The following is a 72,089-nucleotide window of genomic DNA, read 5'->3' on the forward strand; positions in this document are numbered from 1 at the left end:
GTCAACATAAGCTAGAAAGATATGCTACTTCATGAAGCATACAAGACTAGTTTATGAAATTTACACTACAAGTGTATTAAGCATGCATGAGGTGATCAAGGCAACCAAAAATAGTGGCATGCCATCCAAAAATAACCCTAAATACATGCTAAGATATGGCCAACATAAGCTTAACAAACATGCTCAAACATGAGGCATATGAAGCAAGTATTCAAAACACAAGGAGAGGGGATGACCCTCTCCTATTTAGGACCCCAAAACCACATTTTCACCAGTGAAAATCCTCTGGATTTCAATGGTAAGAAGGCCATGCAAAGGCTAAAACAAAAGCCAAAAGGGATGGCTCAAAACAAGGCCTAACAAGGCCTAAGAGGGGGTAGACTACCCCCAACACAAAAGTAACCTTAAACAAACAATTTAAGCATGCAAAAACAGAACTTTTTTTTAGTTAAGAGTTAAGCTTGAATCATCATGAAAATAGGCCTAAAAGCTTAAGCAAAATCAAAGGATTTAAGGGTTAGAAGCTCACCCTTGATGAACACCTTCAAAACCACAACTCCAGCAGGTTTTCCAAGCTCAAACCAATCCAACAACACCAAAACCAACTCCTAAACACCTCAGCAACAAAAGGATGGTGTTTGAGTGTGTGTTTGTGTGTTAAAGTATGATAAAACTACACTTTAAGGCACAAAAATGAAGAACAAGAGCAAGATAGATACAAAAGTGTGTATGTATAGCTCAAGGCACAAAATATGAACCTAAAGGAGGGAGGAGGGGGTTCTCTTTTATAGAGAACCAAGAACAAGCTTGTTGGACAAGCTTGGGGTCCAAGGCCATCCCTCCATACACGTGTATGGAGGATGGTTTTGGTGCCTTCCAGTTATGCCAGCTGGATGAAAATATCTCCAAAAATGTGACAAAAAGCAGCCGACCACTTGAAGTGGTCGACCGACCACCACAAGTGGTCTCCTAAGACAACAAGTGGTCGGCCATGGTAGGAGAAGGTCTAGAGCATGAAAACAATGCAGTAGTGTGGTGGCCGACCAGAAAAGATGGCCCAAAGACCAAGGAGACTAGTTGGCAGACCAGAAAATTGGCTGGCGAGAAGAAAAGTGGTCTCCAAGGGGAAAAACTGGTGTTTCACCCTTGTACCACCTTCCAAACAATGAAAACAATATTTGTACCCAAAAAAAAAACCAAAAAGGATGCAAGACGAAAGTTCGGGAGACAAAGCGCGCAGCCGGAAGTCTCGAAAACTAGTCTACAAGCACCAAAAGTGGTTTACGACCACAAAAGTGGTGTCCCAGACCACAATGTCCCTCTAGGCAGAGGCAACAAGGTGTGGTTCAAAAACCACGCCAAACAGAGAACGTTAAGCGGTCCCGAGTCAAGGCGCACGGCCGAAGACTCCGAAAATCAGAAACTAGTCTCCAAACGAGAAAAGTGGTCTACGACCACAAAGAAGTGGTCTACCAGACCTCTCCCTCCCTTCAGGGAAGAGAAATAAGGTTCGGTCTGCAAACCGAGCCAAAGCACAAAGAGTTCAGAGGCCCGGAGGCAAGGCTCTCAGCCGAAACTCCGGAAACTCGAAACGAGCACAACATACACTATCACCGAGCGCTCAATCGATGACGTCTGAGTCTTAAGGTCGGTCAAAAATAGGGTATCTACAACAGGCTTCTTGCTTGTTCTTCTTTTGTTTTTGTCTTTGCTACGGCAATCCTTGGCCCGATGTCCCTCTTTGTCACAGATGTAACATTTGTCATTAAACTTGTACTTTTTATTTTTCCCCCCTTTAGAGCCTTGTGATGAACTTTCTCCAGAAGAATTTTGTTTCTTGGCTCTTGGAGCATGTTCCACCACATTTGCCTTAGATTCCATAAGATGCTTACCAGCCTGCTTTTCAAAATTGCAGTTGTCCTCCTCAATCCTCAAACGCACAATTAATTCTTCCAAAGACATTTCTTTGCGCTTGTGTTTGAAGTAATTCTTGAATTTCTTCCAGTCTTGTGGTAATTTCTCAATTAAGGCTGCAACTTGGAAGGATTCACTGAGAGACACGCCCTCTGCGTAAACGTCATGTAGAATGAGTTGGAGATCTTGAACTTGGCTGATCACAGTCTTAGAATCAACCATCACAAAATCTAGGAATTTGCTAACCACAAATTTCTTTGAGCCAGCATCTTCCGTTTTGTACTTTTTCTCCAACGACTCCCAAAGATCCTTTGTTGTCTTGATAAGACTGTAGACGTTGTATAATGAGTTGTCAAGTGCATTCAAGATGTAGTTCCGGCAAAGGAAATCAGCATGTTTCCTGGCATCGACTGCAGCAACCACTTGCCGGTCGGTTTCATCCTCTTTCAAAATAGCAGCATCCTCACTGAGAAAACGAGCCAGGTTCAGAGTTGTAAGATAGAACAACATTTTCTGTTGCCATCTTTTAAAATCAGTTTCAGAGAATTTCTCTGGCTTCTCACCGTGATTTACCGATACAGTCACAACAGGAGGGGGGTTGGCACAATTGCAGCCACCACATTAGTACTTGTGTGGGCATTAGTTTCAGTAGCCATGAATTCTAAATTATAAAACAAAATTATAATTAGAATTTATACTACACATAAAATTAAACTAAATTCACAGAATTAAATTCTGTAAAAATAAAAGAAACAATAAATGTAACTTTTATTTTTTAATTAATTTGGAAATAAAATAAAATTTTAATTAACCAAATTAATTCCACAAAAAAAATTAAATTTCTGTAATACTTCAATAATCAAAACACTAAAACAGAATTTTAATTAATGAACACTCAGAAAATAATTTCTAAAAATCAAAATTAATTTCTGACAAAATTCCATAAATAAATATTCTGAATTGTTAATGACACCAGTATATTACTACTAGTTGTCAAAAAAAATAGACAGTATATTACTACTATCTGTCAAATAATATATAATCACTATTTGTTTTTCCAACCAGAATATTATTTTGTAAATCCACAGAAAATAATTTTTTTGTAAGAACAAGAAAGAGAAAAGGGAACAAACGAAAAATTCTGTAAACAGAATAATTCGAATCTATCTTAAGATTGTTGGAACAATCTTTTGTGTAAATAAAATAAATTGAAACTAAATCAAACAAAATAAAATAAAAACTTACAAAATTTATTTTGTCGAACCAAATGAAAAATAAAAGACCAAGTCGAGTGTGTAACACTTTGTCCTTAAGGCAGGTTCGCCCTGCTACGATGCTTACGGATAAGTGGTGTCTATCTCCCAAGATACAATGATCTTCACAAGATTCACTTTGTCCATAACACCTCCCTTCTACAAACTTGGGGTGCCTTTTGGGGCCCAACCCAAGTGTTGTAGTCTAGAGCTTATATACACAAAAAAACTCTCTTAAAGTTTCAATATGGGACAACCCATTAAAAAGAAACCCACATTTAAATCTTTAAATGTCCATTCCTCGAACCCGAAAACGACGTTAACTTCCCATTCACTCATAAATGATTTTGACGAACCGTCTTCACCGTGTGACTTGCCACGCGGCAAGGAACACATCACCTCTTCGAACCCGCCGCAAAAGACGTTCGGGGCCCACTCAATTTTGAGCTCAAAGTTGGTCCAAAATAAGCCTTATAAACCAAATTTTCCAACACTTACTAACTTTTATGTAGGATTGACCCACCATATTTTATTTTTATTTTTATTTTTTTATACTCAATTTATATTTAATTGTGTACGAGGAAGAAACTAAATGTCACCGTATCTCGGGAAACTACCCATTCGTCTCGGTGCGGGTGGAACTACTTGTCTTGTCCCTTAACAAGAATTAAATGTACTTTTGTTTATGTCTAGTGGACACGTAGGTGTCCAATCTTGTACTCATACTAGTATACTTGTATACTAACCCGTTTTGTCTCTTGGCATCTTTGGTGTTTTTTGTTTGAGCACTGCTGAACTTCCTTTGCAGGATTAGTTGAGACTATGGCGGTGACGAGAAATAACTATGGTTGTAGGACATGTCTCTCGGACTTCTTTTGTTTTCTGGAGTTTAGGATTGATATTAGATTATTTATTTATGACCTTAGCATTATGACAATTTGGCATTGTGGGTTATTTTCTAACTTTACATTATTTAAATTGTTTTGATTATTTGTTACTACTTTAATATTGAAAGCATTGGATAGTTATGAATTTATAATGGATGGTTTGGTTGGCGTTTTATTTTTTTTTTATCCCTTGTAATTTTTTTTGAGTATTGAAATTTACTTAACCAAATTAAGACGAAAACATTTAAATTTTGTTTCACCTTTAAGATTGGATGATGAAATATTGATTGAGATTTTATCCTAATTTAATATTTAATTGTCCAAATTTCAAGACGTGACATTTTTATTGTTTTCTAATTGATTATGTCCCAATTTGTTCTTTAGAATTCATGGCTAAGTGGGGTATAGTTAAGGAGAAGGTGATAGCTATAGGGTGGAGAGAGAGGGCCGCATCAACAAATCTAAAATGTAGATCACCTCCAAAATCATTCATCATTTAAATTTCTATTAGCAAAGTATGTTCTCTATTAAAATATTTTCTATTGGTTAAAATACTCTATTAAAAAAGTTTTTGATTGTTTCTAAGTGTTTTTTGGAGAAATATGATCGAGGGTTTGTGACGATTAAGCATGTAAAGAAGATACCTTCATATTCATATTAAAAAAAAAAATTGTGTCCATATTTTTTTTAACAATAAGTATTTTAATTGTTCTTATTATAACATGCTACTAATTTTTTATTTTTTTTATTTGATGTTGTATCCGTGTTCATAGATAATTTTAAATGTCTTAAATTTATTTACTAGTAGCAAGTTATACATGAGCGGCAGAACATAATCTAACAAATTTTAAAAATCAATCAAAATGATGTAAAATTAACAAGTCAAAGTAAATTTTTTTTTTATATTTAAGATTATACAATTTCCAAACATTTTTTTTAAATGATTTAATTTTGCATGTGTTGAATATAGATTCAGTTATATATATATATATATATATATATATGTATGTATATATTTAAGAATTTGTGTCAAAGTATTTGTTGTAACATATATTTTATAAGACAAAATTATTTTAAATAAATTAAAAACTAAGAGATAAATGTTTTTACTTTCTCAGGTATATGTATTTTTTAAAATTTTATGTCTTGCAATGATTGTCCAAAATTAGATTTATATAAATTTAAGTGTAAATTTTAAATTCTCTAAAAGTATTACTTTAGATATGATAATTGTTATTATAATTTTTTTTTCTTCAAATGTACAGCCATAGTTGCAATGTAAGATTATTTGAAAGTAATTTTTTTTATTATTTGCAAATAATTCTTAATTTGGAAAAGGAAACTCTATGTGGGGATGTATTTTCTGAATACCAACACGTGACAAGGTGACGCCGACGTGTCAGCCGAAGTGCCACGTGTCCAAATTGTGACGCCGAGGTTATCTCGTCAAGGCCGAGGTTATCTCCGAAGATATCGGAATCCAAGATAAGCAGATAAGGGACAAGAGTCCTAGAGAAAAGAGAAAACTTTGCTAAGATAAGGATAAAGCTCTTAGGGAGTTTATCTTTATCTCTTGAGGAATCCAAAGTAAGTACTAAATTGGAGTCCATAGAAGTCAGGTTTCTAGTAGGACTTGGATTAAGTAAACTATAAAAGAGAGGCACCCCCGTGGGTCTAAGGTACGCAGTTTTATACTCAAGCTTGTGAGTTTAGCACTTGATTATCTGTGAGAGATATACTGACTTGATCGTCGGAGTGCCCCCGGGTGGAAGAGCCACCGCCGGAGCCTTTTCTTTCTGTTACAGGTTTGTTGAAGCCATCTATTCTGCCGGTGCTCTCCAGCTGATTACTAGGCGGGCAGTGTGGTCAGAAAATTACCCACACAATTTGGCGCCGTCTGTGGGAACTTAGAAGAATAGATGGCCAGTGACGGACAGAGGGAAAACATTGGGGGCGACACTCCTACTGGGAATGGCAGACCGATTAATCTTAACGTTGAAGGAGACAACCACAACACAGAAACTTATGGCCTGGGCCACGGAGAGAAAGACGTCAGCCAGGAGAACGACGCTTCGAAGAGGACAGACCAAAGCAAGTACTATAACGAAGATAACCTTCAGGTTTGGAGGGATAGGTGCCTACGAAGGGATGAGAAAGTAAAAGACTTGGCAAACAAGATGGCAGACCTTCAGTCGATCGTCAACTTCATGATGCAGAACAATGTAATGCAGCCACCATACCCGCTGCAAGATACGCCGATGCTAGCAATTAATACCCAGAAGGGAGGAAGGAAAGCAATCCCCGAAGCCCCTCAGCACACCAGGAGTGGAAGGCACTCTCACCGACCTTCCAGGGAAATCGGACGAGAGGAGCCAACGCAAAAAGAGTCCCGAAGGACACGTCACATGAAGGACCCAGGGCCCAAAGAACATCGGCTTGTTCAAGGGCAAGCACTCTACTTTGACACAACCCATGGAGAAAGATCGAAACGGGTCCACCACGAGGCCGAAAGTAGTGTGCCAAAAAGATTGAAGTCCAGGGACAGCCGGGCTCCAGGTAGGAGTAAAGAAGACTTGAGGGATTACCTCAAAAGGAGGCAGCAGAATGTTGAAGCTGAAGTTACTTCCCCAGTTAAGCCGAGAACACCATTCTCGGTGGAACTGGACAAATTTGAAGCACCAAAGAGATTCAACATGTCGAGGTTCCAAATTTATGATGGTAAGTCAGATCCCAACTTTCATGTCGGACTATACCTGAATTCAATGGCATTATATAGTGGGAACGAGCCGTTGCTCTGCAAAGTATTCCCCTCATCCTTCGGGGAGATCGCATCCGATTAGTTCCATAAACTACCGAAGGGAAGCATGAAGAACTGGGAAGACCTGGGCGAGATGTTTGTGGCCAGGTTTGTAACAAATAAACTACAACCCTTGAGGGTCGACGCACTGATGGCTTTAAAGATCGCCAAGGACGAAGGCCTTAGGGCCTATGCAAAAAGGTACTACGAGGTGTTCAATCGAATACCCGATTGCAACCAAAAGGTGGCGGTCGTGTCCTTCAAGAACGGCTTGAAAGACGACTGCCCACTACGGAAATCTTTGGCAAAAACATTGCCAAAAAGCATGGAAGAACTCATGGCGAGAATCGAGAAATACGCTAGAGCCGAAGAGGATACATCGGGAAACAAAGAGATAAAGAAGGAGAAGGGAAACGGCTCGTCGAAGCGAGGCCGAGGTAACAACGGGCTGACCAAACAAGAAACTGAATTGAGAGGTAAACAGGCAGTGACGACGGTGTTCCGAATCCCAATCCATAAAGTCCTGGATCAAATACGAAACCAACCCTATTTTAAGGCACCAGCAAGAGCACCAAGGGAATTTATGGGAAGAAACGTTGGTAGGCGCTGTGCTTACCACAATGAAGAAGGACACCCAACTCAGGGTTGCAGAGCCTTAAAAGCACACTTAGAAGACCTGGTAAGACAAGGCCTTATGAGGGACTTGGTTGATGAAGCCAGGACAAGGGAAAAACATGCAAGATTGCCTCAAGCACCAGCAGCTCCACCACCTCCAGCACAGCAACCACAGGCAGGAGGACCACGGGTGGTTAATGTGATCCACTCAAGGGCCAACGAGAGCGAAGTCAGAGGAGAGACCCAGAGGGTAAGGCATTTACAGTATGTCTACCAAGTCGGGGAAAAAAGACATCGGCCAGAAGAGTGCCAAGGGCCGGTGATAGCCTTTACTGAAGTCGACCTGGAGTTGGTCCAACATCCGTATAATGATGCCTTGGTAGTATCCCTCCAGGTTGGGGAATGCCAAGTGAAACGCATCCTGATAGATCAAGGCAGCTCTTGTGACATCATGTATGTTAGATGTTACAAGGAGTTAGGCCTTCACCCAGACAACATGGAGCAATCGAATGGCCCGATGGTCGACTTCAACGAAACGCCGACGTGGCCACTTGGCGCAACAAGCTTGGAAGTTCAAGCCGGCACGAAGAAAATCAAGACGGAATTCATTGTGATTGATACACCCTCGTCGTACAATATCATCCTGGGAAGGCCATGGTTGCAAGCAATGGGGGCAGTTCCCTCAACGTTGCATCAACTGCTACGGTTCCCAACAGAACAGGGGATTGAAGAAGTCAGAGGAGATCAACTGTAGGCAAAGAATTGCTCCATGGCAGTAATGAAGTCCACCTGCAGCATACGAGAACCAGAGAAGGCAGAAATTGAAGATGAGGACGTAGAAGTCCTAGAAGACGTCGGCAAAGAACTAGCCAAGAAGAGCGAAGAGACGCTAAAGAAAATCCTCATCCAGGATGGGGATGAAGAACGGTTCTTTCTTCTTGGCTCAGGCCTAGCCGAAGAAGAGGAGAAAGAGTTGGAAACTTTTCTAAGAACCAACATTGAGGTGTTCGCTTGGACACCTTACGAAATGCCTGGAATTGACCCCGAGGTCACTTGCCACAGACTGAATGTCGACAGGTCGGCAAAACCTGTAATTTAACGAGCCAGAAGACCGACGTTGATGCACGTAGAAGCAGTAGAAGAAGAGGTAGACAGACTTCTGGAGGCCAGGGCCATCCGAGAAGTTCACTACCCGACATGGCTATTCAACACAGTAGTGGTAAAAAAGAAGAACGGTAAATGGAGGGTCTGTGTAGACTTTACCAGTCTTAACAAAGCCTGCCCAAAAGACAGCTTTCCTCTGCCCAAGATTGACCAGCTAGTAGATGCTACATCAGGGCATGAAAGGATGAGTTTTCTGGATGCATACAGGGGGTACCACCAGATTGCCATGCACCCTCCAGACGAGGAGAAGACCGCGTTCATCACCCCTAAAGGCCTGTACTGTTACAAGGTAATGCCTTTTGGGTTGAAAAACGCAGGAGCAACTTACCAAAGGTTAGTAACAAAGATGTTCAAGCGCCTGATTGGCAAAACGGTAGAAGTCTACATCAATGACATGGTCGTGAAGACCAAGGAATCTAAGGGTCATCTTGCCGACCTAAAAGAGGTCTTTAATATACTCAAAACATACCGGCTCCGACTCAACGCATCAAAGTGCGCGTTTGGAGTTGGATCAGGTAAGTTTTTAGGGTATCTGGTAACAAGAAAGGGCATTGAGGCCAGCCCAGACCAAATCAAGGCCATCCTACAGCTGAAGAGCCCGACGTCGGCAAAACAGGTTCAGATGCTTACTGGGAGGGCCGCAGCCCTAAACAGATTCATCAGCAGAAGCTCAGATAAGTGCAGACCCTTCTTCAACTTGGTGAAAAAAGCCACAGACTTTCTGTGGACAGAAGAATGCGAAGCCGCTTTAACCAACCTGAAGAAGTACTTGACCACAACTCCGGTCCTTTCCAATCCAGAACCAGAGGAAGAACTGTTTTTATACTTGGCAGTTTCAGAACACGCAGTCAGTGCAGTACTAATCCGAGAAGAAAAAGGGGAGCAAAAAGCTGTCTATTACGTAAGTAAAACCTTGGCCGATGTAGAAACAAGGTATCTACCACTGGAGAAATTAATGCTAGCCTTAGTAATGGCTTCAAAAAAGTTAAACCATTACTTTCAGGCGCACAAGATTGTGGTCCTAACAGAGCACCCACTGAAGTCCTTATTGCAACAAGGAGAGTTAACAGGAAGGATAACAAGATGGGCAGTAGCCCTGGGCCAGTATGACCTGGAGTTCAGGCTGAGAACAACAATTAAAGGCCAAGTTTTGGCCAACTTTGTGGCAGAATTCACACCCGAAACCATCAAACATCGGGCTCCGTTGAGCCAGGATGAGCATTGTCCCAGCAAGCAAGGAGAATCTCAGCCTAGGGCAAAAGAGCAAAGGAAGGAAAAACTCAAACCCTGCAGCATCTACATCGGCGACTCCTTCAGACTATTTGTCGATGGAAGCTCAAACCGACAAGGAGCAGGGGCAGGAGTACTGCTGATATCTCCAGATGGAGAAATAATAGAACAGTCCATCCGTTTGGGGTTCAAGGCCTCAAACAATGAAGCAGAATACGAAGCATTAATTGCAGGGCTAAAACTGGCAGCAGCAGCAGCAAAAGCAGATGAGGTAATAGTTTTTTGTGATTCACAACTTATTGTTAACCAGTCAACAGGTGAATTTGCAGCCAGGGACGAAAGGATGTCGGCAAATGCAAAAGAGGTCATCAGATTGGCAGCCCTATTTCAGAACTGCCGACTACTCCAAGTAAGCCGAGGTGACAACACCCACGCCGACGCGTTGGCTAACCTGACAAGTTCAATGCAGACTGGAAAAACAAGAACAATTATGATTGACTATATGTCGGGTCCAAGCATAGAACCAGAGAGCACAGAACAGGAAGCAATGTGTGTGGACATGGGGCCAAGCTGGATGGATGCAATTGTTGCATTCCTGAAAGAAGGAAAGCTACCAGAAGATCATAAGGAGGCACACAAAGTCAGATTGAAATCGGCAAGATTCTGTTTAACAGCAGATGGACACCTCTACAGAAGGTCCTTCACTGGACCCCTTTTAAGGTGCGTACACCCTTTGCAGGTTGAAGATTTCCTATATGAAATTCATGAAGGAATTTGTGGAAGCCACGCTGGGGGCAGATCTTAGCCCACAGGGCCATTACCCAGGGGTATTGGTGGCCCTACATGCAAAAGGATGCTGAAGCCTACGTGAAGAAGTGTGAACAATGCCAAAGGTTTGCACCTTTGATACATCAGCCAACTGCTGACCTGAACCCAGTATCCAGCCCTTGGCCGTTTGCCCAATGGGGCATGGACCTTGTTGGGCAACTTCCCCAGGCAACTGGGCAGAGAAAATACTTGCTGGTAGCAACAAATTACTTTACAAAGTGGATAGAGGCAGAACCTCTTGCCAAAATCCGAGATGTAGACGTCAAGAACTTTATATGGAGAAACATCATCACCAGATTTGGGATTCTAAGAGCAATAGTTGCCAACAACGGAACACAGTTTGACAGCAAACTCATCAAGAACTTTTGTGCGAAATTCAAGATCAATAATTACTTTTCAACACCAAGTTTTCCCCAAGTAATGGGCAAGCAGAAGCATCCAACAAAGTAATTTTGGATGGAATAAAGAAGAGGCTGCAGGCAGCAAAAGGAAAGTGGGTAGACGAGTTGCCCAATGTGCTTTGGCCATATCGGACTACGCCGAAAAGATCAACAGGGGAGTCCCCCTTTGCCATGGCTTATGGCACAGAAGCTGTCATCCCATTGGAGATCGGCATCCCAGGGATCAGGACCCAGGGAGTAGCGAATGGCACCAATGACATACTCTTAGCCCGAGATCTGGATCTTTTGGAAGAACGAAGAGAGAAAGCTGCAATTCAGCTCGCAGTATACCAGCAACAGCTTGCCAGAGCTTACAACAAGAAGGTCAATCCAAGAGATTTTCAAGTCGGCGACCTAGTCCTAAGAAAAGTCATTGGCAACAAAAAGGATTCCAGAGAGGGCAAGCTTGGCCCAAACTGGGAAGGACCCTACAGAGTTACTTCGGTATTAGGCAATGGAGCTTATCGGCTTGAAGATAATGAGGGCAAAGCACTGCCAAGACCTTGGAACACTTGTAATTTGAAATTCTTCTATCATTAGATGTGCAGTATTTTTGGTCAATGTCATCAATAAAATCTTTTCCCTTTTCTTTAAAACACATATGATTGATAAAGTTACATATTGGTGTTTTTGGAGACATGAATAATGAGAACCCAAGTAGAACTCAGGTTCACATGGGGGGCAGAGAGAAGACAGAGATTATTCCTTAATTCACTTGTTGAAATTTGTACCAATTTACAAATTGGAGTTAAGCTAATTCCTTATCTTCACTTGTTGAAATTTGTAGCAATTTACAAGTCGAAGTTCAGCCGAGATTATTCCTTAATTCACTTGTTGAAATTTGTAGCAATTTACAAGTTGGAGTTAAGCTGATTCCTTATCTTCACTTGTTGAAATTTGTAGCAATTTACAAGTTGAAGTTAAGCCGAGATTATTCCTTAATTCACTTGTTGAAATTTGTAGCAATTTATAAGTTGGACTTAAGCTGATTCCTTATCTTCACTTGTTGAAATTTGTAGCAATTTACAAGTTGAAGTTAAGCCGAGATTATTCCTTAATTCACTTGTTGAAATTTGTAGCAATTTACAAGTTGGAGTTAAGTTGATTCCCTATCTTCACTTGTTGAAATTTGTAGCAATTTACAAGTTGAAGTTAAACCGAGATTATTCCTTAATTCACTTGTTGAAATTTGTAAGCAATTTACAAGTTGGAGTTAAGCTGATTCCTTATCTTCACTTGTTGAAATTTATAGCAATTTACAAGTTGAAATTAAGCCGAGATTATTGTTTCTCTTCACTTGTTGAAATTTGTAGCAATTTACAAGTCGAAGCGAAGCTGAGGTTATAGTTTGCACACTTATAGCACTCTACTGGTTGGTCCAACCAAAGAAGATGCTTAACACTTGTTAAAATTTGTAGCAATTTACAAGATAATGTTAAGCCGACATGTGATCATCTGTTGAAATTTGCAGCAATTTGCAGGTTGAGGTAAAAGTTAAGTATATTGTTTAAACACTTGTTGAAATTTGTAGCAATTTACAAGTAGATCATTGCTTAAACACTTGTTATAACTTGAGAAAAAGTTTGCAAAGTTAACATTGAGTAGTATATGTTTCACACTTGTTAGAATTTATGAAAAGTTTGCAGGTCAGTATCTTGCCGAAGTAAAAGTTTTGTAGCTATTATACCCGAGGTATGTAACCCCGAGAAGATTGCACAAAGGAGGCAAAGTATGAAAGGCATACAAAATATTCTAAGTATAGGACCATGCAGAAGCAAATCAAAAGAAATTAAAAGATTGAAGCATCCATAGAAAAACAGTTGCAGTTGTATACAAAAGAAGGCACTACGGCCTACTAGAAGTAAATTGTTTCGAAATAACAAAGAAAGGCACATCAGCCATAAAAGGAAGCTTACATTGTCCAAGAAAACAAAACAAAGTACAATGGTGCAAAAGAAAAAATATGAAAGTTAAGACTTTTCAACATCAGCATCTGGTTGGATCTGAACCTCAGAAGTCTCCTGAAGAGATACCTCGGCTTCCTCATCTGCAGCAATCTCGGCATCAATTTCGGCAAGTGTTTGATCAAGACTTCTATCAACTGGAGGAACATCAGATGATGCTTGCTCAGGAGTGGTCTCCTTGATAACATCCTCATCCTCCTCATGAGTCAAGTCAAGGACTTGCTCATTCTGAGGAGGGGACTTAGCCCCATTAGCATCCTTTGATTTTCTGACCAAAGCCTCATCCTCTTCCTCATCGGCATCTTCAGACTCAGATTCAGATTCTCCTTCAGGTTGACTTGATGGAGGAGGTGGGGGGAACGGCAGAGGAATAGCGTCGGCTTTGCGCAGTGGTGAATCATCAGGAATGTTAAGCTTTTTGGCGAGGGACATCCAACCAAGGGAAAAGCCCCTGTTGCATGCCTGCCTGACTTGTAGTTTGTATTCTTCTGTAACGTCAGCCATTTCTTGAGCATAGGCCTTTTCATCGGCCACCTTGATTTCAGCGTCTTTAGTAGATAAAGCATCTAGAAGTTCCTTTTCTGTTTGGGCCTTTTTGTCCTCGGCCTCTCTCTTCTCGGCCTCAGTGACCTTTCTAATAGCCTTGGCAGATTCGGCCTTTTCCTCGGCAAGGGTTTGGGCTTTGGTGGCAGCCTCAGCCTGGTCTTCCAGTTTTTTCATCTTTAATTGAAGAGATTTGTTTTCCTTTTTAAGGGCAGAAACCTCTCTCTTCAGATCGACCAACTTTGCTCTGTTTTCAAAAGCTTGCATTGAAAATGAATAGGCATGCTGGATGGCCTGAAAGAAAACAGAAGTGTTAGAAAATATTTTAAGTATGAAACAGAAAGAAAGTAGAAAATTCCAAGCAAGAACACTTACTTGAACGGAGTGCTGGAGCATTAAAGCGTAATTCTCGTACTCACTATACTCAACATTTCGCTCGAGGTCACTCGGAAGAAGCAACGCCGTGCTGAGGGCAACGTCGACATTTATGTCGTCGGCGCTTTCACTGGACATAATTGGCCTGTCTTCCAAAGTAATTTTAGGAGCCCAAGGGACATCCGGTTTCTTGAACCCCGAGGTAGTAGCTAAGGCCGACCTTGGCTTCTTTGACTGTGTGGACTCAGAGGGTGGGTTTTCAGCAGACCTTTTTGCAGGAGCAGAAGAAGTCTTCTTACTCTCAGCCAGTTTGGAAATAGGCAAAGTGTCCTCAGATTCAACCTGAGTCACTTTAGCCTTTGGTTGAGCCCTTTTTGTTCTTTTTGGCTTTGGTGGGGGCATGGATTGGGTTGGAACAACATCAACGTCGGCAGGTAGGTCGGCTAAGAGATCTACAGCAACAGGCTTCGGGCGACCCATCTCAGCAGTTTTGATAAGTCGTCGCCGACGTTTTCTTTCTGGTATTGGGATTAAGTATGGGGCCGAGGTAGATGGTTGATTGGTTGGGTCAGATGTTGACTCTTGATCTGTTCGTGATGTAGAGGCGGTTTGAGTTGTGGCAGTAGGAGGAGAAAGGCTTTTCTTCTTTCGTTTGGGAACGTCAGGTAAAGTCGACTTGTACGTCGGAATAAAATTCAGTACCAGTGGAGCCTTGCGCTTTTGGATTGGCAAATCTAGGAGCCTCTTTAAGTCTTTGCTGGGAACGTAGGATTGGCGAAAGTCTTTTGGTAACTTACGAACGTCTGCAAGAAGAAACAAACATTAGAAACAGATAAAATATTGAAGACTTAAACAGAGACAACTAAAGTATTGATACTGGGCTCTTACCCTTGCCCTCTTTAATTGATCGGGGAAGAGGGTAGAGATGGGCGTCCTCGTCTGCACCAAACTCCCAATTTCCCGAAGCAATAACATAGTCATCTCCAGCCCCCTTGTTGGAGTCTGGGAGGTCGGCTACGATTTTGTATTCTGTCGACCTCGGCTTAAGATAATAAACGAAGCCTTTTTCCTTCAAGTTAAGGGGGCACATGGTATAACAGTACTGAATGTCGGCCAGGGTGATCCTAGCGTTCTCCTACCTAGCTAAAGCTATGATGCCATTGATCACTCGATAAGAGTTTATGGCAAGTTGCATAGGGTTCAATTTGTAAAAGTGAAGAATTTCGCGAAAGAGAATGTTAAGTGGAAACCGGAGTCCGCACTCAGTAAAAGCTACTATAGGAAAGGGCATTGAATCATCTATGGGCATGATAGAGTCATTATCTTCAGTTAGCCTTAGATGGACATCGGCAAGAATAGAAAACTCTTGCCTAAAGTACTCAAGTTTGGTCGGGGTGTCTACCCTATGTCTCCACATACCCATAACGTCGGCCTAAAATCAGAAGGCTAGGTTTCAGAAAGAAGATGCTCTAAAGGGGTTATCAGGACCTCGGCGAAACCCTAGGTATATATTGATAAGGATTGTTTCAGTTTTTTCCTAAGAATTGACAGGTTCTATAGGCAAATCCCAAACCTAAATCTATGGGGGCAAGGATTGAAAGAAGGCAGAGATCTGGCAAAGACACAAAAAATAGAAAACAAAGGCAAAATTTCAGAAACAAGAACAGGGATGGGCTATCAAGAACATGAAGAATACAGAAGTAAAAGGTCAAGAACAGTGGCAAGAAAAGTGTTGAAACAATGCAAGTGTTCAAAATATAAGTGAAATCATGGAATAGACGCATCTAGATGAATAATTCAGCAAATCAAAGGTTTGAAGCAGAGCAATAATGGCAGTAAGTAAACGAAAGCACATAGAAGAAATCGGGAATCATAAGGAATAGTTGCTTACCAGAAAAAATGAAGCCGATGTGAGGGCTGCCAAAGTCAACGGAAGTTACAGATGTGACAGAATGACGAAAGTTCCACCAGGAAGACAAATACAGAGCTTGCAGGCTTCAGCAATGGCGGAATCGAAGGAACGAGTTTTAGAGAAAGAAATAGCAAATGCAAAAGTGAAGAGACGAAGAAGGGAAGGAAGAGTTTTGTCAAAAACCAAAAACGACGGCAAAAGGTAATCAATGCGCCTGGAGCAACGCATACGTCAGAAGGCACAGACAGATTAAGACGGCTAATAAGCGCGTCGCAGGCACGGACCAATAAGGTAAAAACGCGTAAATGAAACGGTTGAGAAGTGATGCATGACAGCTCATGCGCGTGGGAAAGTTCATTTGAGTTCTTGTTCTTGAAAACAAGGCATATCGGCTTGACAATCTCGGCCGAAGATTTCTTATGCCGAGGTACTAAGAAGACAATACATATATAGGTTCCATCACCTCAGAATGCCGAGGTGATAGAACCTAGGGGGCAGTTGTGGGGATGTATTTTCTGAATACCAACACGTGGCAAGGTGACGTCGACGTGTCAGCCGAAGTGCCACGTGTCCAAATTGTGACGCCGAGGTTATCTCGTCAAGGCCGAGGTTATCTCCGAAGATATCGGAATCCGAGATAAGCGGATAAGGGACAAGAGTCCTAGAGAAAAGAGAAGACTTTGTTAACATAAGGATAAAGCTCTTAGGGAGATTATCTTTATCTATTTAGGAATCCAAAGTAAGTACTAAATTGGAGTCCATAGAAGTCAGGCTTCTAGTAGGACTTGGATTAAGTAAACTATAAAAGAGAGGCACCCCCGTGGGTCTAAGGTACGTAGTTTTATACTCAAGCTTGTGAGTTTAGCACTTGATTATCTTTGAGAGATATACTGACTTGATCGTCGGAGTGCCCCCGGGTGGAAGAGCCACCGGCGGAGCCTTTTCTTTCTGTTACAGGTTTGTTGAAACCATCTATTCTGCCGGTGCTCTCCAGCTGATTACTAGGCGGGCAGTGTGGTCAGAAAATTACTCACACACTCTACACCTAAATCTTTCCATATTAAATTTTTCAGAATTTAAAAATCTTTCTATATTAGTCTTTTGAAGCAATATAATTAAAGGAAATTTGTAAAGCCATTATTAATGGATTCCATATTAATCTTTTCAAAATTTAAAATATAATTTTAAAATTTTTTCCATATTAGTCTTTGGAAACAATATAATTAAAGAAAAATTTATAAAGTCATTATTAATGGATTCCATATTAATCTTTTCAAAATTTAAAAAATAATTTTAAAAATATTTCCATATTAGTCTTTAGAAACAATATAATAAAAGAAAATTTTATAAAGTCATTATTAATGGACTCCATATTAATCCTTTCAAAATTTAAAATATAATTTTAAAAATCTTTCCATATTAGTCTTTGGAAACAATATAATTAAAGAAAATTTATAAAGTCATTATCAATGGATTCCATATTAATCTTTTCAAAATTTAAAATACAAATTTGAAAATCTTTCCATATTAGTCTTTGGAAGCAATATAATTAAATGAAATTTGTAAAGTCACTATTCATGGATTAATTTAAAATTAATTTTATTTTCAAATTTAATTTACTAAAGATTTTTAAAAAATGAAAAATAAAAAACTCAAAAAATATATTTGAGTTTGAAAATATTATGAATTTGTCACTTTTTTTTTCTTTTTCTATAGCCAAATTAAATTATACTTATATTTTATTTATAAAATAAATAAATAAATCACATATTTGAATTTAACAAATATATATGTAATGAGATCACTAATTATCTTAACATTAATTCTTTTAAGTGCAAATGTTGCAAGATTATTATTTTGGTTCATTTTAATTTTCTTTAATCAAAAAATTTTTTTGAAATAATTTATTTTTAACATTCTGCCTATTTTTATTTTTTTTGAAAGCATTTATTTTTAAAAAAATGAACAATAAAAAAATACGTGTGTGTGTGTGTTTTAGAGTTTACACTTAAACATTTGTTAAGAGGGTAAAAATTATTTTCAATTGAATTTTGATAATGGTCCAAATTAAAATTAATATGAAAAATAGCAAATTCATTTAAAAGCACTCCAAAATAATAATAATAATAATAATAATAATAATAATAATAATAGTCAATGTATAATGGATTAATTTGAAGGTTATAATTTTTTTAGGGTCAGGTTTATAATGACTATATTAATCAGTTATGTTGGGTTGGGTTGAATTAACACATAATCTTTTTATGTAGTTTACTTCAATCTAACGTTAACTCGGTTAATATCTGTATACCAAATATATTTAATAGACAATTTATCTAATCAATATAAAATATAATAGTCTTTAACAAAATTTAACATTTTTTTAATAATTAATTTAAATTTATTAAACTATTTTTATTATAATAGAAATTATTTTTTAAAATTTATATATATACGACAAATTAAAAAATATAAAATTTTCGCTCCATGAATAGTACAAGTTTGTTGTTAGTGTAATATATTAAAGTATAAATCATGAATACACTTTTTGAGGTTTGCTTAATTGAAAAAATAAAATTTCTAACTGTTCATCTGTACAATAATAAAATTATTTGAATTATTAATTAAAATAAAATTTTAACATTATTAAAAACTGTTAATTAATTTGATAATTTATTAATAAAAAGTTTATTATAAAATTAAAAATCTTAAAGGACATAATATAATTTTTAAAATCACATAAAATAATTTATAATTTAAATAAATCTCAAAATGCTTTGGGTCTGTTTGGTAACGTTTACGTTTTCAGTTTATATTTACAAAAATTTTATAAACTGATTTTTGTTTATTTTTTGTTTATTTTTAGAAAAACATAAACAACAAACGCGTTTGGTAATTGACAAAATGTTTAAAAAAATTTAAAAATATAAAAAAGAGTGAGAAATGACAAGTGGCGGCGGAAGACGGTGATGGAAAGTGGTGACGGTGAGTAGTGGATAGCGGGTGGTGGTGGGTGGTGGCGAGTGGGTGGTGGTGATGGGTGACGGTGGCCGGTGGGTGGTTGTGGTAGGTGGGTGGGTGACGGTGGCGGGTGATAGGTGGATGGGTGACGGTGGCGGGTGGTGGGTGGTAGCGAGGGGGTAGTGGTGGCGGGTGGTGGGTGGTGGTGGATGGCGGGTGGTGGTGGTGGTGGGTGGATGGGTGACGGTGGCCGGTGGTGGGTGGTAGTGAGTGGGTAGTGGTGTTGGTGGTGGTGGCGGGTGGTGGTGGTAGGTGGGTGGCAGATGGCCGGTGGTGGTGGGTGGTGGTGGATGGGTGGGTGACGGTGGCAGGTGGTGGGTGGCAGCGAGTATGTGGTGGTGGTGGTGGTGGTGGGTGGGTGGGTGACGGTGGCCGGTGATGGGTGGTAGTGAGTGAGTAGTGGTGATGGTGGTGGTGGCGGGTGGTGGTGGTAGGTGGGTGGCGGATGGCTGGTGGTGGTGGGTAGTGGCGGGTGGTGGCGGTGGTGGATGGGTGGGTGACGGTGGCAGGTGGTGGGTGGCAGCGAGTGGGTGATGGTGGTGGTGGTGGCTGGTGGTAGGTGGCGGATGGCGGGTGGTGGTGGGTGGTGGCTAGTGGTGGTGGTGGTGGGTGGGTGGGTGACAGTGGCAGGTGGTAGTGGTGGTGGTGGTGGCAGGTGGGTGGCAGGTGGGTGGTGGTGGTAGTGGTGGTGGTGGGTGGTGGGTGGAGGGTGGTGGTGACGGGTAAGTGGCAGGTGATTGGTGGTGGTAGGTGGTTGTTGGTGGTGGCGGGTGGTAGATAGTGGTGGTAGGTGATGGGTGGCGAGTGGTAGATAGTGGTGGTGGTGGTGGTGGGTGGTGGGTGGTGGTGGCGGGTAGGTGGCAGGTAGCTGGTGGGTAGTGAGTGGTGGTGGCGGGTAGGTAGCGGGTGGTGGTGGCTGCCGGTGAATGGTAGTGGCAGGTGGTGGGTGGTGGCGGGTGGGTGGTGGGTGGTGGTGGTGGTGGTGGTGGTGGCGGCGAGGGGTGGGTGGTGGCGGCGAGTGGTTGGTAGGTGGGTGGTAGCTGGTGGCTGGTGGGTGGCAGGTAGCTGGTGGTGGTGGCGGCAGGTGGTGGGTGGTGAGTGGTGGTGCCAGGTGGTGGTGGGGGTGGGTGGTTAGTGGTGGTAGCGGAAAACGGTAGTGGAAAATGGTGCTGGGTGGTGACTAGTGTTGGGTGGTAAAAAAAAAAAAAACTCAAAACTCAGAACGGAAACACATTTTTTGAGTTTATATTTTTTTGCCAAATTTATAAACTGAGACCACTGATTTATAAATTAAAAATTTACCAAACAAGTTTTTATTTGAGTTTTTAAAATTTTTGTAAATATAAACAGAAAACTGAAAACGTAAGTGTTACCAAACGACACCTTTGTAATTTATCTTATATTAAAATAATTAATAAAAATAAAAATTACAAATACAGACTACCTGATAAAGTACACCCACCCCACCCAGCACCTTCCGGAATAAGGAAAAAGAAAAAAAAGAAGCAAAGTCGTCGACTCGTCGTCTTCTTTCTCGACAAGCGTCAGGAAGCAAAGAATTCCATGCGACTTTTGTTGGGTTTGCAATTCAAAATGTTCCCGGTTTCCGGTAAAGATGATGCAATTTAGGGACCCACATCCCCAATTTGGACTTTTGCATTTAGAGCTGTTAAAAGGTCAACTCTACCTCACTGGCTCCAACCTAAACCCCACCCTCCCAGGCTCTCACCCCTATTTCAATCCAACGGCTCATTACAACCTTTTGACTTTTTTTTCCACCTCTATTTCTCTTTCCTTTATTATAATTATTACTGGCTTACCCGTTATCCGGTACCACCATTGGAGTTTTAGGTCAAATGCTCCTCCTCTTTTCCCATCCTAATTAGGCCATGTGGAATCATTCTATTTGCTATAGAGTTTGACTGCAGCGGGACAGAAGCGACATCTCATCATCCGTTGTCTTACATTTGCTTGTGAATGGAATGGAGTATTTGAGAAAAAGATTGAGATAAAATAATTTATTAAAAGATAAAATAAATTTAAATAATTAATAATATAAAATATTATTTTTTATTTTTTATTTTTTTTTATCATCATCAAATTAGTTTTTTAAAAAAATTAACAAAATTTTCAAACACAACTATTTCAGTAAGCTTAAAATAGTATAAAAAAAAATTAAATTAAATTAAATAGCTAACTTTCATTTGACTCACCTCTCTCTCTCTCTCTCTCTCTTATCATCTTCTCTCTCTTCCTTTAAAGATTCAACTCCTCCTGCTTTCCTCATCAACATCTTTTCTCTATTTATATCTAGTTGTATCAAATCTAGTGGTAATATTGAATGTTGTTGCAGACATGGCGGTTGAGCTAATAAGTTACAGAGACGACAGTTTTGGGTCAAACATGGAAGAGAATGCGGCACAAGAGGCTGCGACCGCCGGGCTTCAAAGCGTTGAGAAGCTCATTCGAATGCTCTCTCACCAAACCCAACAACAACAACAACAGCAACAACAATCCTCGAACGACTCTGAAATGGATTACAGAGCCGTTGCAGATGTCGCCGTGAACAAGTTCAAGAAGTTCATTTCGTTTCTCGATCGAACTCGAACCGGTCACGCTCGCTTCAGAAGAGGCCCTGTGACTCCTCACCAACAGCAACAGAGGACCCATGAAACAGAGTTGGTGGAGGAAAAGCAGGGTTCGGTTCCTAGAGTTTACTGTCCGAAGCCGATTCAGAGATTGCCTCCTCTTCCTCACAATCACCAAGTGAAAAACGGATCTATTGATCGGAAGGAGTTAGCGAAGACGATCAATTTCGCGGCGGTGGCGTCGCCGCCGAATTCGTTCATGTCGTCTCTGACGGGAGACACCGACAGCCTGCAGCATTCGATGTCGTCGGCGTTTCAGATTACGAACCCGTCGTCGGCTGGTCGGCCGCCGCTGTCCAAGAGGAAGTGCAGTTCGATGGACGATGGGGTCGCCAAGTGCGGTGCCTCCTCAGGGCGATGCCATTGTTCTAAGAAAAGGTAGGGTTCATTATTCACATCATCAAATAGTTAATTGTTGTTATAATTATTGTATTTTATGGATTTCATTGAGTTTTTTCTTTCTTTTTTTATTTATTAGGAAATTGAAGGTGAAGAGAGTGGTGAGAGTGCCGGCAATAAGTGTGAAGTTGGCCGACATACCACCGGATGATTACTCCTGGAGAAAGTATGGTCAAAAGCCCATCAAAGGTTCCCCACATCCAAGGTGTGTGATCCTCTGTTTTTCTTTTTGAGCATATCATGTGGTAGTACTGCAAGTGAAACTGGGGTAATTCTATTGGCGCACTGAAACTAGTTTTTACCTATGAAAATAGTTTTTAGTTGGATCAACGGTAAGAAAAGAAAAAAAAACATGGAATCGAATCTTTAATGGGAAGTATTTGGGTGTACGAAGTGTATACTGTATATATTTACGTAAATTTTCATAAATAAGTTTACATAAATATACTTAAATTATAATTTCTTAAATTTTTATAAATTATATATATTTATAAAAATTTATGTAATTTTATAAAATAATTTATATATATTTGCAACAACTTACATAAGTATATATTGCACACTTAAAAATTGTCTTTATTTTTACGAGTTAAGAAATTGAAACGATGACAAGCAATCACATATGATGTTATGACTGTTTGATTTTATGGACTTTTTGACCGTAGAAATTTATTGTATGAGATTTCAAGTAGTTTTATAAAAACATGAAAAATCTTAGTATGGAAATAAATGAAAAGAAAGGATTGAGAGATTGTTCTATAAATACTTTTCTAATATTTTGATTTGCGTGTATGTTATGAAAATTAAAATTATAAATAAATTATTATTTTATCACAGACGAGAGACCCTCCTGTGAAAATTGACAGATGATCAAAATTTTTGCTCTATCAATTTTTTTTTAAATTTTGTTGTTTGGTTTGGTCTTTGATGATCAGGGGTTATTACAAGTGTAGCAGCGTAAGAGGTTGCCCAGCACGGAAACACGTGGAGAGAGCATTAGACGATTCAACGATGCTGATCGTCACATACGAAGGCGAGCACAACCACTCTCACACTGCCACGGAGGCTACCCCAGCTATCGTACTCGAGTCTTCTTAAATTTCTTCATCATCACATCATCCAACGGCCTAAAACAAAATTCAAAAAGAAAAGTGGGAACCAACCTAATCACAGCCGTCAGTGGCAGAGAAAAAGACAAGGTGAGATGATTATGCAGCAGGTGGAGCCAATGGTCAACGCTGAGGCCTGGTACGCCAGCTGGCTAGACAAATCACTAGACGGGTCGGGTCCATTTGTTTACTTTTTTTTTTTTTTTTTTACCCTTACCCGTTTTGAAAACTTATTTAAATTCTGTATGCAAATAGAGAAAACAAGTTTGATTTGAAGAGAACATGTAGTGAGAGTGATTTTGAATTGTTGGTGCTGTGACTTTTTTCTTTTTTTTTTTTTTTTTTTTTTTTTGTGGGTTATTGCTAATAGATATAAAATTATTGAGTTACAGTAGTGATACACAAAATTTTTATTAACCTTTACAATATGAAAAAAATTGTATTCATGTTATCATAATCTAGCCAAAGGTAGAAGTCAACCAACAATTAATTTTAAAAATGTTGCATAATGGAGAATAAATAAACAACATAATAAAGGGAAATTTATTAATTTTTATATTTAACGAAAGATTGATTAGCTAACCTTTTGGATATATATATGAAGTAGTGATCAATTAAATTATTCCAATTAATTAATAAATAAACACTTTAATTTCAAGATGGTTATCTTGTGAGGATTCCCACTCAATTTGTATGCATTATGTGTATTATGTTAGAACGCACCCATAGAATTTTGTGGATTTGTAATAATATAATAAGTGACGTGTCGTGTATGGTACGATTGACATTGACAATTTAGATTTTAGAAGCTTTTATGTTGTATTTGATTGGGGGATTTGGAAAGGAATTTGGAAAGAAAAAGAGAAAAGGTGTGTGAAACTAAATGAAATGTAAATATATATTTTATTCACATTTCACTTAACTTTTTCATTTTTCTTTCCAAATCCATTTTAGTAAAAAATAGTTGATGAGAGTTATATATATGTATTAGTGGTGGGTGGAGGGCTGGTATGAATGAAAGATGATGGGAGGAGGTGTTGCCTGGTTGTGTGGGTATGTATATAAATGGGGATGGCTTTTGTCCAGTTCTTAACGGACTGGACTAGATCGTATTATTGGGTTTGTGGAGGTATATTATGGGTTTCGTTTTGATAATTTGAACCGTTGAATGTGTAGAATTCGTCGAGTACTATATGTCTGTAAAAAATCACATTGATCGAATATCGATAGCTATGTGATCAAAAGAGATTTTTGTCAATCGTTAATTTATCACCGTCTATTTTTTTTATATAAAACTGATTTGATCACGTAGCTATTGATATCCGATTAACGTGATTGTTTACAGCCACATAGTACTCAACGATTTTTACACATTGAACGGTTCAGATTATCAAAACGAAACCCGTGGTGAGTCCCCATGGACCCAACAACATCGGACTGAACAGAAGTCATGCCATATAAATATGAATTGGTTTTTGTTGTTGATGATGGAGATGGAGGGAGGGAAGTTAGGAACTTGGAATCATTGTTGGATTTGAAAACAATAGTATGGGAATCCAGAGATGGTGGTCTACATATGGATGACTTTTTTCATTTTTTTTTGTTTTTGTTTTTTGGGGACGAGAAGTCAAAAGAGGGTGGTGGAGTTGATGATGATATGCCATCACCATATGACTAGCCAAAGCCACTCCTTCCTATGCTTTTTAATTTTTTAAGTAACAATGATGGTTCTTTGCTTCCTGTCCTTAGCATTGCCAGTTTAAACTTTATTTATACATAAATTAATGGTTGTGCAGTATGTTATGATTTTACGAAGTAGTTGAGAGAATTTTTAAAAAAAAAAACATAAACAAAAAATGGAAGCAGTATATTATAACATAATTCACCTTGCTTATTTTCATTTTTCAAAAAATTCTATTTTCTTATTTTTTGAATTTTTTTTAATATTTTAAGCAATTTTTTTTACTTTTTAGACACACCTAACATAAATACACCTAAAAAGTAAAAAAATTGTAAAAAAAATCTTTTAAAAATTTACTAAATACTAAAAATACAAAAAAAATACAAGAATTCAGTATATTTTTTTATTTTTATGCATTTATTAATTTTTTAAAATATTTTTTTATAAATTTTTTACTTTTTAGATACATCTAAGTAAGGTGCATCTAAAAAAGTAAAAAAAAAAATATTTAAAATTTAAAAAATATTCACTAAAAATAAAAAAATACGAAAACCAAAAAAATAAATTTTTAAAAAATTTAACCCAGAAAACTCAAACCAAACGTACTGATTGCTTTTATGTACTTCTTCTTGTTCGTGTATTTTCAAGTGTTGCACAATTTTATAAAATTATAAATTTTATGTATGTAATTATGTTGTGTTTGGTTAGGAGATTTAGAGAGAGATTTAAAAATGAAAAGGAAAAAAGTGTATAAAACTGGGTGAAATATAAGTATATTTTATTCTCATATCACCTACCTTTTCTCTTTCTCTTTTCAAATCTCTTCTCAAATCCTTCAACTAAATACAATGTTAGTATTTCTTAGATCATGAGTATGAATTTTCTATCTTTGTTTTTTTCTTCACCGTATGGCCTAAATCTTTTATCTATTACATGGTTTGCATTCCTCTCTGTTACACAATTACCCTTCTTTGATTTTATCATATGATAAATAAATAAATAAAATAGAACAAGAAAACACGAAAAATGGGGCATACAATCTTCAATGAATAAATCAATGGATTTCAGATGAGGTTTTTCTCAAGAGAAATATAATTTATCAAGTGTGTTGATATCATGTGTATATATATAAAACTCATCATATTTAATAAATAGTAAGAGTCACCATGCTATATAAAAATTCATATTAAAAATAAAGAATTTTAATAAAGAATTTTGGTGATACGTGAATCCTGTTTCCAATTTGCTTTTGTTTGTGTCTTTATATATGGTCAAAAAGTAAGAATAAATGGTCCTCAAGTTTGGCATCGTATTCCTATCACACTACCCGACCTGCATGCTTGGGAAGGCTAAATTCTTTTTCTTCTTTATATTTTTTCGAAAAGGGGTAATTCAAATCCTTGGGACTTACAGCTTTCGAGATCAGTAAACATGGCTGTGAAATTCGATGGAATGGACAACAATACAAAATACACGAGTGGTTATGCAGTGGTATTATATATATATTAATTAATATATATATTAGTCTATCCATTAGTGTTATATTATTATTGTTTACCCTATTTATTATACAAATTATAAATATTTAAAATTTTTAACATTTTGTCACATCTTCTGTTAGTATATTAGTGATTACATTAATTAATACGTATAGTATTATTTGTGATTATATTATTTTAATATTAAAAAAATATGTCGAGTATTTAATTAGACATAATTTATTTTGAACTATCCCTATACTTAAGAACACAAACATAATCACAAATGAATTATTTGTTATTTTCACAGCAAACAAACATAAGATTCACATCAAAAAATAATTTGTGTTTTTTTTTGGTTATTGCCATGTAAATTCAATCTAACGAGACTATTTGTTCTTGACCTTTAAGTCAAACTTCTTGGAATTCCTTGGTATTAGATGCTTCCTCGGGCCCTAGAAAGAGTTTATGGTGATTCATCAAAAGTAAAACATTTGAATTCAGTCATGGGCCATCAATCATATTCTTCCTTTCTTGGTTTTCTTAACAAAGTAATTTGATGAATCCACATAAGAAGTTATGAATCTCTTACCTTCACATTTTAGCATACAACAGCAATAATCACAACAAAACAAATAGTAGTTGTTGACCAGATGGAATGGAAGACAACTAACCTTATTTGGTTTCAGAAAATTGACCCAATTTTTTTAAAAAAATGATTTTTTATTTTTTATTTTTAATTAAAAATTTTAATATTTTAAGAAATTTTTTTATCTTTTAGATGCACTTAATCTAGATTTACTTAAAAAGTATAATATTTATGGTAAAAATCTTTAAAAAATTCATCAACTACAATATATATATATATATACATATATAAATTCAGTACATTTTCGTATTCTTGTGTATTTATTGAATTTTTTAAATACTTTTTCACAAATATTTATTTTTTAGATACATTTAAGTCACATGCATCTAGAAAGTAAAAAATTTACCTAAAATATTAAAAAATTTACTAAAAACAAAAAATTTAATTTTTAAAAAATCAATCAAAATCAAACAAGGTGAATGGTTTTTATTTTTTGGGTTAAAATGGAAATTTTTTATTTATCAAAAAAATTTCGTGACCTTTGGGCTAAAATGTCCAAACCAACGTATTAATAGAAATTAGGACGGTAAATGAGTTAAGTAAATTTGTTTAAATTTGAATTCAAAACTAACGGGTTTTAAAACGTATTCAAGCTTGGCTTGTTAACATTTCAAATTCATCTCAAATGAGTTCTAATCAAGTCGAGCTTGTGCAACTTGATTTTTATAATCTAATACAAACTTATCGAACTTAGTAACAGATTTTTCAAATTTTATTTGAAAACTTAGCAATCTTTCTTAACTTATTTAAATAATAACAAAATCGGCTTAGTTTATTTCACGGCCCAAGTAAAAATGAGAGAGTATAAATCCAGCCCACTAAAGACCAATCCAGCCCAAAAGTACGGAACAAGGCCCAAAGCTATTTGGGTCCTCAAATCAGAATGTTCCATCCCCAAAAGGGCAAGTGATGATTTACAAAACAAGAATACGTGGAGTTGGTAATGTATGAGATGCAGACAGCGAAGAACGGTGTATTGCAGTAGAAATCGCTAGAAACATTCAGGTGATTTGATTTCATTCCTATGATCAATCATGATTGTCAACACATACACACAAAAAATCGATATGTAAATCCGTATAATACAATAGAGATATTTTTTGTGTATATCTATATCTATATATATGAAAAGGAAACCTAGGCGGTGAAATGCTAGATGACGCCATGGACAGTAGGGACGCTGACATGATGGAGGCCGAGGCGGCGACGGTGGCGCCGCCGCAGGAGATGACGTCAATTTCCGACCAAGTCGAATCCGTGAGAGGTTTGCTCACATTTGCTCGCCAGCTCATCGATCAGGGCAAGCCTTCACAGGCTCTTCAAGCGGTACAATTTTTTAATTTTTTCTATGAATTCAGTTCGTAGTTTGTTCTCTGTATCGTTTTTATTTTTCTTCAATTCACTTTGTTTGATTAGGTATGGTAATAAGGTTCAATTCACTTTTATTATTATTATTATTATTTTTTTTTTTTTTTTCCATTGCTTCAACTTAGAAATTATATAGTTTAGATTATCATTCTTTTAGACTTTTTGAGAGAATCAATTAACTACTAAATTCAATTTGAAAATGTCTTCTCTTAATGGTTTGCTGTTGTTAGGTTTCATGAATCCTGTTTTGCTATGCACTATTTTTCATGTGAAGACAAAATATATTAACTTGCCCCTTTCATAGTTACAAAAGTTTGCCCCAAATGCATTTTATTATATGATATGCAATGTAATGTGCAATTTAACGATATGACTAAGTACACATCTATGAGATTAAGAATTGTTTTGAGAAGTAACTATTTTAGTTAGTCTCTTACTTTTTTACGAGAGGACGTGCAAAAAGTAGATAGATGAGTTGACTCTTTGGTAGTAGCTTTTTAGCTATTTTAGCTAGTTGCCAAGATAGGCCTAAGTGTTGATGAATTCCATATGATTATAATTAATGGAGACGTCAAAACCGTTCAGTAGTAGGATAGATACGGACATGGGAGCATGCTGTGTCATATCATAAGGCACAGCATGCTCCCCAATTCCAGATAGATACTGTATTATCCTCAAAAGCCACCAATATGTAACTAACCTCTGTGCTAAAGGGAAAGACCATGAACATTGTGTTCCATTTGACTTCTAAGGGGCCTTTTGATGCATCTAATAGCACAGTTCATTGGATTAGAATCAATCCTCTTCCTGTTTTCAGTAATATCAATGATCAAAATATTGTTGTAACTCACTCACTGGTAATAAGTCTTGAATTATAGCCATTTAATTCTAAAGCTATTGGAGGTAGAATACCTGTTCCATGAATCCCCTCTTTTTTTTCCCCTAATCCTATTGGTTGTAGCATGCCTTCGTGACGAGCATTTTAAATTTCACCTTTTATTGACTCATTCTTTATCAAATTATGTAGATGATCTAGCAATGGAATACGTATGAACAGAGGATTTTTTACTGAAATTGAAATTTTAAATAGATACGAATGGAAAAGAATAATTAGAGGAATCCTAGAAATAGAATTTGCCATGTAGGCTTATTTTGTTTTGGGATTTTATGTAAACAATCAAAACAAAAATGATCGGATTATTAGATATTAATGTTAAAGTAACTGATCATGAAGTTTCTTGGTGTGAAATAATGTTGACATGGAGTTTAGAGAAGACTATTAGAAGTGTTTAAATGGTTTCCTTCTTCTGACACAACACCATTTCTATATGAATTTTATTTTCTTCAGTCACCTACCATAAGCAATTTGGTGTGTAAAGTAGGGTATTTCGGTTTCCATTATAAATTACAAGAAAGTATTTTCCATTGCCAACACAAAGATGTAAATGAAAAATAGAACTGACAATCATAAGTTTGGTTGAAGTTTTTTTTATTTTTATTTAAATTATAGAAGTTCTCTAATATGTAGTTTAAAAAAGAACTTTTTTTTCTATTGAGGAAAATTCTAAATGGGGGAGAGATAGGGAAGTCTCTTGAAAACAAAGCTAGAAATTGAGCAATGTAACAAGAAAAGTTGTGGAGGGATTTTAAAAATATCTGAGATCAATCTTGTTGCCTGTAGGCAAAGCAATAAATTTCTATGGCAGCATGTAGTTTTATTCACACTCCTCAAGGTTAAGAGCAAATCCCCTTTGGTTGTTGCCCCTCCCGCCAAGTGCACACAAAAGACAAAGATAGAAAAACTGGTGTTGTGATTTGCGAATTCGGCATCTGACAAGAAGAGTGCACCACTGATGTAGGACAACAATTGACTTGGCAAAGGAAGGTGGGAATACAAAGAACAAGAAGTATTTTGGGTTATGAACAATGGTGGTAACAGTAAACTGTGACTGTTTGGGGGGTTTAGTTTAAAATTACATCATTGGTGCTAAAAAGTTCACAAAAAATCAATGTTTGGTTCATATTCATTCTAGGTTTAGGTTTCTCCACAATACAGTCATAATGAATCTAAACCAACCACGTTAAATTTTTTGTAATTTTTTTTTTTAATTCTATATACTTAGCATTACTGAAACAATACATAACCTTTCTTTAATCCAAATTCAACATCACACTAGCCATCCCTAAACTAGATGAATCTCTCTCTCTCTCTCTCTCTCTCTCTCTCTCAAATTAATGAAACTCAAAAAAGCCTATCTTTACCACCAACAGGGTCAATCATAGCCTCTCTTCTGCCGTCTCTTTGTGGCGGCACCCCTTAGTATAAAATTCTGGTTCCACCCCTGCCTTTAGGATACCATTCTGGCTTGACTCAAACTATAACCATGTCTCCTTTGTCAAACTCAGCAAAACTTCTTCTCAGATCAGCGTACCTTTTATAGCTTTCATTTGCAATCTTCCGTTGAACATCATCATGTGTATCATGGATATGCTTGCTAAAGGCTTCAGCACTAGGAGTAGCCTTGACCTAAAAGAACCAAATCAATTGGTTTCCTAGGAAGTAATCCTGTCACAACCTCAAAGGGGCTAAGACTTGTAGATCTGCTTAAAGAATTCTTATATGCAAATTCAGCCATAGGAAGTATTTGATCCCAACTAGTAATATGATCACCAATGAGGCAGAGAAGCAAATTACCCAAACTGCAGTTAACAACCTCTGTTTGGCCATCGGTTTGTGGGTGAAAAGTAGAAGAAAATTGTAGCTTTGTATTCAACAATTTCTATAGCATGTGCCAAAAGTAACTCACAAACCTCACATTGAGACAATAGTCATAGGCAACCCTGGAAGTCTAACAACTTTGAAGAACTTAGCAATGTGGACAACATTTGAAGTCTTTGAACAAGGAATGAAGTGCTCCATTTTAGAAAATGTTTATAACAATAATAGAGTCATGTCCTCGAAAGGTTTTTGGCAATCCAAGGACAAAATCCATATTTTAATCCTGCCATGGCTTGTCGGGCACTGGTAGTGGGGTTTGTAAACTTGTATTCTTCTTTCTTACCTTTGAAAGTTGGCAAGTTCGGCATTGGGAACAACCATGGCTTCATCCCACTCCAGCTTTGACCAATAAAAATAATTTTCAGCCATTGCAATTGTCTTAATCTCTTCCAAATTCTGGAATGCAATTCCCAATTCACTTGTGTGTTCATGGATAGATGTGTTGGGTAAGCAAAGTTGAGTTTCCTTGAAGTAACTGTCATGCGAGGAAACATCTTCACATTTTCTCTGTCGTCCAGCCAATAAATGAGCATGTATATTGCTGTAATCCTTGCAAGAATGATAGTCTTTTCTGAGCAAATTGAAACCCACAACTTGTACACCCATAGAGGAAAGAACATAAAACACCCAGCTAAGTGCACCAACTGCCTTATTCTCAACACTGGCCTTATGTTTGATAACGAAAACAAAAAGTAAAAATTTTGCAGAAATGAAACCCACTTGCTATGTCAATGGTTTAGGTTCTTTTGGGAGTTGATGTATTTGAGTGCTTTATGGTCCGAATACAATACAAACTCTTTAAAAAGAAGATAGTGACACTAATGGTGAAGTGGTGTACTTTTGCTTAGCTTCATTGAGCTTTTCCCTAGAATAAGCAACGGGGTGCCCTTCTTGACTAAAGCACACTTCCAATTCCGACATTTGATGCATCACAGGCCACTTCAAACACCGTTGAGAAGTCTGGAAGATATAGAATAGGAGCGTCCGTTATCCTTTTCTTTATTTCTTCAAAAGGTTTAGTTGCTAATTTGGTCCAAACAAATTGTCCTTCCTTCATACAATTTGTGATATGTGCCATTACCTTGCTGAAATTCCTAATAAGGTGACTGTAAAAAGTTGCCAGCAAAAACTACATCACGTAAGGAACAAGGGATCGACCACTCTAGAATAGCTTTAACTTTACTTGGGTCAACCTCCACTCCTTTAGATGAGACAACAAAGCCCAAAAATACATCACTTGGACTTATAAAATAACACTTTTAGGTTTATGTAGAGCTTCTTTTGGCGGAGAATCCTCATAGTTTGCTGAAGATGAAAGATGTGTTCTTTCTTGGTCTTGCGATATATTAGGATATCATCGAATTGAACGACTAGAAATTGACCAATAAAAGATTGCAATGCCTGTGTCATAAGGCACATGAAGGTACTTGGGGCATTTGTAAGCCAAATGGCATGACGAGCCACTCATAGAGGCCATCTTTCATCTTGAAGGCTGTCTTCCATACGTCTCCCGATCTTATGTGTATTTGATGGTTTCCACTAGGGAAAGAATTGAATCACCAGATTAAACCGACTCACCATTCATCTCCCTGTCTTATGTTTTGCTATTTCTTTGAAGAATTAAGTACTTCGCATTATAAATATTTTTTGGGGTAAACTACTAATAGGTCTTAATAGTTGGACTTAATTCTCATCGAATCCTATTGAAAATAAGTTCTAATAAAATCGTCGTTAAAAATAATTTTTTTGTGACTTTTTTTGCTTATGTTGCTCAAAATTGACAATTGGCGACTTTTTTTGTCATGGTTTTTTATAAATTGTCCCTCAAACTTACAATTAGTAATATTTTTCTATGACAAATTTTTCAGACTGTGGCTAAAAGTTAAAAATTAGTGACTAAAAGACGATTTTTTTTAACTATCACTAAAACTTATAATTAGTGACATTTTTTGTGACAAAATTTTTAAACTGTCGATGAAAATTAATAATTAGTGACTTTTTTAATAGTGTTTAATGAAAAACGCCATTAATTATCATAGGGACCTATTAGACAATAAGTCAACCTATTAGGATTTACACATAAGTCCTATTTTATTTTATTTTTGGTAAGGTATCCAACATGTCAAAGTACTAAAAAAATGGTAAAATTACATTTTCAATGAGTTAGAATACAATACATTTAATAATAGAAAATGGGGGGAAAAAAAGAAAACGGAAAGAAAGTTGGAACACACTACATCTCTGTGTGTACTAATTTCTTCTGGTTATAGGTGGTGATGGCAATGAAAACCAAAGGCGGAGATGAGGCCGTATTTCAAGTCCTAAACAGTACACGTGAGCTGTACAGAAACAAGTTGCAAGCAAGTGCTGCTGCTGATGAGTTGGCTTCTTTATTTGCCGAGTGTGCAATTGCCGAAGCCCTGCCTTTGAAGTCTGCAGAGTCTGAACATAACACGGTGAGTGAATCTACTGAACACAATGCTCATCGAACTTCTATCCTGGCAGAGACTGGTCGGAATCAAATTGTGCTCGACGCCTTCTCAGATGGAAGTAGCTTTGTATGTTTACAATGTGGGGGTCTAGTTAGTAATCATCGCAAAGAGGAACATTATGCATACTGGTGTGGCAAAATCTGACCATGTCGGGCACTTGAGCAGGACACTAGCTCTGGTTCATGATGCACGTGATATGTGGATACGGTGTGCACAATCATACTTGTATTGCATTGGACTGCCTATCTTGTAGCTTTTGATTCCAGCTCTATGAGTCCCGCAGTCTTGGTCATTTACCAGCAAAACTTATCATGCATCAGATTTAGAGGAGTGATTAGTAAAAATATGTTCCCTTGTATCTGAGAATCATGTACCCATGCAGTGTTTAAATCTTTACCATGGAAAAAAATGAGCAATTATTTTGCTTCTGTAATGGCTTTCAAACTATGTTTTGGATTGTATTGCCACGATAACAGCATCTTTGGTCCTGTTTTACAGGGTCTTGGCTTAATGAGTTAATCTCATATAAGCTTTTAACGATCTAAACATGTTTCGAGTTCAATGATGCGATGGTGACTGTTGATTGTCAGTATATTCTTTAAGAATAATGGTTATGTTATTTTGATGGATGTTGGGTGTTTACTTCTAGTTCGAATCATTTTTATTTTTTATTTTTCCGTTGTTGTGAGTGCTCTAGCCTACATTTACTTTTTGGATTGTTTTGTTTACCAGGGGAAATTTCATCACTGGTTGGTTGATATAGATAGTCTCTAATAACCGACAACCACAAACACTACATTGCAAGTAGTTTTTTTTATGAATATTTTTTTTAAGAACAGGGAAATATATTGCAAGTAGTTTTGGAAGTTGGGTTTCCATTTATACTCATATTACGTTTTGGAGTTATATATGCAATTTGAGAGATATATGCAAATGCAATTTGAGAGTTGTATATGCAAATAATTACTGGCAGACGTTGCTCCGCACTATGCAAAGGTTTTGCTCCCCTGTTTAGCAATTCTCAAGGAATTGGATAAGTATTAACCCACCAAATTGTGAACTTCCCAATTTCATGTGTATTGTTTTCTTGGAACCTTGTTGAACTAACCATGTACAACCACATACATAGTATCTAGAGAGTACTACTACCTCTTTCATTATAGCCAATGTGATGATTACACACAAAAATAAGAACAATAGGCATCCATCCGCAAACCATTTAACATTTTGTCGCGGTGAACAAAATCATTATATATATTGTGTTTAAACACACCAGGAAAAAAAATAGCCAAAGAAAGTGGCAAAAAAAAAAAAAAGGAAACAATTTGAAAAACCTTTCAATACACAAACTATGGGCTGATGAAAGTATTTCTTCCCTTGAAGTAACTGTTATTGGCAGAAATGTATACTGAGAGTAGTGGAGATGAGACCACCAGCACAAGCTTCATCTCCTTTCCTCACCGTGTATTGCTGCTATTTGCACCACCTGTGACTTGCTGGCAGATTCCTTGAGACTACTCTCCGGTGACCCATCGATAGCATCAAACTGCTTTACAAGATGCTCCCGATGTAGTAACCCACAGACCTAGAATTCCAATACACCTACTTTACCCAAAATCCAGTTCATCCAAGACAGGCTCTAACTGGCAGACAATCCCCCCATGTCATCGATTCACAAAACTGTATTCATATTTAAAAAAAAAAAAACAAAAAACAAAAAACAACAAAAAAAAAACAGAGAAGACACATTAGTTTCATGGTGAACTAGCTACATGCTGACTTGGTTATCCAATCAGAACATAGATGTTTCAATTGGCTACCTCTTAACAAGCTAATTTACCCATCATAATTTCACATTCTAAACTTACTTATGTTGGTAATAATTTTTGATATTACTGAATAAAACCCAGTTGTTGCTAATTATCTATAATTTAGAGATTTGCCTGCATCAGCATAGATGTTGGCTTCTTAGCAGATAAAACATTGGTCCTTGGACATGTCAACAATATAAATTAACTGTTCGCAAGGAAGACTAATTCAATAAAGTTAATGAGATTCACCTGTAATTACTTCTATGTTCTTCACTGTATCGTGTGGTGGGGCCGTGTCTGGGTCAAATATGGATATACAGGAGAAACTATTAGCTAATGATTGTGATACATCACATCTGGTAGAGCCTGTGGACGAGGCCTTGCCCTCATGATTGTTTCGTCACTGTGCCTAATCCACTCCGAGAGTTTCCAAGGTTTCTGCCACTTCCATTTGAACTGCAACAGCCACTGGTGATGACTTCTCTTCCACCTCCATAGCTTCCCGGCTTGCCCTACAACCGCTAATTTCTTCATTGACAACTGCCCCATTGGCACCATCTGCACCCACAGGAGACCTCACAACATATTATTCAAGCCAAAGAGAGGAATTAGGTAACCAATATTGAGCAAACATGAGAAGGAAATTAACCTTTCGTGTCTGATCCATGAAGGCTGCTGACTCTCTGACTGAGCCATTAGCAATGCCTGCTGTGTATTTGAGCTGTTTCTGTGCCGGAACAGACATCGGAGACAACGGAGCACTCATGTCATCGGCAAAGTGTTTCAGTGAATTGTGAGAGTTCCCCTGTTCGACATTCTTAAAAGTTAAAAGAAAACATAGAGAGAGAGAGAGAGAGAGAGAGAGAGAGAGAGAGAGGTTCTCAGCATCCTATTTAAGAACACGAAAATGCACACAACAGTTCGAAACCTGTAGACCTCCATTATATATAATACTTTAAGGTGGGAAAATCTGAAGCTCTAGAGGTTGCCCATATGAACTTAAGATTGAATGTTCAATCTCCAAACTCAAATTTATAGGATCCTAGCCTTGATACGGCTCGACTGTTTTGTACTACATGATCTGAATGAGTATTAGATAGTTATACGACGCATTAACAGAAAATATAGAGACAAGAAGTAATCTCACCGAAGCTGAAGTAGCCAATGCAATCGCAACAGCTTGTTCACTCAGTTTTAGCTCCTTCTCAACTTCCTTTCTTCGTGATTCACTCTGTCGTAGCAGGCCTACAAGTTCTTTCAGTTGTTCTTTCATCTCTTTAATTTCAATTTCTTTCTCCCACATTTGGCACCTGTTGCAGCAGAACACTGATACTTTGCAATTTGTCCATACCAAGGAAACTTTTCCGAACTACCATAAGTTTAGAAGAAAATTTTAATCTACCACTTCAAATTGACCATTGCATATGACAAAAGGACTAATTAGAATTAACTAGGCCACCTTTTTCTGGTCAGCTTAAAACATATGGCAAATTTGATGACATGAAAATTAAGCTGAACAGACTTGTATTTAGTTTTAAAAGATCCAAGCATTTTTTATGTTTTGTAAGAAAAATGACTGCCTACCTATCTTATAATATGATTCAATGGAGTTTGCAGGCATACTTACAACTTTCTACATCCCTTCCCCTACATCTGGATGTCCCTTCTGATTCCAGCCCTAAATCAACAGGTGGGAATAAACTGCTTCACCCACTGATTATATGAGAGGTTTTTAGTGGATACAACAAAAATAGTGATGTTATGGATCTAAGATGGGGGACATTAACACAATGTAGCTATTGTGCTACCTATTTTTACTGACCCAGGACAAGTGTAAGTATTCATATTTCAAAGCCAACTTGCAGAGTCACCACAACTACAACTGCAAACCTTTTAAGAGTAAATGTATTAGGATGGAAGTCGATGATTTTTTCAAAGATAGTGAGCGTAATTGTACTTTGAGGCCTATAAGGCTATAACATAAAAAGTATACACTTGTTCGAGTGTATATATGTGTCCCTACCTCTACATAGACACAATAAAAATTCCAAATGTTTTCAGCTTTGGTGAATTTCAAATAGGATACCTGAAACCCCGATCCACAAACTGGGCACTCAAAACCAAACCCATCTCACTACAAGGTTAACTCCAAATTAGGTGCGTGAAGGCGCTATATGGTGTAATCATCTTTCTTTCATTCTTCTACTTTTTATTTTCTTTTGACAAAACGTATCCTTCGTGTAATTGGCAACCATCATTTCTCACAGGATTCACCAAAAGCAGAAACTTTCTGTACCCCGACCAAATCTGAACAAGAAACGTAAGAAGAAATGAAAATGAAATTATTCAGAGCATCAGTAGATTAAAGGAAACACCTTGCATCTGCAAGAGAATTGAACATATACTGAAGTAAGCTCTTTGCATCTCCCATTGAACGCAACTGGTTCCACCGTCCACGATTACTGAAGGCACGGTCCCGTTCTTCTGCTTCAGAAAGTTGTGAAGCCATTGCTACAAGTGAATTTGATGAAATGCTAAGCATGTTCTCAAGAGAAGATATTCTCGCCATTCTGGCATTTGGTGACATGGAGGACACCCTGAACAAATGAGAAACCAGTAACAGAAATGGTTATAAATATAACAAAAGTGTTTATGCATGAAATGAAATATACATGAAAACAAGGCTCACCTGGCAAAACCATTTTTTCGTCTAGGAGGGCTAAGCCCCTTTGCAGCAAATTCATCAACCTGTTTCAACACAGCTAACTCCTCTGCAAGGGCAGCTCGTCTGGAGATAGTAGAACAATTATTTAGAAATTACAAACTAGCTCATGCAAAACTTACTGACTAAAACAAGTTTGAACCGAATACGTACACTTGGCTTTGCTTCTCATATTCGTAGCGAACTTCATGAACATTCACCATGACTTCAAGCTCGTGATCAAGCCAACGTTGTAAGGATTTATCATTGCTCTGAGAACAAACTTAGGTTAAACTTGTTTTGGAATCAAGTATGCAACATGATCGACAACTTGCAAGAAGAGGAAGCATAGCTGCTTACCTGGCCATTTACTCCATTTCCATTGGTAACTACTGGGAAAGAAAAAAAAATCTATTATCAGAAAACAAGAAAATAGAAGGGACAGGCACATCACATCACCACCCCCTTGTTTTTGATGAAGCACGTAGCTCTGTTGTTTGAAAAGTACCCAAAAAACAAAACTACTTCTAATGCCTTGTTCAAGAAAAGGTTTACAAAAAACAGGGGTTCCAAACAAGTAGTTCAGCATTATGTTCAAATGAAAACACATACCGGAGTTGTCACGGGATGCAGACTTGCGTGCTTCTAGCAACTCTTTTAGCCTCTTTGTGGCCATTGCAGCCTCTTCCGTTTTTCTTTGAAGCACCTGAAACATTTTTTTCTCAGAATGAACAGAGACAATAATGCTTCTGAATCTCTAGTTTTGTTCTAGGTGTTAGTATTCACAAAATAGATGTCGACTCTATAAAAGAACACATTGCTTTATGTTATCTAATTTGGGAAAATTTATTGTCATCTACTCCAAAATAAAGGAGGTACCAAACATCAAAGCATTTCATACAGATCGGGGCTTGTACAATCAGGAAAACAAACAGGCACCGTCATTTCATTTGCTTTTAACTCCTGAAAGTGAAGCATCCTTAGTTCTGTTGGCAGTTTCAAGAACACTTGGTAAGTGTACTCTACAAAGGAATGCTCTCAAAAGGACAATAAACCAGACCAAGCAAGTTTACAAGTGACAATGCTTCTGACCAAGTAATTTCCATAAATTCTCATATGTAGTGTAGCTAAGAAAATCATATTTTGACAGGATGAGCATTTCAGAGGCTTATGGCCCAAAGAAACTGATAGGGGTTATAGTTTTTTTATCGTGTGCTTCACAAACGAAGGCAAAGGAATAAATATAAAATCAAAAAGAAATTCTCACCAGTTTCTGGCGCTGATTTAGAGCTTGCAATTTATGCCTTTCATACTCATTCCTCCTCCCCTCCTTCCTCAACTACATAAACAAATACAAAATCAACACATAAAAGTTCAAAATGTGAATAGGATAACTCATTCAATCAAATTTACAATTGAATGAACTGCAAATTTGTTCAAAGGCTAAGAAGCGTGAACACTTCTATAGAAGAGTCATGTTGTGTCAAACACGACACTCTGCGGACACTGCGAAAAATGTATCCAGCACTTTTTCAAAGTGTCTTAAATTAAAATTTTAAATTCATGATATTGAACATTTTACATATACTTCTCAAACACTTAGGCGACACTTCTTGTACTTTCCGAACACGACCTATATGATGAATCTCTTTATAGTAACAATGTTATGAATTCTTCAAGATGCAACTTGTGCACTCTAATATGTTTTTTTGAAACACTGAAAGATATATGCATCTATAATTCAATGTTCTACAATTCTTTTGCATTATTTAGAATGCAATCATTAGGTGAATGATATCTTAATGTTTGAGTTATGAAATATATGATTTTTACATTTTAATTAGTGTTATATGTTGCTTTTTTTCATTACCTTTAAATAAATTATTTATATATTTAACATATAATAAATTTATAAATAAAATATTTTTAGTGCGTCTCAAGAGTACCGCGTCTAGCCTTTTTTGAAAATCACCATGTCTGTGTTACTTAGTTCAAAGATAACTTGGGTATCTCACATCAGTCTGTTTTAGTCGCATAAAGAAATAAGCTGCCATTATTTCATAAGTGCATATAAATCAATTCCCTTTGGTGCTATTAAGATTCTCATTGAGCGAGCTTCACAAAACTAGGTTGATGACCATACGATATTTTCCAACTATTATGTTTAGAAACTTCTCTCGATAATATGACCACTACTGTTATATGATCCCAATAATATAAAATAAGATACAGAAAGAAAAACTGATGTACCGTGTAGTGGTAAGCTAACCATTATAAAGAGGTAACAATCAACAATGACTAATTTGTTAAATTGAAAAGTATTCTCAATATAGCATGTAGAAGTGTCATGATTGAAATGGAATATGGGACGTCCACCAAATGCAATAAACATCACCACCAAGAAGTCCTAGTCCACAACACTTCTCCGTAAAAGATGTTGCCAAATAAAAAGTTGAGTTTAATGTCAAAAAGGAGTCTATGTAAAATTAATTTTACAAAGCGCAGCCTCCCTTTTGTTGGCTCAACTATTTTGGTATTTTTCTGCAATTTTGCAGGAGGAAACTTTTAAATGGTCCTACAAAGTTGGTTGCACAACATTCCCAATCCAATTATAGGAATAAATAAATAACTGAATAATTGAAAAAATGTACCTGCAGCAGTTCCTTCTCTCGAGAGGCTTTCCAATGTCGAAATTGTTCTGCCTCTTGTTTTATCTTTTGTTGCAGTTGAACCTACAACCTCAGAAAAAATTAGCAGCATACACTAAAAATAAAAATAAAAAAAAGAATACAAAGGTGATCAACCAAAACATAATCCAACCTTTTGGGCCTTGATGAATTGAATTTCTTCTTGCAACCGTTTTGCTGCTTCATCACTCTTCTGCTTTTGCTTTAAAAGCTGAACCTGGTTCTCTTGTTTCTTCTTAAGATCCTGAATCTGATGTGTATAAATGTGGGTGAATTTTTATTAGAATAAATTATCATAAGGAAGATACTTTTAATCTAAAAATAATAGCATCTTAGCTAAAATTATCACCTGTGCCTCAAGTGCTTTTAATTTCTGGGTATGAATATCTTGAAATTTCTGTGTTTGTCCATCATTATTAGCAGCGAGATTTTCAACTTCAGCCAACAAACGATCCCTTTCTTGCTGCATAGATAAAACAACTGAAAAAGTGAACATCAACTCTCAAGGTCATGAAGACTCAAGGATACATACAAGAAGCTTGTATTAACCTGAACAGTTCTTTTCTCATCCTCAAGTTCCACGATTTTCTTTCCAAAGTGTTGTTTAAGGGCCACTGCGTCAGATCCTCCAAAAAGTTTCATCTCCGACTGCAGAGACATTAAATGCAAAAATGAATCTAAGAAGAAAGAAGACCAATGTGCAGAAGTCACATTCAAGAATGCACAGAATAATGCAATAAAACAGCATATTTTAAATATAAGAAACACCAAAAACATTACACCACCCATGGGTATAATGGAAATATTTTTGAATCAATAAACACAAATATGATGTGTACGACTGCTGGTGTGCTGATACAAAATTGTTCATTCTCAAACTATACAGGAAGCAAAGTAACACCAATGTATTGATTTCATAATTACAACATAAAGCATGTTCCAGTAATTCTGTTTTAGATTTATAATAAGCGTGATTTAATTGCAAAACAAGATTTTGAGATGTCTAAGATAAACAATGGTTACTGAATCCCCATGCTTTTGAAACCAAAACCGTACCTCTTTCTGCTCTAAACGTCTATTTAACTCATTCAACTCTTTATCCATAGAATTTTGCAGAAGTGTATGCTCCCACTCTTTTGCTGCTTCCTCATCAATTTCCCCAGAATCACCTGCAAAAAATGGCATTGGTAACCTAAATAAAAGAATAAATAAAATGAAGGAAATTATTTCTCATAGAACGAGGAAAGAAAAGTAAATGGAAATATGCTTTAGAACAAATAATTTCATAAACAAACACAACTCGGTCTGGTCAGCCTTCTCAGTATTGAAATGCAACACCTAGTTAGAGCTCAAGTTATTAGTTGAGAATCTGAATTCGTATCCAAGTTCTAAAGCAGAGGTATCATACCCATCATATTTTCACCCATTTGATAATCAGATGAATCAATAATTTGCAGACCCCTCTTAAGCCCTTCACTTCTCACAGAACAGGTGTCAGCAACCTTAACAATAAATTTTCATGTGTGAGTATGACAGGGTTCAAACATTCAAACTAATACACTTAATCCACTCTTATTTTTAAAAATTCCATTTCAAAATATATATATATAAAAAAAAAAAAAGAATAAGAAATAAAGTATATTATAAGTCCAGATATATCACATGCACATCTGTTTCACATTGCTCTGTTACAGCACGTCTGCTGCGATATTCATGAAGTTCCCGACAAAGATCCTCATTAGTAGCCTCAAGCCATGCAATCCTTTCCTTTAGAACCTACAGAGAAAAAAGAATCACTACTAGCTTTTGCTTTGTAAATAATCCAATACAAACTCCCTCCATAGGGGAACAAAATTAAGAATGACCGAGAATTTAATATAGCAATCAACAAAGACATAGGTTCAAATAATAGAAGTACCTGTATTTCATCAGATGAAGCTCCTCCCCCGCGTGCACAAAGTTCTGCCTGCAAGAATTCCAATTGTTGGCGCATCTTCAACATCTCATTGGATAATGGATCTCTGTTGACCTGCTCAACCATGAACAAAATCCTTGGTTAAACAACTCTCTACAATGCAAGGCAAAGAAACTCTACCTGAATGCGGTAAAAAGGAAAAAGGAAAAAGGAAAAAGGAAACGTAGGGTGTTCATAAAACTTACAACAGGCTTATTCTGGATGTTGCGAGCTCGATTTGCATACTTTAGCGTGTTAAGAGTTTCCTCAGCATTTATATCAGCAGGACTAATGCAGGCTGGAAAATAAGTAATTTAATAAGCATCATAAAAGCCAATTAAAAAAACTAAAAATAAAAAACTTCCAGGTATTAGTCATAACATCATTATGTATTTAATAATTCTAAGAAAAGAAAAAATATTAATTGAAGTGCATAAGAAACACAAAAGACACAAGACAAACAGGTTATCTCAAGTATCACATCTCACAATATGCAATTATACATTTGCACAAACGAATTACCCTGGTTTTAACCAGATGCAAAATGCATCTGAGTGAGTGCACATGAGGACTAGAAAACAAAAGAAAATGCCAGAAGGTTTGAATACTAAAAATTGGAGGTATTGATTACTTGTGTGTGAACAATGTCAAAGAACGCTAAACATGCATGCTTACTTTGTAACCTGTCAGGAAATATACTAAAGAAAATTCAACTGTCTTCCAGAAAGACCCCATCTGAGAGAGTAGTTGAGTGAAGGAAAGGAGCAGAAAACGTGGTCAACTACAGAGAGGAGCAACTTGGGAATAGGACATATAGAACACAAAAATTAGATGTAAATAAATATGCAGCTTAGAAACTCCATCATGACATTAACTTCTCACTTTAAACACTGTGATTAAGTCATCCATCAAAAAACTAATTAAGTAACATCTTAGCATGAGGATAGTTCTACTATGTTCAAACAAGAATTTACAAAGTCAGGACAACATTTAGAAACGAAAAGAAATTTGAAACACAAGAATGTTTTATAAAGAAAACTAGGGAAGCAACAAACAAATGACGCATAAGTGGGACAGCTTTATACTATTGCCATGGTTAACATCTCATGCTGCGCAAAAGCAGATTCAAGTTCAAAGAAACAAAATGAAAAACTTACCTATCATGACAGTTCTGCTGTTACCACCAAGGGAATCCTGCCAAAATGCCAAAACTTAAGACAAATTTTAAAAATAAACAAGCAAACAAACAGACTAACAGATAAGGAGAAGATGACTAAGGAACAATTGATCCAAAGCCATTTAGGCACGGTTACACCCTCTTCGTTAATAATGACCAATTCTTACAACAATCAAGTCAATTTTTTTTTATTTTTTTGATCGGCACTGGGTGTCCGGATCAAAGCCCGACTAATCCCCAGGGGTGCATAGGCCCTCAATAAGGAGTTTCCCACAAGTGCACCACGGTTAATTCAAGGGTTTTCTCGTAGTCCGATGACCGCAAGGAATTGTTAGCACCTAAAAGGTTTCGATCCCTAAACCTTGGACAGAGCACACCCCCAAAACCCAAGGCCTTGCCACCAGACCAACCCCTTGGGGTTACTACAATCACATCAAGTTCTGCAACCAAGTTTCAAAAACAAGGAATATTCAACAGTTATCTGGTGAAACTGATGAGTCCATCTCAAGAACCTGCCTTAATCAGCCTCAAGGTATACAGAAAGATAAGCTCTATGGTATCAGACATGCAATTTTATGTTTATTCTATCAAGTGATTCATTGTGAAATCCTACTGTTATTGTGCTTATTAGAATGTTTAATAATCTAATTTTCATAGCTAGCATAAAATCCTAGCAAAGTGATCCATGGCAACCATATTATGTGAATTCAACTTTGTTTGGTGATTTCCATCTCTACTTCAATTAATTAAACACCACCTATTAATCTTGAACATACTCCGTCCCATGACATTTGACATTTGAAGTAGTGAATTATTTAGCTTTGTGGTTTTCTTGATGAGTGGTGTTTAGTTGCATCATTTTAGATATGCTAAAAAGGATAATGGTTATGTCAAAGACACAAAGTTGTAATTTAAAAGGACGATGCCTTCACATGCTGTGAGACATAGTGTACACCAAAAGGTTTAGTCACTCAACAAACCAACAAGGACACGATTTGTTATTAACAGTTTAATTAGTAATATTTATCTCTTTAATCATACTGGATAATAAGTTGTTTCCCCCTTTGGTTTCTACTAAAAGGTCAAATATTTTTCTGTATATCTATCAACAGAAATTTTATAAAAGGGCATTGAGGGAAAAAATTCACTCTAGTGGAGACTGAAAATCTTCTAAGCAAATCAGAAAGAAAATTAAAATAATGAAATCATTAAAGAGAAAGTGTGTGGAACCTGCAAAAGCCTAGTAAGTTTACTATCTCGATATGGAACATGGACACCTTCCTTCCGCTTCTTTTCATCACCAAGTGCGCTGATAACATTACCGAGCGCCAGAAGGCCCTTGTTGATGTGAACTCCTGTTCAAAGCAATAGCATATTACATAACTCTTTTATGACCAAAAGTGCCTTTAAATGCAAAAACTGGCAAACAAATTCCTCACCTTCCTTAAAACGCAGACCATCAGAACCAGTTCTTTTGGCTCGCTCAGATCCTGCAAGATCCACTAAATGCAATTTGGCACATAGATATTCTTCACTCATACTGTCGTTAAGATTGCTATCACCAGGAAAAGCTGGATTGAACTTCCGCATTTGCTCTAATGTGATGGTGAAGATGGCATGTGAACGACTGCATAAACAAACAAACAAACAAACAAATGATAAAAGCAATAATTTTAGCCACTTGTAACTACTGAAAATTTAACAGCAGATTGTGAAGCAAAGTCCCACATCGCCTACGTACTAAAGTAATATTAAGCATATAAGCGTGACGGCACCCTTAAAAACTCTACTGTTAGATAAGAACCCATTGGTAAATGATTATTCCACCACACCCAGCCAGTTCATTGACACTCAAGGGAGGCCAAGATCATCAACCAATGAGCACATGACACATAAAACGTAACTTCGAAATTTGAATCATTGCAATAGACAGCTGTATAAATTCTCTAATTCTCCAAGTTTAAAGAATAGAACTTTAAAATACAATGGCTACTTCTTCATACACCTAGATAATGAAAAACGACATCCTCACAGAACCTATCTTTCTGTGAGGTAATATAAATGAAATATAGAAATGTGAGGTTGACCTTGATTGATTATTCATGTTTGTACTCCCTGTCGCCCTGTTCAAAGATCCTTGCTCCAGGTAGCAAGCCATTTCTTTTAGCGTTCTCACACTGACTTCAGTAGATCCTGCCAATGTAATAACACCATTTGATGTCTCACGAATTTGAATTGGTGGTTTCCCAGGAACAGTTACTTTTCCCACATGCCCATTTGTAGTTTCTGATTTATGCACAGCCGTGTGATCCAGCAAGTCTCGTACTTCTTCTTTTAGGATCTTCACATAAAAAAAATCCAGTTACACACTTGCTATGGGAAATTGAACAGCAGATCTCAAGGCAGTGAAGTTTGGTGAACAAATACAGCAACACAAAGTACTATTACTAGTACTACAATTATTATTACTTCTCTTTAATGACAACGTGATTTTTCAACCAAAATACCAATAGCTGCAAGTAATATGCCAAGAGTACCATAGTACATGAATCAAGGAATATGTTTGGTATGTGTACACATGCAAAAACAAGAAGAATAAACAAATCAACCTCAATGAAGGAAACATGCAATTGGAATTCAGTTTGATGCTTTAAAGCTTCAATCTTGCTGAACAAAGCATTCATAACTTGAGGAATCAATCCGGTTTGGCTACCATCTTTGAAGCTAGTACCCATTGTATATGTTTTCCCTGAACCCGTCTGCAGCACATTAAAAGGTCAAGTTTTACAAATTGTGAGGAAATTGAGCTGCAATACAGAGGGCAAAAAAAACACTTCCACATAAATAATAACAGCCTTTACCTGACCATAAGCAAGAACAGTAGCATTATATCCCTGGAACAAACCGTCAACAAGTGGAGCAACACACTCTTCGAACATGGCTGATGGGGGAGAACCAGTACTCCCATAGACATGATCGAAAGTAAACGAATGTGTGCCAATTTGCACCTGCAATATAGTAACAAGCAACATTAACCCAAAAAAGGTCATATGATTGCCTCACAAAAATATATAAGTAAATAATGGCAAGACGACTGAGTATTACATTAATTATGTAAGAAGCAATAATACTTGTACGATGTCTACAATGGAGAAGTTGAAAACATAGTTTTGGTTTCTTCAATCTATTTAGTTGTCGTTTCTATTGCTACTTGTTAAATAGTTCTTATTTATATTTATTTCTGGTCATCAGGAGTTCATCACTTTATACAAGGTATGCAAAGTAAACAAATAACCATAATACTAAGGACTTGGAATAGGTATTTGGTAAAGAAAACTAGCTCATCTTATGTATAACAAGACATGAAACTACGAAAAATTGTGTACATAATAGTCTTCTAATCAGCTTTCACATGTGTTTGTATTACTAGGCAAGTTTGAAAGCAGCATACTACGGTTTAAATTCGGACCTTCTAATTATTTTTCAATGGTTTAAGTTTCCTGACCAATTGCAAGCTCTTTGACTGCGTAACTAGTGCAAGCTGACATGGCAATGTAAAATATAAATTGCTCCCAGGTATCAAAGTTGAATGAGAACATTGCATAACAGAGCAGTTATATAAAACCAATAAAAATAAGAGATCTCAATTTGAAGTCACCCTAAGGGTTTGCCCGGTTATTAACTTCAAGTTCGAGATCAATGAAATGAGGTCCGAGATCAATGAAATATGGGCAAGCTGGCCGGACAGCCAGTTATAAAAATAAACTAAATAAATACAAAAAGCAAGAACCAATTAGCTGAAGACAGTAATGTACCGCCCCAAAAAATGAATAAAGTAGCTGTAAATTACAATTATATAGAGGAATAACATTGCCAGAAACTATCATAATATGGCATGTTTGCTTGTTATTGCCAAATAAAAAACAAGATAGAACAATAAAAAAATTGCAAATCTGATCCAAATTACGCAAAGAACATAAAAGACACAAACCTACGGGTTCAATGTCAAAGAGATACAATGTTCCTTCCTTAAACTAATGACCCCGTTTGGCCTACTCAGTCAAAACCCTGAACTGATAAATTCAGCACAGCAAATTACAAAAGGTAATCTATAAACCAGTTGATGCTCTCTTTTTTTATTTACCTAAAGACCACTACAGAGACACCGACATATAAATATAAATATATATAATAGAATAGAAAAGTCAAAAATTGTAAAATTGGCACTGTTTTAAAAATAAAATAAAATAAAAAGTGGCTAGAACCTCTTCAATTTGACAGAATTAAGCTGAAACTTTTGACAGCTCAATCACAGAAGCATCGGAAAATGGTTAAAATTCAGATTTAAAAAAATAATAATAATACTAATAATAATAAAAAAAAATAATGAGAACACTACTAGTTTTGAGTCAAACATGCATGAATCCAGGATTTGTCAATAAAAGAAAACAAAATCGTAAAACTCAAGCAAAGCATCTAGGAGATCTAGATCTCGAACAACTCGTCGCTTTTTTTTTTTATTTCTTTTTTCTTTTTTTCCTTTCTCACAGAAATGACGATCCTAAAAAGTAAATTAAGAACAAGCACACACAGAAGCTCTAAAACTCTGACAATCACATTGACATTTGAGAGAGAGAGAGAGAGAGAGAGAGTACCTGAGGCTTTCCAGAGACGACAGTGACACAATCTGCACAACCTTGAAGCCTCTCATCGTTGATGAGTGGCCGGATGTGAACAGCGACTTTTACGCAGCAATCCTCCGTCGCGGAGGCTTCCATGGGAAGAGAAGCACAAGGAAGAAACAACAGTTATGGCGACAGAGAGAGAGAGAGAGATAATGTGGAAACAGTTAGTTAGTGAGAGAGAGACCAATTTTTACAGAGAATTATAGGAATTTTCAGGTGAGGGAAAGCGATGCAGTAACAGGAAAGGAAAGGAAATTAGAGAGAGAGAGAGAGAGAGAGAGAGAGACAGAGTTTCAGACAATGTAGAGAGAGAAAGGGAGAGGAATTATAGAGAGAGAAAAGGGTAGTTGAGGGAATAGAGGGACAGTAGTAGTGTAGAGAGAGAGAGAGAGAGAGAGAGAGAGAGACAGAGTGTGTGTGTGTGTGTGTCTGCAAGGCCAACAACAACCACTATCATTTTCCTTGGTATTCACTGCAAATAACACGATACCAATGCCACACATACATACATAGAGATACAGACGGTTAGGAGTAGTGGTGACTGGTGGTGGTGAGATGGAAACTTTGGGGTCACTCTTTCCCCGATTTACCCTTTTGCCTTTTCTGGTTCACAACACAGCTCAGTCGTTTGGGGGGATTACGAAATTGCCCCCATCGCAACACTTCCACGTATGTACTGTATTGGTATTGGCATATAAAGGTAGTTATTTAGTAATTTTAAAATATAAATACGTGATATTTTATAATATTATAATTGATAAAAATAAATAAATAAATCAAAAAAATATTATATTCAATAAATAAGAAAAATAAAAATAAATAAATAGAATATTATATTCAATAATTAAGAAATATAAAATAATATATTAAATAATAATTAATTAAAAATATGAACACATATAATGGTTTCGTTTGGTAGAACTGTGGGAAAGTGATTACAATTTATAGCCTAAGAGTTTATAACTTATAACTATGAACATAAGTTGATTTTTGACTTATAAATTAAGCTTCTCCTTCCCCACTCAAAGAATAAATTGATTTTTGACTTATAAAAAGTTATAAATTGTATTGTTAAGCTGAACCAAACATATTAAAATAGCTTAAATTAAATTAAAAACTGAAATAAACTGAAAATAAGACTTACCAAATAGGACCAATATTTCAAAAACATTTTTATATTAAAAATACGAACACATATAATATTTCAAAAACATTTTTATATTAAAAATACGAACACATAAAGCCTCCGTTTGGGAAGTGGGTTGGCTTTTTGGCTTTTTGGCTTTTTGACTATTTTAGCCTGGGCTATTTTAGCCTGGTTTGGGAAGGGCTTTTTGACTTTTTGGCTTTTTTGGCTTTTTTTGTGAGAGAGGATTGTAATGATTATGGGTTGGATTTGATGTTTTGTTTTTTGTGACTAAAATAGCCTATTTTGTTTTTTGTGACTATTTTAGCCAAAAAAGCCTGGACTTTTTCTTGCCAACCGGAGGCAAAATATTTCAAAAACATTTTTATATAGGTGCCGTGGAATAAGGTAGAAAATGGTATGAAACACAGCGCAAAGCCACGTGATCAAGAATCGCAAATCGCACGCTATTAACATCCGAGAAGTTATTGGGTGTGAAAAGTTTGCACCAAAATTATCATAAAATCAGACCAATCTCGTAAGATGTGAATTTCTCATTCCATAGAAAAAGGTTAAGCCTTTGTTTGGCTTGCTAAATTTTTTAATTATTTTAATATAAAAATATAAAATATGTTAAAAAATTAATAAACTAAAACGTTACATCTAAATTATAATTATTTTATTTTTTTCTTACAAAATTTAAAAATCAAAAAATTTATCCTAAATAAAATTTTTAAATTTCAAACTAAAAAAAATTAAAAAATTACAAAGTCAATTCACATGCCAACCACACCCATATATCTGATTTATATAATTGATTTTTGTTACAAATGGAAGACTGGATGACATTGGGCAGTGCTGTTCCACTTTAAATGTAGTAATTGATTTATACAAATCAATTTTATTTTTATTTTTTAATATATGAGTTTATCAGTTATTGTATACACCTAGACTATTTTTAGGACCACCGATGGTTGAAACCCTTTTTTTTTTTTTTTTTTTTAAGATTCTCACAATTTTTTTTTACATCTCCACCATTAATAGTATAAGTTCCACCCATATATGAATGGATCTCATACATATATCAATGGTAAAGATTCAAAGAAACTTGTAAGAGTCTCTAAAAAATAAGAGTCTCAAGTATTTTTCTTTTAGGGCTTTAAAATTAATAGTTGCGCAAGCTTTTAGTAACTTTTTAGAAGTTATTTGGAATGGTTGATTCTACTCACACTACTACTTTATTTCTTTATACTTTTTATATGAGTTTTTTTTTTTTCTCAATTTTATCCATATGTGAAATTACCTTTAATCCCTACTCTTCTTTTTCCTTTCTTAATTTTTCTTTTCTATTACACATTTCTTTTCAAAAAGTGAGAATCATAGTACTTTGATCAGTAAATAAAGTAATGGATGAAGAAATGGTGACAAAGAATCATAAAAAAAGTGAAAATAATGAGTTTTTTTATTTATTTGGTAGGTTTTTGTTTCGTTTTTCTAGACTGGTGTTTGACTTTCGTTCGGTAGTTAGAAATTGAACAAAATAAAATAGTTCGGCATCATATTGTCGAACAAAAAATATAAGTTTTGTAGCCAACTACCAAATAAAAGATACATTTCCAGTAGCACCAAACCGATTTTTTTTTTTTTTTAATTTGTTCGGCTTCTCATTTCCATGTATTTTCAGTTTTATTTTGTTATATTTTTTATTTTTTTTACCTGGGGAATTATACTTATACTCATTGCAACAACGCAAGTACTGCAATATTAATGGACTCTAGTCATGAATTCATTACAGACAAGGTTTATTAAGTTTTTTTTATGAATGCGATTTTTTCTTATTTTTAATTTGTATTGAGTTTTATTAATAATTTGATGTGTAAATGTATTTATTATCTTTAGTTTTTTAGTAGTCATGACGCATTAATTAAATGGGCTTATAACGTTGAAAAGAAGATTGGATTTGTCATTGTTATAGAGACATTAGATGCAGGAGGTAATGGCAGAAAATCAAGACTTGCACTTGCTTGTAAAAGAAGTGGTTACTATAAAGACAACATGTAGATTAAGGAGGAACGATTGAGGTTGACAAGTTCTAAAAAGTGTGGATATCTATTTCTATTAAGGGGAAAAAAATTACTTATAAATTACTAAGACAGATTGTAATAATATGTTTGATTGATAGATACAAACAATGACTGATTTTATGGATACTTTATGAATATTCGTACACTTGATTTTTTATGAATACTCTTTATGTATGATTTTATGAATGCGTGATTGATTTATGAATTTTTTTATGAATGCTTCAAGGGAAAAGTAAATCTTTTAATATACAGCGACAAGGCCCTAGACAACTCTATTGTAGCTTGGCAACATGACACTAAAGTAATCTCATTTGTATAACAATGTATCACTGAACATGCACTTCACAAGTAGCCCAAATTAATTTCTTGTTATCATCTAACTGGACAGCAACATAATGCTAGGAAAAAAAATATTGTTCGATAACATGGCACTAGAGTAATTCAAATTAATTAGCGTTGTATTACCGAACAAACCCACCACAAATTAAAAAATTATTGTTTGGAATAAAGTGTCTCTTTAAATGTATAGCAACAAAATGCTGGAGAGATCTATTTTTTTCGGCAGCATAACACCAGAATAATGTAAGTTATTTAGCATCGTATTACCAAAATTAATTGTGTAAAGAGATGAAATAGTTAATTTATGGTTAGTTTTGGTAATATATTGAGAGTGTAATGAGAATTACATTTTTTTTTTGTGGTGTAAAGAGGTTAAATAGTAATGTAGGTAGAATCACCTTATTGTGTATTATTTGATTTTTTACAACAAAAAAAAAATGTAAAAAAATAAAGAAGTAATTTGACTCAAATAAGTACTTTTATTTAAATCATCTTCAAACAACCCTTAAGGCTTGGTTTGGAGACAAACTAAAAAAACAATTTGTTTATTTGCTACAAATTATCAAATTACTTCTCTATTTTTTTATATAATTTTTATAAAACAAAAATAAAAAATCACTAAATAAGCAAACTCCAAATCATTCCTTAAAATGCCACAAATTTAAAATTCAAAATTTTATTATTAAATTTTTACTGCTTAATTAATCCAATGAAATTGGTTATAAAATGCACCACAGGTCAATGTTTTTGTTGGGATAAATAACACTTTGCACCCCTACACTTTGCACCAAATTTTACTTTGGTATCTACATATGAAATCATTACAGTCACCCTCTTACATTTTTGGTCAAATCTCATTTTGGTCACTACACATGAAATTGTGACCGTCAACCCCTTGTACTTTTGATTAAATCTTATTTCGGTCCATACACAAATGTCATTTTTCTGTTACTCATTTGTTTAGATCTTTAACAGAATCTAATTATGTGACAAGAATGTGACTACGACATGAGGATAAGAGAAAAAATTCTACATTTTTCACTAATACACACTTTGTCCCAAATTTTACATCAAATTATGATTGTATTAGGTTAAAACAAAGCACATATTGTGAACGATTAAGAAGATAAACTATGACTTTGCATAATTAGAATCACAAAACCCTATTTTTTACAGTCACACAATCTTCTGTCTATTCATCTTACTTTCTCTTTGATTTCTTTATCGTATTTTTTTTATTTCAAAAATTCTATTTTCTTACCTATTAGTTTCAATTTTTAGCATACAAACATATATATATATATATATATATATTTTGTATTATATAACTCTACGTGCTTATCATATAGGATAGAGTATATTGGTGAAAAACATGAATGATTTTTTTCTTTTATCCTCATTTCATAGTCACATTTTTGTCATATGACTGGATTTTTTTAAAAATTTAAAAATGAAATAACAGAAAATGGATATTGACACTTATGTAGAGATCAAAAAAAATGCAGGGAGTTGACTATCACGATTTTATGTGTAAGGAACAAAGTCAAATTTAATTAAAAATATAAGGAATTAATTATCATAATTCTATATGTAAAAATTAAAGTGAAATTTAGTACAAAGCCTAAAAATATAAAGTATAATTTACCTTTTTGTCGAGAACGGTATTTCTTCCGTCCTGCACTGTCTCGTGGGGATTTTTTTCTACTTTCCTCGTCAAATGTGGAACGAAAATGAATTTTCAATTTTTTTTTTTACCTAATTATATATACTAAATCATTTTTAAAATATATATAATTTTTTTATAATGTAGTAAGTTCAGTTTTCTTTCAATCAATAAGAATTTATTTATAATATAAAAATAACTATATTGGAACAAAATTTAAGAACATCGACTTTTTAAATAAGATTTGTTAGTTATTATAGCAAATATTATCGCATTTTACGCTCCAACATGTTAGCTATTTTTTTTAGGTACATCAAAAAGGCCAACATGTTAACTATTATAATAGTTATTTTAATTAAAAAAAATTTAAGACTAATTACGTTTAAAAAATCTTGAGAAACTCTTTAAATAATTTGTATATATAGCTAGGTAAAATAAAGAGTATGATTGAAATTGCTATAAGAAAGTAATTCAAATTATGATTTTGATTTGGGCGAGGAACTATGAAAAATAGAAAAAGTTCCCAATCTAATTAAAGAAAGTAAACACCACGAATGTCATGCCGAGTTTATTCTTTAGTATCATAAGGTTTAAATACTAAAATATTATACCCAATATTGACTTTTATTTCTTCTTCTTCTTTTATGTCAAAAAAATGCATTAAGTGATTGTTTGGAATGATTTAAATAAATATATTTTAGTCTTTTTATAAAAAGATGTACAGAAAAATAAAAAAGTGATGTGATAAAAAGAGATAAAAAGATTGATTATTTTGTAATAGTCAAACTTAACCTAAAACGAAGAGGTTACAAATTTTTCGAGAGTATAAAAAGCCCCTGGCGTCTCCATAAACTGAACAGAAATACAATTTGGAAATAGATTGAGAGATAGTGAGGCCTAAGTTGCTGCTGGAGCCTTCATGCGCAAGAAGGCCTACGCATTTGATCCCTTCAAAGGTGTGATCAACTTGAATAATCTCTAGCTGACCTAGGAGATACTTGTAATCATGAATGATGTTATTAAAATGGTGGTGCTCAATGTTGTGCGCGAGTAATAGATCAGTTAACTAATTGTGCATCAATATCAGCGGCAAGAGGAGTAAGATTTAGGCCTAGTTTGACATAATATAAAAAAGTTAAAAAGTTAAAAAGTTACTATCCTATTTAAGTCATATAATTTCATTTAAATCACATCATCTCTTTACCACATCACTTCAAATCCAACCCATATTTCACATTTTTTTGTAAAAAGTCAAAAAGTACACTTATTTAGATTATCCCAAACAATCCCTTATTTTTAGTGCTATATTTTTGGACTCCCAACTATTAAATTATATAAAGCTTTATTTGGTATTAGTTAATATAATTAATTTTGTTATGTTGGGACTTTTTTAACTTCATTTGGTTTAGTTTTTTGATTTTTTTAATTTTTGTAAGAGAAAAAGTGTAATGATTATGAATTGAATGTGATATTTTATCTTATAAGCTTATTAATTTTTTTTTTGTCATTTTGTACTTTTTTTTAATTCTAAAATGATAACTAAATCAGGGCTAAATTTTTTAAAATATGTAAATTTAAAATTGCCTATTGAATATTGATATGAATAAGAGAGATGTGTTGGGTGTTATGCTACTACATACTACGTACGGTACACCAATAGATGAGTTGGGGGTGTACTACTATGTACGTAGTCATCCACCATATGCTAAACCACTTACTGAAAAGCTTACTAATATTTAAGCTTTATTTTTCCTATAAAGTGCTCTTTGATGATAACAAATCTATATCTGTGTTATTATTTAAAGTCTTCACTGATTTTTTTACTTTTTATTTGTCGTCTCTGAATGGACCCATATGTCATGTATTTTAAATTTATATTAAACCCCCTAAAGAAAAGATAATTACCAGTGGTGTCAAGTGAAAAAAATCACAAATTAATAAAAAAAAATTATAGCATTAATTATTAATATTTATAATATTTTTTATTTATTTATAAATAAATTTTCACTGACACATAGCAGTGTAATTTTCCAAAAAAAAAAAAAGTTCTTGAGTTGAAGGAAAAGGTTGGTGCTATGTGTGCATAGTTGGTGGTTGTGGTGGTGTCTAGAGTGATCCCCTGGTCTATTTTAGTGGTTACCTAGAGGCTAATATGACTGTTACATGAGAGTTCACCATAACCCTCTGTTAGCTTGAGACTAATCATTAGATAAGTTAAACTTATCTAATAAAATGTTCACCATAACCCTCACCAAAATATATATCTTCTATACTATTATATATGTGAGCACATGACTTGGTGTCTAATAGTGTGGTAGCTTCTCCTTCTACCACGTGGCAAATTTTTCTATCCTAAAATAAAAAAATGTTATTCAAAGGCATGAGTAAGATTTGAACCCAAGACCTTGGGTTTCATTAAGAACACTCTTACCATTTAGACAATATACATATTATGGCATTAATTTCTTTATTATTTGTTTTTATGCTTATTTATCTGAATTGCACATGCATCGCATGTGCCACACCACTAGTATATATATATATTAATGCATTGACGCAATTCCATACAAGGCTTAGGATGGGATTAGTTATAATTTTTTATTATTTTTTTAAGCCTCCACCAATTATGTTTTCCCTCAAACTCAAAACATATAGTTCTCTATCACTATTTAAGGCTTGTTGTAGGCAAAGTGATTAGGGTTTTTTAATTTCCCTCAAACTCAAAACATGTAGTTCTCTATCACTATCTTCAAGGCTTGTTGTAGGCAAAGTGATTAGGCTTTTTTAAACCATATGTAACAGTGAAATTAAAATAAAAAAATTAAGCTTAAGTACTTTTAAACTTATTTTTTAAACTCAAGTTATTTAACAACTTCATGAAACATAGGTTTAGAAAATAAGTACAAAATTATTTGAATTTGAGAATTTTGTTTTAAAAAAAAATATATATATATATATAAGATAGGAAGAGAAGTTATCAACTTCTTAGAAAAATTTGCTCAAAATCAAATAATGTGCAATTTTTTTTTATTTTTTATTGTTTTGTTATTTATTAATGTTATAAATTAAAAGCACCACTCCCTAATTTTAGGATTATAAAAATAATTTATTTATTACATAAATCGTAAACATAAATTACAACGCGAATCATAAAAAATCCATTACCACACTCAATAAGTATATATATAGGGAGGGAGAGAGAGAGAGAGAGAGAGGGAGGGGAGTATAAGAAATGTTTTAAGGAGAGTTAAGATGGAAGCAAAGGTTTGGGAGAGGGAAGGGGAGGGGAGGGAGCCTCCATCAGAGTAAAGAAAAGGACTGTTGGGGTTTGGAGAAGTTGGAAACAGAGAGAGAGAGAGAGAGAGAGGAGAGAGAGACCCACATATTTTGACATAGCCAGGCTGGTGGTCTCCTACACTCACATGGCCTTTTTTAAGACTTCATTATAATAATTATCTTTTGTGGACCCCAAGCCTATATCCCCACCACCCTTCACTCACTCTCATCAGTCAAGACTCTCCCTCTCTACACCCAGATGGATGGATGGTTCCCAACTTTTTTTTGTGTTTTTTTTTTGTTTTACAGAATTTGTGGCAGTCAATCGCCTCCTCTCTTTTTTTTCTTTTCTATCTAGAAGAGGTATTGGAGGAGGGGTAATCATCTTTTGAGATTAGATTTGAGTACTAAAAAGCCAGCTCATCTCAACTTATTAGCTTGTCAATTCCAACATCAAATCTTGTTTGGTTTTTAAATTTAAGATTTATTTTGATTTAAATAAATTATGTTTTAGTAAAATTAGTTTACTTTTTAAATGAAATTAATTTAAATATGTAAAATATTTATAAAAAAAATAATACTAAAGACAAAAATTAGAGAGTATGTTTTCTTGCTTTCTTGATTTTAAAAATTATTAACTCATTTAGGGGCATCAATGGTCCTTACCTTCACCAATCATCAAATATCAAGTCTTCTCTTATTTTCCAATATCTCAATATGATATAAATTCTACCCCTTTCGCCAATCATAACATTTCCAATGCCATTCTCCAAAACCGTGAAATAACTTTTCCAAATCATCGTCCCTGTATATGGCTGTCAATTGTATTGCCCTTTTAAATGGAAAAAATGCTTGGGACTCATTTTTTTGAGACTCATATAATTTTTTTTGGATCTTAATTATTGATATTTGTGTGGGACCCACTCATGTATACGTGAGGCCTACGCCATTAATGATTGAGATCCAAAAGAAATTATGGGGGTCTCAAAAAAAACGAGGTCTCAATCATTGTTGTTCGAACGATTAGACATTTGGCCATTGGAATTTGATTGAAAAGTCTCCTCAAGAAGGATCATAGAAGTATTTCTACACACACAGCTACTAATGTTAATGATCAAATTTTAGTACTAACTTATTTGCTATCTAACTAAGGCTGCAATCAAATCGAGCTGAGCTTTGCTGAGTTCGAGCTCAACTCGCTTACTTATCGAGTTCGAGCTCAGCTCGATAACGAATTGGGCTTGAGCTCGGCTCGTTAATATTAATGAAACTGAAGCTCGACTCGATAATTTTTTTTAATATTATTTTATATTATTTAAATAAAAAATATTATTTGATATATATTATAATATATTATTTAAATTATTTAATATATAAATGATGTATTTATTATATAATTTAAATAATGATAAACGAGCCGAGCTTGATGAGTCGAGCTTATGCAAGCTCAAGCTCGACTCGTTTACTAAACGAGCCTAATATTCGAATTCAAGCTCGAATTCGGCTCGTTTTTTAAACGAACCGAGCTAAGTAGAGCCGAGTGTTCATGAATAACTCGATTAATTTGCAGTCCTATATCTAACAAGATATTTTACATATAAAAATTAAATGTATATATACATATGCATGTATATTTGTTACAAATCTCTCAAAAATCAGCAGGTGAAAATTTCACGAGGTTATCATGTATATATTTTATACAGAATTTCATACAAGTTTTGATTTAACCTTCATTTGGTATTGACTTTTTTAATTGACTTTTTTGTGTTGGGACTTTTTTAGCCTCATTTAGTTTTATTTTTTTGATTTTTTTGACTTTTGTGAGAGAAAATGTATCATGATTATAATTTGGATGTGACATTTTATCTTATTAATTTATGTAGTCAATTTTATCTTTTTTTGTTTTTTTAATTTCTTCAAATTATTTTTCTAAGTAATCGAAATGTATTTTCTAATTATTTAACACGTTTCACCAAAAATTTTAAAAGGGAGATTTGGTGATAGACTCATCACTGTCTAATTTGTCTTTAAAAATGATAAGAATTATATAGGTACTTTCAGAACCCTCCAATATTTTAAAACTTATTTCTTTTACTACATTACCTTCATATCTATCAGCTTTCCTATTAAGCCATCCTCACAGTATATTTCAGAGTAAAATTTTACTTTGAATGATAGTAAACTTTACTCCGAATCATAGTAATTTTACTCTGAATCGGAGTAAAGTTTACTATCATTCAAAGTAAAATTTTATATCGTTAAGCAAATCAATATGTTTTTAACTTGAGTAAAATTTTACTCTGAAAGTACAATTTTATTTTGAATCAGAATAAAGTTTACTATGATTCGAAGTAAAATTTTATATTGTTAAGCAAAACAACATGTTTTTAATCAGAGTAAAATTTTACTATTATAAAAAATAAAATACATATTAAATGAATGAACCAGGGTCAAATTTTACTCTAAGATCTATTAACAAATAAAAAAAAAAATTTACTTGATGCTTTGTGAATCAGAGTAATTCAATCGTTATTGTGTTTTCTATCATTATTGTGTCTTCTCTCTCTCTCTCTCTCTCTCTCTCTCTCTCACACACACACACACACACATACACAGCTCTCTCCCACAAATATTCACCATATCCACATATTATCTCTCATACCTCCACCATTTCCATCGTCAATTGGTGTTGCTTATCATCACAATCATCCGAAAAGAAAATTATGAGTGATGATTTTTTCTGCTTTTGAGATAGAGAGCTTATTCCTTAGGAACAAACAATGAAGCCATTGATTGAGGATGAACTTTTGCTATTTTGATCTTCTTATCGTTTCTATGGAGGCATTTGCTACCAGATCTGGTCACTCTAACCAGATCTCTTTTGAAACTCTAGCCATGGCGTCATCGTCTATGTATAAGCAATAGTTGTATCAGACAAAGCTTGATAGATTGAGATGGTGATTAGGGAAGATTTAGTTGAGGGTATAATAGTCTGATAAAATATTTAAATAATAAGGTTTGTCCTTTATACAAGACTTTATAATTATGAAAGGGTTTTAAAAGTATAATTTTTTTCTTAGTCCTTTTAACAATAAAAGAAAGATGAGAGGGGTTTATAACCGTATTTCTCATTTTAAAACACTATGGTATGGTACTCAACTCATATTAAAAACGTGTCAAAATTGATTTTTTGCTGATGACTTTTGAATGCATTCTTTCAAAAATTAAATGCCAAACGCTCAAATCACTACAAAAAAAAAACACTTTTAGCGACCTGTTTTTTAGTCACCAAAAGTGTAATTTTGGTTGCTGAAAGTATCCGCGACATGAACAAAATTGGTCGCTGAAGCCCTGTCACTAAATGCTTCGGTGACCAAATCAATTTTGGTTGCCTTTATAAATAAATTGGTGACCAAATACTTCCGTCGCCAAAAGACTAAAATTTCGTCGCCATAAATTAAAATTTAGTCACTAAAAGTAGCCTTCAGCTGATGACATGTTAAGTTTCAGCGACATATAAATGCGTCACTAAAAATATCTTTCAGTGACTAAAAGAATTGGTTGTTGAATGTTAAAACTTTTGGCGACCAATTAAGTTTTGGGTCGCTAAAAAAATTATGGACACATACTTTCAGCAACATAAATAAAATGTCACCAAAAGTAAATTTACAACTAAAAAAACCTGTCACCAAAAATTTATTATTTATATTTTTTTTAACAATTTCCCTGTTCAATACATAATTCATAAACCTATAAACATAAGCAAAATATAATTCAAATTAACACACTTGTGCAAAGCATCCAAAATATAAACTTAATTCAAAAGTAGTACCATATTAAATATAAACAACATATCAAATCCAAAACATCCAATTTAAGTACAAATCTCTTACAATCCCAAACTTCAAACATGTAATGCCCAAAGCCCTTCTAAGCTTGCAAATTCATAACAAAAACCTATGACAAAATATATCAAAAAATTCAAAATGTAATCCTTTGATGCTCCCCGAACTATATTTCATCCATTGCCAATCCAAAAAACCTTCCAAGCTTGCAAATTCATAACAAAAACTTATAACAAAATATATCCAAAAATTCAAAATGTAATCCATTGATGCTCCCCGAACTATATTCCATCCATTGCCAATCTGTCAAACATATGGAAAAAAAAAATTATAATGTTAAAATGTTAATAATAAAGGTCTTGGTCTAAAAACATTGGTTTCACATTATAGATAAACAAATTGAGAGAAAATTTTCCTACGGTGAATTACAAAATTTCAATATACCAAAATCAAAAAGTAACACATGATTCACCAGTTAAACTTGGCATATATGAACTAATTACAAGCAATATCTCTATAAATTTGTAAATCAGTCACATGTTGTCCAACCAAAACCTAGCTCAAATTATGTCATTATGGAATACTGATGAAATCCAATTTCAAGGTTCCAAAACAAGAGCAAATATCAATTGAGTAGGAGCTATCACTGGAATGAGATGTAATCCAAAGTGCTAACTTTACTTTCATGACTAAATTGAAATCAGAAGGACCTAAATCTTAAACTTGAGGCTGCTTTTACTTACATTAAGGTCAAATTATGACATGTGTGACATTTCTAGTATAGCATTATAGTGTTCTTAGGAAACATAATAAGAGTTTAACATTGGGATAATGAAATTAAAACACATCTTTGGTCCCTAGATTAAAACAAAATATAGCAGCAATCTCAAAAACGTAGGGATAATAAATCATCCTTTCTTTGAAACTCTCATTCCTAAACTCTACTAGTCTCCTTCCTAAACTCTCATTTTCTTTTCTCTAGTTCCTCTCTAAACCCACACATCCCACCATACAAACCCACTAGCATTAAACCTACAATAGCCATCACGGCCAATAGATAGATAGTAGCCATACCTATATGGAATTAAATCATCCAAGGAGTTCTTTGCAGATTAAGAAGATGAGATCTAACAAGTCCAAGGAGTTCTTTGCAGAGCTCAAGGTCTTGTGCAAGATACATCACATTAATGTGGTAAGTAACATTTTCATATCTGCAAAATGAAATTTAATGTGATTTAACAAAGTTCAAACATTTTTTACCAATCAAGCCTATATGTATTTATAGGTGGAGTTGTTGGGGTATGCCAGTGGAGATGACCACCTCTACTTGGTTTATGAGTACATTCAAAATGGATCTATCAGTGATCACCTTCATGATCCATTACTCAAAGGTATTTATTTAGCATAGGTCTCTCAACAGATTGAATTCAGACTGGTTTTAGCATAATCTGAATCTAAATTTGGTTTACTTGGCTTAATCCAAAGGTATTCATCACAACTCATTTTAGTATATATGTTGCTTACATCTTGGAGATTAGTTTACTTATTCTTGAAGTTGTTCTACATAAACAGGAACACTTGGAACTAATGTGCATAACAATTTCTATTTTTTCATTGTAATTATCTCATTTAATCCTTTATCCCAATGCATCTGCTAGCATAGAACAAGGAAAAGAATGAAAACTTAAGATTTTATTTGTTTTACTACCTAAGATGAACAAAAACAGTTCTTTGGATTTGCTAAATTGATCTAATGTTTTTTACAGGTTGCAGATTTTGAAAATCATAAGGACCTAAATCTTAAAGTTGAGGTTGTTGTCACTTACATTAAGGTCAAAAAGTTGTTCAAATAAAAACTAGATTGAATATGAATAATTTGATAGCATTATGACTGTGACTTGGCAGATCTTCCTATGGTTGGCCTCTTCAAAAGTTCTGAAGGCATCTGCTCTATGAACCGATATGACTGTGACTTGGTAGGTCTTCCTGTGGTACTTCTTGAGCAGGTATGTCTCTATTTTTATGATTTTAGTGTGGTTATTGTATATAACTACATTAGTTGTTGTAGCTGCATATACGAAACTTAAACTCGGTAATGCTAAGCACAGGGACTGTTGTCCTTGCATTAATAGATATTTTAGTTTTTGGTGATCTATGAGCTGTCTGTACCAAGTTTCAACCTACTGCATTTTTCGTATGGTGTATTTTGTCATTTACATATCGCAAGCACTAGTTTTTTATATAAATAAAAATAAAGAAAAGCATGCACAGATGTAATACTACCATTATTTGAATAGATACACACCAAGTGAAGTTTATATACTTGAATGATTAGGTATCATTAACCATTTATTCACATCCGACATGAAAAGTTACAGTCAAGTGATTAGTTAGTGAACTTTCTGGGAAAATAAATCCTCTAATATGCATTTTAACTGGTTGCAAATAAAGCCTACTTTCTGGTTGCTCAATTGGGACATTCTCATACAAGCCTAGGTACTCTCTATCATATAACCCAATTGAAAGCCTAGGGAGAGGGAGAGGGCCTACATTCAGAATATCAAAGACAGATAAGAGAACAGAACAACGACCTAAAAAGAGGGTCGCGATCTGCTGTTGCCCAGTGCTGCTATGCAGTTGGCATTCGGCGGCAGGTCGCAACCCTCTTTTTAGGTCGCTGTTCTGTTCTCTTCTCTGTCTTTGATATTCTGAATGTAGTCTATGCAGTTGGCATTCGGCGGCGCGAGAAAGAAAGAGGGAGAGGGAGAGGGAGAGGGACTACATTCAGAATATCAAAGACAGAGAAGAGAACAGAGCAATGACCCAAAAAGAGGGTCGCGATCTGCTGCCACCCAGTGTTGCTGCCGCCGAGCATTGCTGTGCCTTTCGCATTTAGCGGCGCGAGAGAGTAAGAGGGAGATGGAGAGGGAGAGAGAGAAGAAGAAGAGAAGAAGAACATACCTGATTTGTGCTGTGCCGTTCTGTGCTGTGTGCCGTTTCAGATGGATGAGAAAATGAGAAGAAGTTAGGTCAATTGCTTGTTTATTCACTTGTCAACAATTTTTGGCAATAAAAAATTTGGTAAAAAAAATACAAATTAATTTGTCTCTAAATTATTTGTCTTTAATAATTTGGTAAAAAATAAAAAACTTTGTTTATAGAAATAATTGTCTTTATAGAAGTTATTTGTCTTTAATAATTTGCCTTTAATAATTGTATTATTTGTCTTTAAAAAATACAAATTATTTCTATGAATTATTTGTCTTTATAGAAATAATTGTCAAATTAATTATTTCTATATTTTTACAAATTTCTATACAAATTATTTCTATATTTTTATAGACAAATTAATAGATTGGTTCAAATTAATAAATTAATATTTGTATAGAAATATAGAAATAATTGTATAGAAATTATTGTAACAATTAATATTTGTATAGAAAACATATTAATATTTGTCTTTATAGAAATAATTAATATTTGTATTGTAACAATTAATATTTGTATAGAAATTATTAATTTGCTACAAATTTCTAGACAATTATTTCTATAAATTATTTTTATCGACAAATATTTGTAACAAATTATTTCTATATTTTTGGCAAACTTTGTTTATAGAAATAATTGTTTTTATAGAAATTATTTGTCTTTAATAATTTGTCTTTAATATTTGTATTATTTGTCTTTAAAAAATACAAATTATTTCTATAAATTTTTTGTCTTTACCAAATTGTTTATTCACTTGTCAACAATTTTTGGCAATAAAGAATTTGTAAAGACAAATAATTTATTGGCAACCAAATTAATTTGGTTGCCATAAATATTATTCAGATTTTTAGCAACCAAGTAATGTTTGTCGCCAAACAAATACAATTGGCGACTAAATGTTCCGTCGCTATAAATTAATTTGGTCGCTGAAAAGTTTTTCGCGCTCCTGCGTAAGAAATTCACTTGGCGCCAAAATCAATAGCGACCAAAATTATAAATTCGTCGCCAAAAGTTTATTTTTAGTGACCACAAATATTCTGTTGCCAATTATGTATCTTTGGCAACTAAATTTTTGTTTGGTTGCTAAAAAGTGTCGCCAAAAATGCTTTTTGTTGTAGTGAATCTTATTTTTTATATATATATATATATATATAAAAGAGTGTTTCATGAAGTTGGTTTTTTGATTTTTTTTTTGATTTTTTTTTTTTTTGACTATTTTGTTTTTTTAGGTAAAAAAGTGAGAGATGATGTGATCCAAAATAAATTAAAAGCTAAAAGTTGGCTTTTAACTGGGTTGCCAAAACAACCCATATTAGTGGTAACTCGTGTTATGCATGACATGTAAAAAAATTAGTAATATATTTTTATACAAAATAATATAAATAGTTAAATTTTTGTATGCAAATTATGAAGGGTCCAGCTTGTCTCAAGTTAAGATCAAGACTGGACCCGTCCAGTTCGGCCCATGGGGCCCATTTTTTGGGTCCGTTTTGATAATCCGAACCGTCAATATGTAGAACTCATCGAGTACTACATGCCTGTAAAAAATCACGTTGATCGGATATCAATAGCTATGTGATCAAATCAGTTTTGTATAAAAAAAATAGACGGTGAAACAATTAACGGTTGATAAAAAACAGCTTTGTTCACATAGCTATCGATATCCGATCAATGTGATTTTTTACAAACATATAGTACTTGACAAGTTCTACACATTGAACGGTTCGGATTATCAAAACAAGACCCGTGGTGGGGCCCCACGGGCCCAACAGCACGGTCCAGTCCGATCTTGGACTGGACCAAAGCAACTGCCAATTATGAAAACAAAAAAGATTAAAATTTACAATTTAAGTCTTACAATTTTATCATAATTTATTTATTATTTTTTAATTTGTCACAAATTTAATCATGTAACTTTCAATCTCCCTTACTAGAATTGCAAATTTAGGTGAGCTCAACCCAACCAACTTGAGTCGAGCTTAAAGTTTTTTAAAGATTGAACAATATAATTTTTAATTAAGTAAGGACCTATGCAGAAATTTAAAAATTTAAATTAAATTTGAGTGGATTTGAACAGAGCACCAAATAACCTAAGCAACTAAAACAAAATTATATACATAAACATATAAATCATTTGATAATTTATTTTTTAAATAATAAATAAAATTAATTAAAAGTTTATTATTAATGAACAAAAGAAAAAGCAATATACTTAGATTTTCAATAGAATTTTTCTTGAAAATATTTTAAAAATACACCCTATAGAAAGGGATTATCGAATAAAGGGTTGTTTGGGAAGTGTCATATTAGCTCATTTTTTAAAATCTTTTTTGAGTCACATTACATCTCTACTTTTCTACATATCTTTTCATAAAAAGTAAAAAAATATACTTAATTATCTTACATATCTTTTCATAAAAAGTAAAAAAATATACTTAATTATCTTTTTTGAGTCACATCACATCTCTACTTTTCTGTACATATTTTCGTAAAAATAAAAAAAATATACTTATTTGGCACTTTCTAAACTACCACTAAGTTGATATTAAAAAAATTTATTTTTTATAATGGCATAAGTAATTTAAATATGATTTTTTAGAAATTCTTTTTAATTTAAAAATTACAATAAAATATTAAATAGAATAAAAACAAATTTCTTACAAAATAAAAGTATTTGAATAAAAAAAAGTTAAGAAGAAAATTAAATATGGTGTTTTCATTTAATCTGAAAATAATTCAAAATGAATAATAAATTATCACCTATCACTTTTAATTAAAAAAAAATTAACGTTTCTTTCTAATTTATTTTAACAAAAGTAACTTTTTAAGCCAAAGATATCTTTATTCTTTATTTTAATTTTTTTAATGGACAATTGAGATTAAAAAAAAAAAAAGCTAACAAAATCTACCATGTTTGGTAAGTACTAAAAAATGGTAAATTACAAATACACCTCCTAAGGTTTTATTAAAATACGAATCGCGCCCTATGGTTTTGAAAATTACATTCCACCCCTGAAGTTTCTAATTTCATAACAAATTGCCCATTTTATTAATAAATCATTAAGTCAATTAACAGTTTTTAATGATATTAAAAATACGTTTCAATTACTAATTTAGATAATTTTATTATTGTATAAGAGAGCAATTATGAATTTTATTTTTTCTGTTAATTCTGTGAAATAAAAAATTATAATAAGGTGGTATTTGTAATTTTTGAAACTACAGGGGCTAATCTATATTTTAAGCAAACCTCGGGAGGTGTATTTGTAATTTACCCCTAAAAAAGTTATGTTTTTTTCTTTTGTTAAAAAAAAATTATATTAAAAAATACTATTGTTCAAATCCTTATAATTTAGAAGGATATAATTTTTTTTTATAAAATTTAAAGCAAAAAAAGAAAAAAAATAATAGCGATTAATAATTTGAATACATGTATTTAAACAAATTATATTTAGATTAATAATGGTATGACATATACTGAGAATAAATTTATAAGAAGAAGAAGAAGAAAAGACTGTAAAGGGGTTCGAAAATATTTTAGAGAAAAAGGAGAGAGAGGTTAGGGTTTGAAACAAAAGAACTTGAAGCTTGAAAAATGTCTCCCATGGTAGCTTTTTCTTCCTACACCTCTTCCCACTCCTCCAAAAGTGGCTAGGCGACTATTTCTAGGGTTTTGATGATATCCTAGCCAAGTAAATAGGGTTTTCTTTTTGCTTTTTAATTATGTAAAGGTTTGAACAAATTATATGGTGTTTAAGATGTTTCAAATATATTTTCCAATATTCTCTTCAAGTATTATTCTTTCTGTGATTGTTGAATGTTTTCTATACAATGGTTTTTTGTGCTTTTATGTTCAAAATATGAGACGAGCCATACTACGAAGGACGAATCGTGTTGCTACCCTAGTTTAAAGCGAATGACTCATACTACTTGAGATGGTTTGTATCTACACATTGAATGTATTAATTTTCTCGATAAAAGCTTCGTGCTTGTAGTAGCGAAGTATTATTTAGTTCGAACCATAACATAATTGAGTCTCAAATTGAAGCCTTATTTATATAACTAGTGGTGAATTCATTACCCTAGTTTTTTCCAAAAATCAACAATTCCAATTTTATTTATAAGTGTTAGTTTAATCTCTTAGTTTAATTTAGTTAGTACTAGTTTATGATTCCTCAATCTTTTTATCAAATTAATTTAGGAACATAGGAACATGGATGTGGATCTGGATATTCAAGCTTGGGAATACGGGAAGAGGCTCTAAGTTTCCTAAGAGTCCTTTTTAGTTCAATGTCCAAATTCCACAATTCAGGGAGATAAGAACGACGCCTGTGCATACACCACTCACACACACACGCACACTAAGTTCTAACTCTGTATACTAAGTTATGAAAGCAAAATACCAAAGGAGAAAATACTTACAGCGGTTTAACGAAAACGCTTTACTCGTCTTGCGGGTGCTTGACGTGTAGACCGTTGTCTCCAACCTCCAATTGAACTCTTTCTTTCTTTTAGCACTTTGGTGCTTTGTTTGCGAGTATTAACTTCTCTTTTTTTTAGCACTTTAGTGCTGCGGTTTGTTTTTAAAGCTCAATTACGCTCCACTTGCACTTCGGTGATAGCTCCATTTGTAACGATTCTGTACACTTAGCAACACTAAAATATAAAATCCTAAACTAAAAATTAAAATAAGAATATAACTTTAAATTAATTAGTTTCACCAGAGGTCCCTGGCAACGACGCCAAAAATTTGATGGGTCGTTTCACACACAAAACATAAACACTAAACTATACTAGATTCCTTAGAATAATGGTAAGTCCAAGTATCGATCCACAGGGATAAATGAGAAATTAAACTAACTTAATTATTAAATTCCTAAATTAATTTTGATAAAAAGATTGAGGACATAAACTAGTAATAACTAAATTAAACTAGGAGATTAAACTAGCACTTATAAATAAAATTGGAATTGTTGCTTTTTTGGAAAAATCTAGGGTAATGAATTTACCACTAGTTACATAAATAATGCTTCAATTTGAGACTCAATTATATTATGGTTCAAACTAAATAATACTTCGCAACTGCAAGCTTGAAACATTTATCAAGAAAATTAACATGTTCAATGTATAGACACGAACCATCTCAAGTAGTACGAGTCGTTCGCTCTAAATTAGGGTAACAACACGACTCGTCTCTCGTAGTATGGCTTGTCTCATACCTTGAACAAAAAAACACAAAAAACCATTGCATGGAAAGTATTGAACAATCACAGAAAGAATAATACTTGAAGAGAATACTGGAAAATATATTTGAAACTTTTTAAACACCATACAATTTGTTCAAACCTTTACATGATCAAAAAGCAAAAAAAAAAAAAAAAACCCTATTTACGTGGCTAGGGTTTCATCAAAACCCTAGAAATAGTCGCCTAGCTACTCATGGAAGAGTGAGAAGAGGTGGAGGAAGAAGAAGCCACCATGGGAGACATTCTTCAAGCTTCAAGTTCTTTTCTTTCAAATCCTAGCCTCTCTCTCCCTTTTCTTTGAAATATTTTCGAACCCCTTTACAGCCTTTTTTCTTCTTTTTATTCCTAGCAGAAGAGCCTTAAGTTTTCATGTACGCAACCCTAGATGGGCCGCTCGAGTGGTGGTGGGCCGTACGTGCGGTGGACCTTGGCCGCACATGCGGTGAGGTGGTAGGCCGGGACTTTTCACTACTCTCACGAAAAATCTAGTTTTGCACCATTTTTTGCTTGAATTTGTGTGTTGCCTGCCAAATTTGTACAAGTGCACAAAATACACCATCTCCACCAAATAAACAAAATTCAAATGCTCTAAATGTAACTTAAGCAGCCTCGATGTGGTACCTTTCGGCCTACATCAACACATCATTATGATACATGTGAATATTGATCTCATTCTAATTATAGTAATATAATTTGAAAAAGAATTTAAATTTGAAAGTTTATTTTATAATTTAATAAATGATGCAAAACTTAAGGAATGAATATTGATCTCATTCTAATTATAGTAACATAATTTAAGTAAGAATGCAAATTTGAAATTTTATTTTAAGAATATAAAATTAATTTACAGACCAATCATATTGTAACACGTATTGACAAAAAATTAAACAAAATAAATAAAAAATGAGAAAAAAGAATTACAACTTTCAACCTTAATGAAATGACAATATTTTGCAATTATAATAGTTTACAGATATATAGATAAATCATGGAATAGATCATTATTTAAAACTTATATATTATAGGATAAATCATTATAATTATAAATTTAAATTAATGGAATGCTTTTCATATTTTAGTGCCCCTCAAATTTGAATTTTGAAATGGATTAGTACACTTTCTATTTTTTATTTTATATATTTGATATACTTTCCATTTGAAAGTCATAATCAAGAGATATTATTTTATTTATTTATTTATTTATTTGCTTGAAAGAGAGCTATAGAGAATTTTTTTAATATTTAAAATCTAAAAATTAGAAATTTTAGTTTAACATATTAGAACTCCTACAAGACTTGTGGTTAGAAGCCCTTTTTTACTTTTATAATATATAGATAGATAGATAGATTTAATAAGAATTTATATTTGTTTTAGATTTTTTAATAGACAAATTATTTTTTTTAGATTTTTTATAAAAATAATTTAACAATCCCATCACTAACCATAGTATATGGAAAAAATTGAAAATGGTGTAGCAGTAGGTATGGGAGAAGTCAATAAATGCTGAAGTTTTTTTTTTTTTTAAATCAAAAAATTAAAAAATTAAGATTGAGATGTTAGAGCTCCCATAAGACTTGTGGATTACAAACCCTCTTTTCTGTATATAATATATAGATTTGTTAGGAAAATTTTATGATAATTTTTAGGGTGTGTACTATATTCATTTTAGTTATGACATTTGTAATTTTTCGTTATGACTTATTGTTAGTTACAACTTACTGTTAGTTATGATTAACTGTAATTTTGGGTATGTCATTATTATAGTTATGATTTAAGAGTTATTTAGTTATACCTTATGTGGTATTTACCACACTGCCCGTTTAGTGATCAGCAGCAAAGCACCGGCAGAATAGATGGCTCCAGCAACCTGTAACAGAAAGGAAAAGCTCCGGCGGTGGTTCTTCCACCCGGGGGCACTCCGACGATCAAGTCAGTATGTTTCTCAAGGATAATCAAGTATTAAACTGAATATTCAAAGTATGAATTACATACCTTAGACCCACGGGGGTGCCTCTCTTTTATAATATACTTAATCCAAGTCCAACTAGAAATATGACTTCTATGTACCCCAATCTTAGTACTTACTCTGGACTCTTTAGGAGATAGAGATAAACTCCTTAAGAGGTTTATCCTTATCTTAATTAAGTCCCCTCTTTGCTTCAGGACTCTTGTCCTTTATCTTCGGATTCCGACATCTTCGGAGATGACCTCGGCTTCTCCGAGATTACCTCGGCTTAACTACTAGGGCACGTGGCACCTCGGCTGACACGTCGGCGTCACCATGCCACGTGTTGGCATTCAGAAAATAAGTCCCCACAACTGCCCCCTAGCTTCCATTACCTCGGCATTCTGAGGTGATGGAATCTATTCCGAAATTTTGTCACTTCTTTTCTGAGCAATGGCTCAAAAAAACTGTTTTGCCAAGATTATCTTCTTTCAGCCGACGTGTTCTCTTCGGAGAACGAGGCTTCGGTCGTACTCCCCCACGCGCATGAGCTGTCATGCATATCCAACTGTTTCTTTTACGTGTTTCGTCTTTATTGGAGCGTGTCAGTGACGCGCCTGAAGCTGTCCGTTCGTTCGTCTGCGCCGTCTGACGCGTGCGTTGCTCTAGGCGCAATAATTGCCCTATTTTTGCCGCCGTTTCAAATTTTTGACAAAACTCTTTTTTGTCTCTTCTTTTCCTTCACTTTTTCATTCTGTCTTCTCGTTCTCTCTCTTTCTGAAAGCTTTTTCTTCTTCGAATCCGCCATTGCTTCAAACTTTCTTCTGGAACTGCTTTTGATCCTTCATTCTTGCAAAAGCCCTCTTTGTTGTTGCAACTGGTTTCTGGGTTCGGTGAGCACTGCCTTGGCTTCATTTGTTCTGGTAAGACCCTTTCTTTTAATTCTTCAATTCTCTTTATGTGCTTTTGTCTGTCTACTGCCATTACTGATTTTGTTCGAGGTCTGGGATTTATTT

General features: G+C 34.7%; 3 protein-coding genes across 5 annotated transcripts; 2 read left to right on the plus strand and 1 right to left on the minus strand.

Annotated features, from left to right (window-relative positions):
- The first annotated feature begins 20,711 nt into the window (after positions 1-20,711).
- On the plus strand, positions 20,712-23,403 carry LOC114300009 (putative WRKY transcription factor 7). The gene is made up of 3 exons (XM_028244847.2): positions 20,712-21,969; positions 22,070-22,195; positions 22,926-23,403. The coding sequence occupies exons 1-3, from the start codon at positions 21,299-21,301 to the stop codon at positions 23,086-23,088; spliced, it is 960 nt and encodes a 319-aa protein (XP_028100648.2). The 5' UTR covers positions 20,712-21,298; the 3' UTR covers positions 23,089-23,403.
- Positions 23,404-27,739: 4,336 nt separating this feature from the next.
- Positions 27,740-34,108, plus strand: LOC114299993 (uncharacterized). The gene is made up of 3 exons (XM_028244830.2): positions 27,740-27,912; positions 28,040-28,233; positions 33,325-34,108. Exons 2-3 carry the CDS (start codon positions 28,057-28,059, stop codon positions 33,688-33,690), a joined length of 543 nt encoding a protein of 180 aa, XP_028100631.1. The 5' UTR covers positions 27,740-27,912; positions 28,040-28,056; the 3' UTR covers positions 33,691-34,108.
- Positions 34,109-34,679: 571 nt separating this feature from the next.
- FRA1 (P-loop containing nucleoside triphosphate hydrolases superfamily protein) lies at positions 34,680-49,228 on the minus strand. 3 transcript variants are annotated; one of them, XM_028244826.2, is made up of 26 exons: positions 48,532-49,228; positions 46,738-46,884; positions 46,486-46,635; positions 45,964-46,217; positions 45,316-45,503; positions 45,107-45,231; positions 43,857-43,893; positions 42,906-42,997; positions 42,664-42,774; positions 42,408-42,521; positions 42,154-42,247; positions 41,802-41,914; positions 41,295-41,393; positions 41,095-41,208; positions 40,879-40,995; positions 40,710-40,790; positions 39,326-39,397; positions 38,671-38,764; positions 38,419-38,450; positions 38,233-38,330; positions 38,047-38,145; positions 37,733-37,954; positions 36,505-36,667; positions 36,007-36,162; positions 35,607-35,915; positions 34,680-35,226 (listed from the first exon to the last, which is right to left on the minus strand). In XM_028244826.2, exons 1-25 carry the CDS (start codon positions 48,652-48,654, stop codon positions 35,691-35,693), a joined length of 3,120 nt encoding a protein of 1,039 aa, XP_028100627.1. In that variant the 5' UTR covers positions 48,655-49,228; the 3' UTR covers positions 34,680-35,226; positions 35,607-35,690. The 3 variants fall into 3 exon arrangements, with proteins under 3 accessions (XP_028100627.1, XP_028100628.1, XP_028100629.1); XM_028244827.2 differs by having other exon boundaries at positions 38,419-38,447; positions 48,532-49,226; XM_028244828.2 differs by lacking the exons at positions 34,680-35,226; positions 35,607-35,915; positions 36,007-36,162; positions 36,505-36,667 and adding an exon at positions 37,564-37,664 and having other exon boundaries at positions 48,532-49,226.
- Between the last annotated feature and the right edge of the window lie 22,861 nt (positions 49,229-72,089).

This window comes from Camellia sinensis, chromosome 3 (genome assembly GCF_055761805.1).
Source record: "Camellia sinensis isolate YWXY chromosome 3, ASM5576180v1, whole genome shotgun sequence".
Lineage (NCBI taxonomy): Eukaryota > Viridiplantae > Streptophyta > Magnoliopsida > Ericales > Theaceae > Camellia > Camellia sinensis.

Coding starts and splice junctions, on each gene's coding strand:
- LOC114300009 (XM_028244847.2), top strand. CDS start 21,299: ATGGCGGTTGAGCTAATAAGTTACAGAGACGACAGTTTTGGGTCAAAC. Junction 21,970..22,069: donor TGCCATTGTTCTAAGAAAAG/GTAGGGTTCATT, acceptor TTTATTTATTAG/GAAATTGAAGGTGAAGAGAG. Junction 22,196..22,925: donor AAAGGTTCCCCACATCCAAG/GTGTGTGATCCT, acceptor TTTGATGATCAG/GGGTTATTACAAGTGTAGCA.
- LOC114299993 (XM_028244830.2), top strand. CDS start 28,057: ATGCTAGATGACGCCATGGACAGTAGGGACGCTGACATGATGGAGGCC. Junction 28,234..33,324: donor CTTCACAGGCTCTTCAAGCG/GTACAATTTTTT, acceptor TTCTGGTTATAG/GTGGTGATGGCAATGAAAAC.
- FRA1 (XM_028244826.2), bottom strand. CDS start 48,654: ATGGAAGCCTCCGCGACGGAGGATTGCTGCGTAAAAGTCGCTGTTCAC. Junction 45,232..45,315: donor TGGTCTGCGTTTTAAGGAAG/GTGAGGAATTTG, acceptor TGCTTTGAACAG/GAGTTCACATCAACAAGGGC. Junction 38,765..39,325: donor TAAATCAGCGCCAGAAACTG/GTGAGAATTTCT, acceptor AAAATGTTTCAG/GTGCTTCAAAGAAAAACGGA.